Source organism: Colossoma macropomum, unplaced genomic scaffold (genome assembly GCF_904425465.1).
Source record: "Colossoma macropomum unplaced genomic scaffold, Colossoma_macropomum, whole genome shotgun sequence".
NCBI classification, from domain to species: Eukaryota; Metazoa; Chordata; class Actinopteri; order Characiformes; family Serrasalmidae; genus Colossoma; species Colossoma macropomum.
The window spans coordinates 232,586-304,674 of NW_023495565.1; the positions used below are offsets into that span (position 1 = coordinate 232,586).

The window sequence follows — 72,089 nt, forward strand, 5'->3', positions numbered from 1 at the left end:
CATGTGACAGCTATAACAACATGACCAAAGGCTGTGTCTGTTTGCAGGTTATGCTATTCCAAGTGGTGGATTCTGACAGGACTAGAGAGCTCCAGATGACAGAATGCAATTCACTCCACAATTATTACAGTCAGACTATAAGAACTACAGACATTGCAGATTCATACAGGATTAAAACTTTTCTTGATAGCTAAAAGATTGATCAAAACTGGGATCAAGTTAATTTTCAGTTACTTTGGCGAAAAAATCAGAAGCGTCCTTTAGTTAATGTATTAACACTTTCTCATTGCTTTCAGTCATTTTTTACATACAGTTATATGCAACAGTTTGAACAATCCCAGTTAAAAGTATGTTTTATTGTTTTTTTCAAGTGAAAATAAGCTCCTCTACAAGGAACAAGCTTAAATGTGGCATTTTCTGCAACTTTTGGCACAAAATTCCTACTCATTTATTATATTTTCCCTCATTATGTTACATTTTTAAGGTTACTTTAGGGACCATTTAGCCTTACTACACTCAGCATGTACCTCTCCACAATAAATGATATAAAACAATACATTTTAGACAAAAAACCCATCTCAAAACTATCAGAAAACAAAGTCTTAGACATCAGTCAATGTATCTGTTCCCATTACATGTAATAATTTTCCTCTAAAAGACAGATTTGATTATGCAGAAAAATCTGTGAAATTCCCCCTCCAAATCAACAGCAAGGCAGCTGAACCGGTCACTAACATGGTCTAGTATTATAGATAAGTTGCATTACATCATTGTTTTGCATTTTCCTTTATACACTGTGGCAAGATGCTTTTTCTTCATAACAGAAATTCAAATGGAATAAGTAAACTGTAATTAATACTAGTTAAAAAAAAAGAAATTTGACATGAAAAAATCAAATCCTAGCAAAAAGTCAAAAATCTCACTAGTAAGAATTCATAGCTGTTCCTAATTCATTTTCATGGAAAGATGCTAATATGTCAGATTAGAAAGTATTTGCATCTACATGTAAAATGGTAAAAGGGCAACTGAGAAAGTATGAAGACTAGTGAGTAGGCGTGGCTATTCGAGCAGAGCTGGATATTTGCTCGATACTACATTATATCAACTAGCAAATCCTAACAGCTTGTAGAATTGTGTTTTCTGTAAAAGGAAAATACACCAAAAAGGCAAAGACATCACATTTAACAGTTTCTCAGATGGTAAATTCATGAACAAGTATCATATATGTGAACTAAAGAAAATGAGGTTTTGTTTGCCATATGCTCTTTGCTGACTGCGCTCTAAAAAGGGGATTCCACCAATTTTTGATTAAATATTCTGATGGTGATGGTGATAGTAGCCAGACATCCAAAGAGTTTAATGCCTCTAAAACCTCCCTCAAAGAAAGTTATTAGATGAAATGGTGACGTATATGCTGCCTGATGCCTGAAGGATTGTTTTAGGATAGTTTTGAGACAAAGTTTTGGCCTAAACTGTGTGCTTGTAGTTGGGGGATCCTTATATTCCACTGTGTGCTGAACACTTAGGCCTTACTTTGGTGTTATGGATTATAAATTAACAATTTAGAATGTTACCAAATACTACAAACATAACATAATTGGATAACTTGTATCATACATTTATATGCTACTCAGTAGGCAAACACTTGTAAGTCACTTGTAGGTTTAGTGACTGTTTTAGATAAACAAAAAGTAAATAAAATGGTTATATTTGTGTTGTAGATATTGCAACCCCTGGTTTCTATCACCACTGTAAAGAAATTAGAGTCACTAAGTTTCTTTTCAATGCAGCATTACACATCAAACAAACACTGCTTATTTGTTTACATCTTAATGATTGCTTAATGCAGAAATGTAAAAATTTAGTGAAATTACCCTTTAAGGCTACACGTAAACATTTATTCAAAGTGTAACAGCATTTGCACTGACTTTAATGAATAAATCAGTTTTATTGATTAATCAGCTGAACTAGGTAATTGCAGACATACACTGACCAGCCACTTCATTAAGTACAACTCCATTGTATCTACACTCATTGTCCATGTTTTCAGCTCCATTTACCATATAGGAGCACTTTGTAGTTCTACAATTACAGACTGTAGTCCATCTGTTTCTCTGCATACTTTTTTAGCTCCTCTTCACCTTGTTCTTCAATGGTCAGGACCCTAAACAAAGAGCAAATATTATTTGGGTGGTGAGTCATTCTCAGCACTGCAATGACACTGATGTGGTGGTGGTGTGTTAGTGTGTGTTGCGCTGGTACAAGTGGATCAGGCAATGCAGTGCTGCTGGAGTTTTTAAAACACCTCAGTGTCACTGCTCGACTGAAAATAGTCCACCAACCAAAAATATCCAACTAACAGCGACCTATGAAGGACTACAGGATGACCAACACAAACTGTGCCACAACAGATGAGCTATCATCTCTGACTTTACCTCTACAAGGTGGACCAACAAGGTAGGAGTGTTTAATAGAATAGACAGTGAGTGGACACTCCAGTGTTTGATCCACTTGTACCAGTGCAACACACACTAACACGCCAACACAACATCAGTGTCACTGCAGTGCTGAGAATGATCCACCACCTATATACTACCTGTTCTTTGATCATCTGTGGGGGGAACTGACCTTTGAAGAGCAGAGAAAAAGGGTGGACTACAATCTGTAATTGTAGAACTACAAAGTACTCATATATGGTAAGTGGAGCTGATAAAATGAACAATGAGTGTAGATACAAGCAGGTGAATTTAATGAAGTGGCCAGTCAGTGTATATCAAACTTGTCAAAGGAGTAATGTTGATTCCGGGGCCAGATTATACCTATAATATATAAGGTTATAAAGTAAAATGAAAAAACAAGAGACTTGATCTTAGATTTATGTTCTTACTCTGAGATGCTTGATAACTGTTGAGCCATAAATACAACATATGCCACTATAATAACTAGTTGCTGTTACCCAATAACAGTGTCTCAACGAACATGGATAAACAAACTGGCTAAACCACCTAAATTTGATGGATGCAGGTGAGTATGTGTTTCAAACCTGTTCCAAGTAGAATTGAAAAGATGTACAGATTTCCAGACATGGCTCCGAAATGAAGTGGGTCCTGGGATGAGCAGCCAAAAACATGGTAATAAGAATGCATAACAAATAAAATAGGAAATTTACTAGGGTTGAACAACTTTTATATCTAAAATACAATTCAAAAATTTCAATTTTCAAATCACAAGAGCTGCAATCCATTTATATTGCACATTACTCACAGTTGTCTTAATGTGTCTTTTTAGTGGAGTAATTAAACCTAATAAAGCAGAGCTTGTGAACTGGCAATCTAGCACACTACATTCAGCGTTCAGGCCTGTTGATGAATTCGTGTTCTTGAAAAAAGGCCTGGTGCTTAATTTATTGAAAATAATCAAATCTTTGGGTTTGGGTGGCCCTGGTCAAATTCCATGTTTTGTTCTAAGGAAAAATAAGTCACACATCCTCTACTCAGTTCTGCACATTTTAATACATAATAAATTCAACATATTTTGGAAAAATATATATTAAAATATTGGCCTTTGTAAAAGTTAAGGCACATTTTACATCTGATGTTTTATTTTTTCCCAATATGATAAACTCAGCTCAGAAATTGTACTACAATCAGCAGAAAAATGTCTGCTCACCACCATTGAAAGACACTCTGCTTTTGCACAAATCGTGGTGCTTTATTTTCCAGCTGTTGTGAGCCACAGACACACCTTACATAAGTAGAGTCTTTCTCTAACAGCTCACTCTCTAACCAGCTCACATCTCTCTCACTGTCTCTGCTGTAGAGGATGTGTACTTAGAAAGTCAACAAAACATGTCATTTGACCAAACCTTTGCAATAACTCAGCCCTAAAATGTATGCCTTAGTGTTCCTTCCTCGCATGACAATGATTTTTCCTGAGAAAGAGCATTTGGTTACTGCTCCCAAAAGGTTATGCTGACAACATACCCTCTTAAAGATAAAGGTTCATATACAGCATAAATGCAATTATCCAGTTTATATCAGCCTATATCATCTTCACATTTCTAAGCATGATCCCATAATATATTCAAAGTGACAAACTGACCTGTTAGAGTGGATGGATTTGTTTGACTCTCTCTATCCCACGGTTTGGTGGTTTGACCTCTTCTCTTGGGTTTTTATACCTCATCCCCACTTTAGAACATCCCATGCTTGGCCCCATCACCATGGAAAAGTGCTGCACGTCCTTCTGTAAATTAGCTTAGCGGGCATATCAGCAGACATAGGCATTTATGATGGAGGAGTCATAAAAAGTGCCTGTATCCGTGTTTGTTTCCAGGCAGTCTTCTTATCAGTGCAGAGCATATTAAGAGATCATTGTACTGATATTTGTTTATGAGTTTAGCAAAAAAGGGAAGTTCCTCGTATATATTTCCACTATATATTTCAAATGGATCCTGTGCAAGGCAGTAAGTATGAAGGTGCTAAAAGTTATGGAAAAGAACAAAAAAGTGTCACATGTACATTTTGCATGAACAGGATGAAGAAAAGAGCAGAGTTTTGCACATTTCATCGCTGCCAGAACAAAATCTTGTACCTCCATTTTTGTCGTTTTTCTTTCTACATCATTTAAAAACCTCAGCTCTCCTTAACAGTGTGTACAGACTGCCAGATAGTGAAGTGTGATTGATCACTCCACGGAACATGTTTCCACTGCTCCAGAGTACACCACTGCAGCTAATGCTTGGCATTGTGCTTAGTGATCTCAGGCTTACGTGCAGCTGCTCAACCATGGAAACCTATTTCTTGAAGCTCCTAATGCACAGTTCTTGTGCTGATGTTTCTTCCAGGGGCAGTTTAGAACTCTGCAGTGAGTGATGCAGCATTAGTATTATGAGCTACATGCTTGGAGTGGTGGCCCCAATCTATGTTTGCGTGGTCTACCACAAACTTTGTGGCTGAGCTGTTATGGCAGATCTAGCAGGATAAAGGTGGCATCCTATGACAGTGTCACTGGGATCTTTAGTACAACCCAATTCTGGCAGTGTTTATGGAGATTGCATGGCTTTGTGCTTGATTTACACCTGTCAGCAGTGGGTGTGACAAACACCTGAACTCAGTAATTAGGAGGTGTACCCTCATAATTTTGGCCATATAGTGTAGCAATCTTAAAGGCACAGAAACAAAAAACAGCCTGTATACTTCTAAGGGACAAAGAGTGGTTGATAAATGGTCATGTAAAAATGAACTATGATTGTTCTTGGTACATAAAACCAAATGTTATACATAAAACACAAATGTTATAAGGTTACTTTTGGGGAAAACATAGTGTGAATTCTGAAATTCTAATATTGGTTGCTTAGCTACTGAAAGGGCGGAAACAGTGCCATGGAAAAGTCCTCAGTAGGGACTTTTAATTGGTTCCAGAGAGAGGGCATCAGGGTTAGAGAACTGATGACAGTGGGTAGGGCTGTCTGAGCAGCCCTGTCAGTTCAGATATTCACTTCTAATGGCTAACCTTAGGACTCTCTCCGTCATATTCAATACATTGTTCACACAGGCTTCATACAGGCTGTAGAAAGCAAACAGTGCACATCAGTAATGTATATATCTTAAGGATAAAAAATATGTGGCAGCCCAGCACACACGATCAACGAATTAATTATATAGAGTACTGTGCAAAAGCAAAGTTTGGTGTCAGATGTTGCCCCAATACCCACAGCTTTCACATGATTTTCCATGACCATTCTTCCACTGGAAGATGACAACTCAACACCATGAGTCTAAAAGGATGTGAAGCTGTCAAGAAGCCCTTACTGAGAAAAGGAAACAGACTAAACAGAAGAAAATTTGGAAATCACACAAGGAGGCTGCTGGTACTCTCAGAACAATGGACTGACCAATAGAGTGAGTCCAACTTTGAACATCATTGATTGTTTTTGGGATTAATTGGATCATGAGAAGCAGAAAATGCATCAACTTCTAAGACTGAACTTTATAAGTGTGAAAAACAATATCTCTGCAGATTTGTTTGAAAAACTGAAAGCATGCTGCCTGAAAAGAATGGCAGCTGTAAAAAAGGCAATTAATGGACACACTAAATACTGAAAAAGTTGAAATTATATTATAAATTGCTGGAGCTTCTGTGTAATTTTCAGTTAAATATATATTTTCTGCTTTTTCCTGATGCGGCAAAATGAATTTGTACTTGATTTTTAAATTTATTTAAATAAATATAAATTAATCTCACTTTTGCAGTACTGATAAAATTAGTTTTGGGTGACACTGAATTGTGTTATATTTATTTCACAGCTCCAGGGAAAAACAAAAGAAGCAAACTACACATATGAAACATGTATTGGCATATTGCCTATGTTTGGGGTAAAAAGAAAATTGTGTAAATTAGATTTTTTGGTGGACCATTTCTTTAACTCTAGATATATTTTATATTTTAAAAACATTACCCCATCACACTGGGAAAAAGCTATTTGTGATGGATTTTAAAATTATACTGGTGAGATACGTACAATGCTCTCCAGAACTCACACCTTTGGTAAAGATGCGAGGAAAGGCAAAATTTACAGTTAAACTAAATGTAACTGTTATATATTAGTTCTGATTTTCGCTTGTGTTGGCTAACATTAGGGTCTTGTGAGGGGGATTAATATGCACATGTGCATCTTATGAGTACATTTTTGGCAAATACAGTGTCCTGATTCTGATTTCTCATTTACACTATATCCAAAAGTATTCAGATACCTCTTATAATTAGTGAATTAGAAAGTATTTTAAGGTGCACCTATTGCTGACACACGTGTTCCATTACACACACACACAGCTTGTATTATCCATATAATTAATCATCCAACATCAGTACCTGACCTCACTAATGCTCGTGTGGCTGAATAAAATCAAATCCTCACAGCAATGAGCTGAATTTGCATGTAGCCTACACTCTGTGCACTTGCTGAGTATATTTGCCTATTTTGCCATCTTCTGATAGGTTCAAACTGGAATCAAAAAAAATGAAAGAAAAAATGACTGAGGTGGTTGTTATAGTAAGTCATGTTCTTACAGGGTCATGTTTACTATGGCTTCAGGCCTTTTCTTCTGTACACACAAAAACTTTCAACAATTTGTGACTGCAAACATGCATTAATGAGATCCTGTTTTTATTCCCCCTCCAAGCTGGGCTGTAATCTCCAGTTGCGCATGAGTGTATTTTACAGTAGGACAAATGCAGAGCCTGTTATGACGTATGCAATCATGAAATTTTGTGAATTGATTCAGAATCTTTTCAAAGAGAATCGCCATTCATTTAAGAATCGATTATTTTAACCGCCTTTACGGACTTTTGGACTTACAGTGTATTATGGAAGCCCATTCGCACCACTACAAACACAAAATCCAGAACTTTTATTATTATTTTTTTCTTTAATAAATGAATTGCTATGCCATTATTTTGATATACTTTCCCTCTATTTTGAGATACTTTATGATTTTGTGATTATATATATATAAAAGTCATAAAGTAGGGGCTAAATATTATTTTTTTTATAGGAAGAATGGGCTTCTATAGTGTATTTTGCTAAGGGTGCCAGTGATAATTGTGGAGGGCCCTGTGTTACCCTATTGGGCTTCTAGATGGTGCTGTCGAGCAAGGAAAAAGGCGGGAGCACAGTGATCATCCACTCCAAAGCCCCAACACTTGAGAGTAGCATACATAACAGGAACCAGCAAACGCTCGCTGCTTTCAGGACACTTCATCTCCTGCACCGGCGTGGAAAACAGGTCTCATGTTGCAGCCGGGGTTCAAACAAACCGTGCTCAACCGGGCCGTCATTACATCAGCTGGAAGTTATAATATGTAGTAAGCTGAGGCTTTTTTTTTACCGTCAGAGGTGAAGTGAAGATTAATGTTAATCGACCCCGAATTCTTTCTCCGTTTGTTTTCGGTGTGTAGCGGCGTGTTCCTGAGGTAAAAGAGGGAGAGAGAGGGGGGAGAGAGATAGGACAGAAGGCCAGAGCTCTAATGCGCTCTGCTGTGGTGAAACTGCTAGCTCGAGCGAGATAACCACAGATAAACAGACGCTAGCTCGCTGAATCACACACAGCGCTGTATAACGGGACTCTCTCTGTCGAAGCCGAAGATGTGGCGTGTGCTGGTGTCCGGTGCCGTGCTCTTTCCCGGCTTGTTTCTCGCCTTTCGTAAAGTCCTACCGGCCGTTTTTAAGCGGTGGACCGAGGCGGACGTCGTGTTGGTCAGTGAGAGGTGAGTGTGAAGTGTTTAACCTGAGAAACCGACGTTCAAGTCGCCTTCCTGTTCTCCAGCTTCTTTTCCGAATTGCTCTGTCCACCTTAAATGGCTTAAATGGTGCCGTAGTTAAATTCATTCTGGCGCCACCACAGGCTGCTGGACCTGCTGCACCATTTAAGGTGGAACACAAAAATTCGAGTAAGAATGTAACTTCTCCTTTGTGGTTTGATAGTGAAGTTCATTTTGTCCAGTTCGCTAATCCAACCCTTTTAGCATCTCTTCAGGTTTTAAACAGGGCGACTTAATTTTATTATTTTATATAAAAAAAGCACCATCTGAACCTAATCTGTTGACAGGACACAGTGACACATTTAATTATATTAATCCTTTTTTGTGTGTGTCAGGATTATCGTGCTATGCTATCATAGTGATAAGCTCTCTTCTAAGCTGTCTCTCACTGTAGTCCTGTCTGTAGGAATCCAAATACACATTAAGAAGGCAGTTTCCATGCAAACACAAACCAGCACTAATGTTGGTTGTTTTCCTTTTTTTCTCGATGCTTTACGACTGAAAGCTTCACATTGAGAACCGTTTCTTAAACGTGCAGTTGTCTGGTTCGTAGTTTAAATCAGAATCGCATTTATTTGCCATATACATTTACCAGGAATTGTTGGGCTACACATCTCTCATATCTCAGTTCTTATTCAATACATTACACACCCCTCGCCCATTCAGCGACCACCAAACACGCTGCAATCTTATTGGCTGAGAGTGGTCGAATGACTGTGAGGCGTAAACCAAATGCTCACCCATCACGGATAGACCACAGGTTCCCAACGCTGCTCCTGGAGTACCCTCTGCCCTGCATGTTGGATTGTTTTCCTGCTCTCAACTCAAAAAGGAGCTGAATGGTTGGGTCTGGTGTGTTTGGGAGGGGGGAGGTTCCAGGACAGGGTTGGGAACCACTGCACTAAACTGATAGCTGCCACCAGTTGGAGGTCACATATTGCAGACTGTTCAGATTTGAAGCACAATCCAAGGCCTGGGTTTTGCTACATCATTTGCAAAGGCCTTTAGCCTGGCAGTGTGCCACAAACAGACTGGGTTGGGGTACATTAAGCTGTAGTTTGCTGTAAGCATATCTCAGTATCTTTGAAGCTTGACTTGGTCCCCAGTATAGGAGGAAGATATAGCCCTTATCGGTTGTCATACATGCAGTTGGGTCATAACGGTCTGTTTGTCCTGAAGGCAGATAGCTTTTTTTGTATAGGCTTGAATGGCTGTGCAGTGTAGGCAAGTGATAAGCTGACACAGATGCACACTCTTGTGTTAGGAGTAGACTTTTACACCTTTGCTGTCTAAATCATTGAAAGTGTATTACATCATTCTGGTCTAATATTGTACAGTGCAGTGCAGTTAGTTATAGGCCTAACATCTGTAGTAATAGCATTTTAAGAATTTAAGAATACTTTATTGGAAAAAAGGTAGAAAAGGAAGCTTTTAAAAAGACACTACAAAAAAATGTTAGTTGACTGATGTTCAGTGTTTTTAATACATATCGTCTAATAACGACATGTAAACATCTATAAAATGTACATCCATCTGGACTAGCATTTATTTGTGAAGGGTTACAATTCAGCAAAATTAATAAAATGCCGACATTTTAGCACAGAGGTCCAGCAGTTGTTTAATGATAAATATGTCATCAAATATTGAGTATATCTAAACATCTGTCTGATGCTGATACTTTATGTAAAGCAATTATATGCCAATACCGATATGATTCCGATACCATTGTGCAACATTATTATAAATGATGCATACATTTGTCTGTCAGGCTCTGTTTCTTACTGTAAAACAGTCCAGTGGGGAATACAAACTATGCATTATCATTACACAAGACTGTAACTAATCATTGTCTAGATTAAATTTCATGAAGCACATTTTTACAATCAAGTTATTGTAATTTAATTGAGTAATTATGTCAGCCCCAGTTGTGTGAAAAGTATTTTTGCTCTCATGGGCTTTCTCCTGCATGTAGTTGGCTTGGTTTTGTAATCTTGGCAGGAGTGAAATCTGTGGCTAGTGTTAAACCAATCACCACTCACCTTGTGAAAGGGTAGAGGCTGTGCCAGTGTTTCTTGGTGAGCAATTCCATCATAAACCCCATAACATCTTTTATCCACTGCTTAGAATGCAATGCTGTGGTTTGAGATGTGTTATCAGTTTCATCTTGGCCTCGCACAGTCATCTTCAAACTTGCAAGCTTTGAGTTTGTTTCACTTTGCGGTTTCAGTCTGGCACCCCTGTCATGCACTTTTTAGCTAGACGACTCAGCTTCCTCTGACGAGATGAGGTTGAGGTTCAGTTGATGAGGACAACAAAATGCCAAAGCTTTTTGGTATTGCCCAAATACAAGGGTTGTAAAAATGCACAAAGGTGATGATTCCACTGCATTGATTTTGGTATCTATTATAATCATATTCAATTGTTATTTTTATTTTTTTTTAGTGAAAATAAAAAAAAATCAGGCTATTTTCAAACATACAAAATCATACAGAAAAAATCTTTGTTTTTATTGTCTATATTCCAATAGAGTATTAATGACTGCTTTGCTTATTCTGGTTCAGTGCTACCCCTAGTAATTCTGCAAAATGAGTAACTCTTCTTTTCAACCTTTGCATTTCCTGTGTTACCCTTTTGCCTACTTTTTTTTTTTACACACTGCTTTTGTCCAGTTAATGATGCTATCCCATTGCTGTGACTGATCTGGACTGTATAGTGACAACTGTTACCATGGTTTCTATGTCCAGTGCAATTCTTTGGCCTCTAAATGCACACACTGCACACAAGGATTCAAAATATGAGTTAGGTCTACTGTTAGCCTAGACTAATATTGATGAGGTGCTTATCTGTTGCACATTATCGCATTGCCTATTGATTTTTTTAATCGTTTCTTTCTACAAAACTAAACATCTTCATGCAATTCCAGTTTTCCAGTAAATCAGCTTTGTTAGGCATTAACTTGGTCACGTTGCTCTAGAACTACAAGCCTTAAGGTATGTGCAGTGCCCATTTGTGCCGCTGACCTGTGAATCCTGTGGATCTTTACATGTGCTTTTAGTTGTGTTTGAAGAAGTTTTATCAAGCTTCCCAATTTTTCCACACGCTGTAAATCCCTCCCATATCAAACAGCAGCACCATCAGGGTTAGAAGGACATCTGTCCATGTTTCTTGTTGTAGTGTCCTTTTACGAACTAATGGTGTGAATTTCAGAGTAATTGGCAATTTGATACCGTCACCATATGATGCGTTATCCTTGTTCTTTATGTACTTTTTTGAGAAACAGTTCTTGTGGATCGTACCATCTTTCAGGCTTGTCCTGAAAAATCCTGAAATTTTAGCTGTGGATTGTTTGCCATACAAACCATTTAACTGGCTTTTTTTTGTTAAATGTATGTATAAAGTATAAGTATGAATTGGCCAATTTGTCTGATCATCTGTCTTGCTTAATAGCTCTTGATAGTTACTCCTATCTGAGCTCAAATAAACAAAAAAATAAAACTTATTGTTGTTTTCATAAGACCCATGATGTGTCTTTATAAATGCGTTTTCTGCTTTCTTTTATTTAAGTGCATTTGCCTTGACTCACCAGATGAAAACACATCCAGTTCACGTTGTTGCAACATTAACATGTAATTTTCAAAGTGAATTACTTACTAATATCTGGAAATGCTCAAAAGAACACGTTCAGATGAGAAGGCCATGCGATCATGTTTTTTCGTTGCTGGAAAGTACAACTGGTGTGTACTGCCAGCTGAGAATTCTAAAAGAATGTAGTATTTATATTCACTGGTGAATCAGAACTAACATAACATTACCAAAAAGTGAAAAGAGCCGTGTTTTGTGAGCAGTGCAGTTGGTTTTATTTTCACATTTTCAGAATTCTTTCTTTAATCACTTTTAAACAATATTGTTAGCAACCAAGTAAGCTTTCTTTTAGTATGCATCTGAAATTCATGTGGAACATGTTAATTTCTGTGGATCTGTATCACAAGTGTCAATTTTCAGGGTCCAAGCATTATGCACCTTATGGAGCCAGTACTAAACGATGCATATATATATGTGTATATATATATATATATATATATGTGTATATGTGTATATGTATATATATGTGTGTGTGTGTGTGTATATGTATGTGTATATGTATATATATGTGTGTGTGTGTGTGTGTGTGTGTGTGTGTGTGTGTGTATATATATATATATATGTGTGTGTGTGTGTGTGTGTGTGTGTGTGTGTGTGTGTGTGTGTGTGTGTGTATATATATCTCTCACACACACACACACACACACACACACACACACACACAAGTAATATATATATATTACATACATATTACTTGCATTGGATTACATAAATCCAATTGTCAGAAACTACAGTTATACTGTATTGGAACCAGTGCCAATGCTGGCACTTAAACATGGTATGGTATTGCCGATGGAGATAGCGATACCTATGACTGACACTATGAAGAATTTTTGACACGCTGACAAGTGCATTAATGCCAGTAGACAGGGCTTAACACGCCGGTGGTGTGGAATGACTAGCAGTAAAAATGCTCATGGCAAAACCTGTAACAGCAGTATTTCATGGGAAAAACACACTAACAGGAGTCTCTTACCTGAATAACTCAGCCAGGCTTCTTTTAGTAATCACTCATCTGCCTCTGTGTAGTCACTAACAGTCTGAGTTAATATTAGTCCAGATAGTTATTGAGGTAGCGGAAGGAACTGCTGGACTCTGAGCGTAATGATGGCCTTTAGCCTTGATTTAGGCTTTAGCATAGCAGCCTGCTATCCGGGCTAGAGTGGGCCTCTGTCGGTCAGTTGAATCACTCAGCAGCGTGGTCTCGTGGCCATTGCTTCAGCCAAGCCAGAAAAAACCCTAAAAGTTGCTGCTGCAGACAATGCGAATGACAATTACATATACTACACTCTGGCTACACTACAGTCTGGTGCTTGGAGATGTAAGTGTAAGTGAACAGAATGCACATATGAGACAAATGACTTGAGAAATTCGGATGGGAAACAACATTCAGCACTGTTTTTGCCTAGCCAGAGAAGCTGCTGCATGTTTACATGTGCGCACCACAGGTTTATCTATATTATTCAGTTGTGTTTTTACGTTTTGCACAGTTAAAGAAATTTTATGTTTACTTAAGTTGTTAAACATGGTTCTTATTACTAATAATATAACAGTAAATACTACATGTAAATGGTAAATAAACAGACACAGGTTTTCTTAAGCATCTAATATATAAAATCCAACAAGTAAATGCCATTCAATCATTTATATAAAATATGTAAAAAAAATAAAATAAAATAATAAACTGTATAAATATCAGGACTTAAGGTATAGAAAGGGAAAAAATGGCATCGATGCAACACCTTTAGCTTTAGAAACATTCATTTATAGCTTATCAAGAGCCCACAGTGAAAAACATTGACACTTATTCATCATAGTTGTGTAGAATGAGCTCAGATTTGGCCGTCCAGAATGACCTACAAACTACTCTGCGTATTCCATGTGTCTGTACCCAGTTTGCCTTCATATACATATAATTTACACAAAGCACTTTCATTCATGCAGATGTTTCGATATTGATTTGATTGTGTAGTGTAATTACCGTCATAAAACACTGGCTGTTTGAATGATAATTTTGCTGTATATGATCTTCCGTAGTAGGTAAGCTGTTCTGTATTGTCGGGAAGTAGTAATTTATCCTGTCAGTAGTCTGAAGCGAAAGTCTTTTAAATGGAATGTGTAGTCTAGTGTTTCTATCAATGTGCATGTTAAAAAAGTACACTTAGTACAAGGATTGCTGCACGCAAAGGTATTAGTATTATTGTTGTAATTTTCTGTTTTAACTGTTATTGTTGATATTATTGATGTTATTTACGGTGATTTTGACTATTTAACTGCAAATCAGGTGTTTTTCAGGCTGTTAAAATATTACGCTCAATTTTACATGCACTTCTACCATATTTGAGTTTGTTTGAACATACATGGTGCATTGCAGAACTTTAATGCTAATTTTAACTCCTTTTCCAATCAGATTTGACCGTATATCAATTTGACCAATAGCAGTGCTGCAATTAGCTGTGTTGAGATGACTGAGCTCTTCTGAATGAAATATTTGTTCTTGTGTCTGGCCTAAGCTCTAAGTACTATGATGAAAAAAAGACCTAAGGTCCACGAAGATCAGTTTATGTGAAAGTGAAATTTTCACTCCCCAGACTTTCTACTTCTCTGAGCTAATTTTAGCACTGTATGGTATGAACTGAGAAAGAACAGAATGGCAGGATGGAGAGCCAGAATGACTTGGCATGTTATTTAAGAGAAATGAATGATTTATAATGGAATGGAGCTTTGAGTGGATTACACCAACAATACACCAGCGTGCTGGTGTTATGGCAGGAGCCATGGAACTTAACACTAAGGAGAAGGAAAAGGAATCTGGAAGACCTTTGACCGTGGAAGTGGAAAGATCCTGGGCCTTTGAGCAGTTCAGCATGACTTTAAGCTTTGCAGCTTTCAGACAGATCTAAGTTTAGCTCAGTGGTTTCCAATCCCAGTCCTGGGGGCCCACTGCCCTGCACAGTTTCAGATATTCTCTGCCTCCCACCCACCTGATCCAGCTCATGAAGAGCTTGATAATTACCTGATAAGCTGGATCAGGTGTGTTGGGGCAGGGAATCATTGAAGCTGTGCAAAACAGTGGGTCCTTAGGACTGGGATTGAGAACCACTGTTTTATAGCATAGACCTTCTGAGTTTCCAAATGACTGTTTATTCTTAACTGTCTTGTTTAATATTGACGCCCTGTGTGGTACTCTGTGTTTTTTTTTTTCCTCTGAAGATGGCCATGCATTAGCAGGGTTCAGAGAAAGGCTGTGCTTTCCTGCTTTTATTCAGAATGCAGTAAGCAGGAAGAGGATTATTATGGATGTGATAATGAAGAGACACACTGTCTGGACATTGACAGCAGTGTGTTATCTTGACCTGAGTGTGTGTGGTATTTTGGGAGTCCTTTCTGAATCATTCAGGCTAAAGTGGTTCTGTTATTTTCCTCCTTGTGTGATGTGTGTGTGCTGCTCTGAATGCTCCACTCCATTAGGCAGAGAGAAGCAGTCGAGAGCCGCCAGCTCAGCCTCTTCCACCTTTCAGCTCCACTAAACCAGGAGAGAAATGAAGACTTAGAGTTTGTAGTAGGGCCCAACCAAATTGACAATTGTCACCAATACTGATTTTAAGGACCTAAAATATTTGCTAACTGATATCAGCCAGTATAATTTTATAGTATGGTTGTCAGTGTTCAGTCATCAGATTTCTTTCATTTCAGCAGCAAAAGCTTAATAGTACTCTGCAAATGTCAGAGACGACTTTTTCATTTATTTAATTTCCATGGTTGGTTGTGGTGGGAGCATTTAATTTTTTAGTGTCGGGGAAAGAATTCAGGAAATAAAAAATTATTTAACAGAAACAGATAATTATACACAATGTAATGCTGATAAGCAATTTTAATACATTAGGCAATAGCCTCTTTGCTTAGAAAGAAGTTAATTCTACAGCAAGATAATAACCCTAAGCAGGTCCAAAACAATGGACACACCAGAGCCCAAACCTGAATGTATTTGGGATTACGTGGACCATGAGACGCAGAAAATGCAACTTCTAAGACTGAACTTTGGAAGTGTGGAAAAATATCCCTGCAGATTTCTTTGAAAAACTGAAAGCAAGTCTCCTGAAAAGAATGTAAGTTATAATAAAGGCAAAGAGTGGACACAATAAGTGCTCAAAAATTGATGTTGGTTTTAGTTGTTGAGGCTTCTGTATAATTTTCTGTTAAATGTTTTCTGCTTTTCTTCTATCAATTAAATAAATTAATGGGTGGCCTTTGAATTACCCAGTCATGTACATTATGTAGGAATAGTAATTAATATAAATAAAATAAACTGTATGAATATCTTACTGATGTAACGAGTGACACCATTCATTATTTAATTTGATACGATGTACGATTTTAGTTTTTAGAGTATTATAAAAGTACAGCAAAAGCTTGATATAATGCTCTTGCCCCAAACTAACACACTAGTCTCAAGCTGTTAAGCTAGGCATACAATGATAGAATATGATAGAATATTATAGAATAATTATAGAATAGAATAATATTGATAGAAAAGACAGAATATGATGTTATATTGTTACAATCCTAAAATATTGTATTGTTGGGGATATGGGACAAATGAGCAGTTTTACTAAATAAATGTTAGAGCTCTGTCTTCACTATAATATAAGAAGCTAATCTAGTGATTTTTCTCTACTGCTGATAAATCTTTGAAATCTTAATATTGATGTACTTTATCAGCCAACCGATACACTGATTGAAACTATTTTTGATGGAGTTTATAAATAGAGAAAGAGAGTGATTGAAATGGTAGTGTTGGACATAATAGAAGATAATGATTTTAGAAAGACAGACAGTTCTATAGAAAGAACTATGGAGTTAACATTACACACCGGCCGCAGCTGCCTGAAGGGAGGATGAAAGGAAAGACAACCCACAACAAAGGCACCTTTTCCTTTCCTCCCTCTCTCGCCCCTCTGCTCCCAGCTCTCAGAGCAAGAGTGAGAGAGAACACAAAGAGTGGATTGTGGAAATCTGGGTCTTGTGACAATGTTCGGCCTACAAGTTTCCATGGACTGATGGTTATGGTGGGGGCAGAACAGTGTGTGTGTTTGAGGAAGGGGCCGCTTATCCACTGGCCAACTCGAGCGTAAGCTGGCAGGCCCAGGTCATGTGGCTGGCGTTGTCATGACGAACAAATGTCACCCCATGCAGAAAGCTCAGCCATGGACCTTTTGGTAACCAGTCAGGAGGCCTTAGGCCAGCATCCAGTCCAACTCACACTACTACTGCAGTACACACTCGAACAACTTCAGCTTTTTATTCCTTTGCTGTTAGGGCTGCACGATATCAACGGAATACCACATTGCAAGTAACTTGATATTTGTTGTGTGTTGGTGAGATGGTCTGCAATATATTAAAACACTTTGGTAGGGGATAACAGTACATTATTACTGGTGGTGTAATGGTTCAATCCTTTCACGTTTCAGTTCAGCCCTTGTTTTCTGGGCCATGATTCAGTTAGTGATTTAGCATGGAAAAATGTAACCACCTTTGAACCTTTACACATAGGTTTAATGCAAGATGTGCCAATAAAAAAAGGAAAAAGAATGTAATAATTACTTTTAAAAGTTCCTCTTTTATGAAATTGTTGCAAAAGAAAGTGTTGCTATTTGTAAAATGCTAGGTATATTGTGCTAGCTTGCTGTCAAATGTTAACTGCTGGGGGGATCATTTGGGCAAGGCACAATATGGTTCAGATAGCAGCAGTTCCTGTTGAAGAAATGCTGACTGTTTTCAGTCTTACAATGTCTTACATGCATTTATATTTGTGCCATAAATAACTTAAGTATTCCATTATTTTTTATTTTGCACTTTGGACAGTAGCAAATAGTAATTTTGTAATTCATGGATAGTAATTATCTGTAAAAACAGCAGGAATGCTGGTTATGCAAAATATTGTCATTACTGTCATACTATTACCAAAACTGTAAAACTATAACATTATATGGGTTAAATTTTTTTGGTTTAATTACTCAGCATTTAACCAATTCCCTTGTCTGAGAATCTGGTGTATTTTGTTGCTCAGTGTGGCCAGAAACCAGAGCTACAACAAAAACACACGAAATGATATGTGAGTAAATGTGCAAAGAACTACTAAATGCTTTAAAGAAAACTCTTGAATGACCTTTAAATGCTTTGATGCTACAAACAAACAAACTTTTATCAATCCATCAACTGTCTCTGAAAGGCTTGATGTTGTCACAGCTCACAGAGCTGGCGACTGTTTGAAAAAATGTGTTTCCTGTCAGATTGATAAAAATCGGTACATAAGGAAGTGCATACACATGGACATGCAGATAGGTAATCAAAATGCAGCTGTGGCCAGCTTAATGTACGACAAATATGACACTCTGTGTACCTCTGAGGGCAGAGCATCTCAGACTGAGACGGCCAACTTGTTCATTTTCACCCATAGTCCCTGAGGCGTGATTTTACGAGCCAGAAACAGTTCAGTTAAAATAGAACATGTGTTGTCTGTGAAGCATCAGGAAATAAGGGAAAAAAATGTCAAAAAGGCTTCTTGAAATGTGTAGAGCATCCAATAATTACATGCTCGACTAGTTTTTAAGATGGGTTCAGTGCCGAATTGTTGAAATAATTTATAAAAAGTTGCCACATAGTATAGTTTTCTGACCTTGTCTTTCATTTAAGTCTTAATATTTTCTTAATGGGGGTCCTGCATAACAGTTTCCATCAGGGTTGAGTGGGTTGGTGGCTTTGTTTCCATTAAGTAATATTTGTCTACCTGCTAACAGCTTGGAGCAAATGTGAGATATTAATTTTTTGACAGTGTTTTTTTTTTTTATGCTAAACAGTGCTGTGACTGGGTCTGGGTCAAAGGTAAAAGAATGACCGAGAGGGACTGAAAAACATTTGTCTGAAGTTATTTCATTTTTTTACTTTCCATTATTGCTGTCCAGTTCAGACACTATTCTCATACTGACATGACTGTAATAAATGAGTCTGGTACAATTGTTCGTGTAGAGCTGCTGCCAGTCAGAATCCACACACCCACAGTGACTGTATTTCCCTTTGGAGCTTCAGGAAGGAACATGGCTTTGAATCCTGGCTGACTTTTCCGTTTAACCCCATTAACCTGGAGGTCAGAGAGAGTGTTTGATTAACACTCAGCCCTTCACTGCTCAGCTGTGTTGCAGTCAGTCATCGTACCCGCATCAGCAGTTCTGGGGTTAGAGAGAGTAAACTCACAGAGGTTTGGGTTCTGTGAGGTGGAGAGCCAGGTGATAAATGGGGAAAGTGTTGTGTTTGTCAAAGTAAACTTTTCTGTACTAATTATTAGAGATGGCACAGCTTTGAGTCATTCAACGTGATTTAACGTGAAATGACCACTCACCATTATCAACATGTAAAAAAGTGTAGGTTCAGTGGTTGTTCGGATAGGAATTAAAGTTGCTATATTTGTGTAAACATCACAACTCTTGGTTCCAATCACCACCTCTAGAAAAAAAAAAACACTTCATAAGTTTACACTGCAGTGGAACATAGATTATTGAAACAATGTACCAAATTATTTTTACATTTACAAAACAGTCTACCAAAGCTTATAGCTACACTTTTTGAGAGTTGGGGATTTGAAGACCTCTCTGGTGGAAATAGATAATTGCAAGCAATGTGTGGGTAGAACACTTTATATAGCCGGTTGTACTTTTAAATTACCTCCAAGCTTTACAGGGTGACTGCTCAGACACCACATTTTAGCATGTTTTTTCCTGTCCTATCTTGGTAATGCCACTTCTTTCAGTTGCATAGTGCAGCTTTTATGAGCATATGCTTAATATTTTTATAATTGATTCTAACCTTTAAAAAAAATCTATGCAACTGCCACGTTCACTCCTTCTACACCTCTAATATATCTGCAGTTTTTGCAGTGTTTTTTTTAAGCTGGAAAAAAAATAACGACTGCTTTATACAGGCAAGTGCATGAAAGCTTATGTGTTAGCTCTGAACTGACTCATATTTCTCTTTCTCTGACTCCCTCTCAGGCTGGTCTCCTCCATTCATGCCATTATGGCCACAACAGCCGGGATCGTCGTGGTGTCCTCATGTAGGGGCAATGTGATAACAGACAGGTAAGTCATCCAATACTGTGTTCCGCCTCCTCCCATTCAACCCAGTCATTGACTCTGTCATGCTGGAGGGTTCACTAATCTTTCTACCTGTGTGGAAGAGACAAAGCCACGTTCTGATCTCACAGGCTTCCTTTTCCTCTGTAGCCAGTGAATATTGCTCCAATTTGGATTGGTAATTCATGAGAAAATCCTACATCAATGAGTGCACTGAATCTAAAGCTTCACATTTTTTGTAGTGTTCTGAAGAGTCCACTTACTGATTAATGCCTTGTTAGTGTTCAGTCCTCAGAGGGAAAGCAAGACAAGCACACACCCTCTGCTGCCTCCAGCCCCATCTCACAAGGACACAGACGGTTCTTAATTAAAAACGCATTCATTAAATAATCTTTAAAAACTATTTTTTTTCACATAGAGCCATCAGCAGCACATCCTGCATTCTGTCACCCCTCTGTGTAAACAGTCTGCATGAAGTTTTTTGAAGAATTTTTAATTCAAACAAATTTGCCACCAAAAACATAAATCCGGCTTTTAAAAACAACAGGAAAAATAAAATAAGAAGAATAGTGGAAATGGGCAATACATTATGTCACTTTTCTGGAGGTAAAAGTGGATTATCAGGATACACTGGAGCTGTTAATGGAAAGGCCTCTGCTATAGTAACTGCAGTTGCCAAAAGGAAGTAATGCAATGAGCTGTCTAAACAAAACCCCAACTCCTACTGCAAATTTGTAGTGTTTTTGAGAGTTCCCTCAATCAATAGTACAACATAGCCTCTGTTTTTGTCTTATTTTGTTCTCTTGACCTCTCAAACGTAACAATTAAATTTAAAGGTAAAGTTGAAAGTAGCCTGGTGTCTGCTTTGTATGCTAAGGACCATCTTTAGCCTCCCCAATGGGTAATGACTGTATGTTTGTGGAGATTTCAGTGGTCTTTGAATAGTGTATAGAGTTTTACTTTGATAGCCAAGATGCTTTGCTTTTGAGGAATAAAAATATAACAGTATTGGCCAGTTATAAATAGCATATTAAGAAAAAAAAATTAAAAAGTAAAGTGAACTACAGTGAATAGGAAAAGAACATTCTGTAGTCTTTCAAAAGTTGGGTATGGCACGTGAACGAAACATTTGTGTTTGTATTTGTTCATGTTCATCTCTTTGTGTACTCTGGCCTTAAACAGTTAGAATTATGAGGTTGTATGAAAATGGGTTTTTTCTGAAAATGTAAACCCGTTTAATGTTATTCTGCTAAGGCAAATGAGTTAAGGCAAGGGGCCCATGCATGAAATTTTTAAGGGGCCTAAAATTACTACTGGTGCCCGTGTGTGAGAGGGAGAGGGAGAGGGAGGGAGTGTTGGGAGTTGGTTATATACAAAAAAAAGCCCAAGTGCTAGTTAACAGATGTTCTCCTTCAATTATCAGCATCACCTTTTCAAACCAGAGAGGCATGACCAGCAGCACAACCTGCCACCTGTCTGTGGCCTAGAGGGTGTGTGTGTGTGTGAGTGGTGTAATAGAGAGTAATCCAGCAGGCCAGAGAAAACTCCCAGCTGCCCCGTTAATCCACTTGAGGGCTTAATACCCGGTTTGAGTGCATGAACAGCCGCAATTGTGTGTCCTTGTCTGTGTGTATACTGTATGTGCGTGTGCATGACTAGAGGACATAATCAACCATTATTTAATTTGTGCATCGCACACGACAGTTACTTATCTTGAATTCCTGTTTGCATGTATACAGTCCCATGCAGACTGTAAGCTCACCTTGTCATTAAACAGATCGTCACTAATCACGTGTATATGTGTGTGCGCACGCATCTGTGTATTTGATGTCTTTGAGGAAGGTTGTGTGAGTAGCAGACATGCATACAGAAATTCAGGCTTAGACCAAAGCTTTAGCTCTCTGGATGTTGGAGTGGGTGGATCTGGCTGCATAATTAACCTGCGCAATCAGCTTTTATTAATGTGTGCTGTGCTCATGACCAAGAGCATTATTTCTGTTGTGTAAGCTTCCTATTAAATCCTCACTGTGTGTGCTTTTGAATTAGAGTGAATGAGTTTTTGTATTTGTGTTTGTGTCCCTTCAAATTCATGTATTTATGCAAGACAAAGGACTTCCACTACAGATGGTACCACTTTTTCTGTTCCGATACCAATATTGAAACCATTAATATAGTCCTATATCTGATTTTTTTTTTTTAGATGTAACATTTTAGAGAACATTTCTGTTGTGTTCAAAATGCAGTAAAATGAATAAAATCCAGGTATTTTAGCACAGTAGCACAGCATTGTGTAAACATTTTGCATTGTACAAACAACTTCCATCATACAATAAATACATCCTCAAAAATCAGTTTTGAAAAGTATTTTCATATGTCAGATGCTAATATTTATTTATTTAAGATCTGCTGATGCTAATATAAGTGTGATATAATTGCGCACTTCATTTAAGATAATTAGGCTGTCACGCTGAAACTATTCAAATATTTTGCTACTTACAGGAGGAAATACAACTAAAGTCACACAATGTAAGTGTGTACTATTTCAGGCTAGATTTGTTACAGGATTGAATCAGATTCATACAGTTTCTCTGTCTGATATCCAAACCAACAGTCTCATAACAATACCCATCAATGCCAATATACTAATATGCCATCTCTAACTTCTAAGTGGAGGTCCTCCATGCTGTAAAGAGCAATTTAATGCACTTACTAAAACTCTTTTGGTTCAAATGTAGTTTAAACACCTGAAAGGTTTGAGTGCTGATGCGTTCTGACATCACGTTAATATTAAAAACTACATTTCCATTTAAATAGCAGCTTTTCTGACACAAAAGTTAGAAGGCTGTACAAAAATGAAATAACCGTGAAATACACGAAAGTGTTGTCACAAACATTCACGTTCATCTCATTTGTTAGTTTTTCCTTCAGTTTTTTTGTTTTTTTAAAAAAGGAAAAAAGGTATTTCAAATCTGCAAAAGAAAACATGCTTATTAATGAAATGATTTAAAGGCAGGCTTCCCCAAACTTTTGACAGGCAGTGTATGAAAAAACATATCATTGGTGTCAGAACAAAAGCTTATATCTCCACAATGGAAAGTTGAAGAACATTCTTAATTTTTACGTAGTTCATGTAACAAGATTTTATTCCAAATTATTTTGTGCCACTTCTATCGGTTAATTTGTCATAGTTTTTTATAGTGTTAAGGGCTGTCATTTTCAAATAATCTAAAAAAAAAATGGGGATTGGAAAATTGGAAAAAAAAGGAAAATTGAATGGAGAAGGAGAAAAACAAGGTTTTATTGTTTTTTTAATATGAATGATTTATCTTGCTTTTGTATGATCTTCTGTTTCAGGCACTGGCTGGCCACCTCTTTCGTAATCTGGTACGGAGTTCCCTACATGTCGTATGACATCTTTGCCATGTACCTCAGCCACTACTATCGTTTCCGCGTCAAAGGTCATGAGGATTACAAAGGGCACTCTTTAAGGACAGTCAACTCATTTGTGAGGAAAGAGTTCCTGCTGGTCCTTCATCACATCGCACTCCTCACCATCCTGCTGCCTATTACACTGGTGAGAGGGGGCTGCAAGTGCAGTGTGGGTAGACATTAAGAGAGCTAGAGAGAGAGATGTAGTAGGGCTGACTGGCCACAAAAATTGTAGGTTAAACTACAGTAGATTTTAATCAGCAAAACCATTAGAACAGTTATTGTTTAATATATGGAAAATGTTTTTAAAAAATTAAATAAATGTTAGATGGTTTAGTTGATTGCCTCACATCTTCACCTCACCCCAGAGTGCAAACTGCACAGCTTTCCATGCAGCTAAAAGAAGAAATGTGTGGAAGCACTGTAAATTACAATAATGCTCAGTGAAAAATACCAAACTGCCTCCAATTTAGCTTTGTTGTCTAACCACTTCAGGCAATAGTATCACCTGTTTTTCTTCTTTATATTTCTAATTAAACAGTGTTATAGCATGTTTATAACATGACAGCAAAAACAGCCGATGGTTACTAAGATTACACTCACTTTGAAAAAGTTTTACTGCTGTTGGTCTCAAAAGAGTCTCCTCTACACACTGTTAGTACAGCACAGGAGCTGCTCTGTCACTACCACACCAACATAATTATCGCTTAATGTTATTCTCATACTTTGGGAATGAGTGATTTGACTGGATCAAGTGGGGTGGCACCTTAATACATAAAAAATGAGTCAGGTTGGAAGGGCTTGCGTTTTGAAGCACATCTAGTTTGGCCACTGAACTGAAATATTGATTAAAATGGAAATGTGTTTGTTTTGACATGCGGATGACTCAAAAACACTTCAAATATTATTGCTTTTAAAGGTGATTTTTAAAATAAGTATTTGGATACTCACTGGAAAATACCGACAAAATAATCGAATCCTGTAAAAATGTTTCTGGTGCCAGCGTTGGGGTTGGGTGATGTGGCAAAAATACAATACAGCGATACTTGAAGACATTTTGACAATACATGATGTGTATCAGAATATTTAGTTTTTCTGAGGTTTGAGAAGCTAGAACAGAAATAATGCACCATAAGTGGCACATTTCATTTTTTAATTTTTAATGAAATGTGCATTAGTTCACCTTTAAGTACTGACAGTGTCCGCAGTATGACTGGAAAATCATATGGTAATGTGATTTAATTTACAATCAAGCTCTTGTGATTTATTTTTTTTGTGATTTATAAAAACTTGGAGTTTTCAGACGAAAAAAGCCACCGAAAACTATGACCAATGAAACATCAATTAAATAGGCTTACTACGAAGTGTCAGAATCTAAGACTTTGCAAATAATTTAAATGGTAATGAAATTGATAAGTGATGAGAAATGCTCTTTGTATTTTTTCACTCTCCTGTGTTGGTCAGCACAGGTGTGTTCAAACATCTTGAGCCACAGCAAACGAATGGAGAAAATGTCAATCGTGTGGAACTAATTCACGATTTCTACTGGGGACGTTACACAAGCAAATTATAATGTCTGTTCATGTTGAGTATCAAGATGAGGTACAATGCTCAAGAACTTCACTACAGGTTTGATGCCACTTAAAAAAACAAAACATCCGGCTCGATATGCAGAATACTGCAAAACAGGAGCAGAAAGTCCCTGCTAGCTCGCTAATGCCAGCTGTAGCGGCAGCTTTTGAAATGATGACAAAATTCAAACGACAGGGCCAGTATATAAGCACAGTATAAGTAAGTATAACATAAAAATAATAAAATTCTTTGTCTTGAATTATCAGCTGTTCTCTGTTTTTACCTAAGCTTTTTTTGTGGGTTTCAGTTTTCAGCCCTGAATTTGGGTTTCGGTTTCGATCAAGGATTTTCACTTTGGTGCATCACTAATTATAATAACAGCTGTTACACTGCCAGCATTGATGGACACAGACAGATAGACACGCGCACACACACACACACACAGGCGTCTAATGTTGCGTCAGGGAGCAAAGTGGTGTGGAGGAAACCTGGTCTTTTGTTTTGGGGATGCTGTGCTGTCAGTAGTGATATGAGATCACTTTACCTTCGCTTCCATTATTCACATGCAGCTGCTGCTCTAATACCATCTCTCTCTCTTTCTCTCTCTTTCTCTCTCTCTCTCATGCACCTCACACACCTTTGTTTGCTGACTTGCTGAACAGTGGAACACAAACATGCACACAAACTCTCAAAAAATGACCACTTCACACACAGCTGATAAAGTAGCATGTTTCTCAAGAAGCAGCACAACACATGTATAGATGCATATATATATTTATGCACGTGTGATTTGTCACTGTGCCTTCTTTTTATTACAAGAGCAACATCTGTGTGTGATCTGTTCGTCTCTTGATTTTTAATTACCCTAAATACATATTCAGCAACATATCTTGGTAATCTAAATGGTAAAATACTCCTGGTTTATATTAGTCCCTGAATCATCCATAAACCCCTATGTGTTGAAAAGCCATGCTAAAATGTATTACGTTTTTACAGTGCACGTTTGTACAGTAATTAGCCTAAGCATATTGTAATTATGTTCCTCTTGGCAGGTCTTTCACACACACTCCTTGCACTGTACTGTCTGGTATAGGGTTACACTGAGGGTGGCCACTGTCTGTTCCAGTGGCTGCTTCACCTCCTCTTTTATTCATCATCTCTCCTTTGCTACTCACACACATGCACATGTCTGGCCACAGATGAGTTCTTAACATCTTAATCTTGTCATTTGTTACAACGTTTAATGGCCATTAAGTGCAGAGGACATGTTCATGCTTTGGCTAGTTGTGTTTACTGTAAGCTCTAGGGATGTACAGCTCTAGGGATGCACCACTATGGGAATTGTGGGCCAATGATATACAGCATTTTTCATATATATATATATATATATGCCAATACGTAAACAACTATAAACTTGGATTAGCATTACAGAAAAATATGACCTTTCATTTTATAGGATTACATATGCAGAATTAATAAAATGCAGATATTTTAGTCCAGTAGCCCAACATCACCTAAATATTCTGCTCTTCTGGAATATAATTAGTGTATCATCAATGTGTCATCCAAGTTTTAACTTCTTTATTTTTTAAGTAAATATCTGCCGATAACAATATGATCTTGATATATTGTGCATCCTTGGACAGCCCTATGTGTATCATCACAGTTTGGCTGGCAGATTTTTTAGGGTGCCAAGCACCAAAAGCCAAATAAGCTGGTCATATATTGTATTTGTTACTGTTCTTAAAGTAATGGGACCCTTTTCTGCTTACCCTAAATGTAGTTGATCAGCGAAGACATGTTTGGTGTCTGAAGTTTGCTTCTTAAGTTTTGCACTGGAGATACAAGTCTGATATAATAGTCTAGCTTAAACAGCATTTTACCACTTCTGATGTGTGTTGGTATTTTTTTAAACGAGTACCCAAAAAATCGTTCTCAAGACAACCCTTAAAACCAAAAATATTTATAATTGTTTTATAATTACCCCGATTGTAATTAGGTTCAGTCATCAGTCAAGTTGTGTTTTGCCTATGTTAGGGGTATAGGGGATTCTTTAATGGGGAATTCCACTGATTAAATGGTTAAGATATAAACAAAGTCATTCGGAGTGGTTTGATGTAAAATGCTCTGTTCTTGGGAAACTTAAGTCAGAGTTGTTCACAGTGGTAGGGATGGAAACCAGACTTCTGAAGAGCTGCCTCTGAAAAAAACTCACTCACAGAAAGTTATTACAATGGTTGTGAATACATTGCTGGATACCTCAGACATTTTTTATGATTTGATCTAAAACCTTTTTTTAAATGAAACATTCGTGAGAGGTATGTGCAGGGCATTGTGAGTCACCAAAGAAGTTATTTTTCTTCAGATTAACCTGTGTTTTACCAATAGCATTACATATACAGTGGAGGAAATAGGTATTTGATCCCCCACTGACTTTAAAAGTTTTAATACAAAAAAAATAAATCAAACGTCTCATAATTTTATGCCAGCTTTATTTTAACAGTGACACATAGAATATCAAAAGAAAAACTGAGAAAATTACATGAAATGAGAAATAAAAATTAATTTGAATTTCATTGAAGGAAATAAGTATTTGACCCCCTAGTAAAACATCATTTAATACTTGGTGGCAAAACCCTTGTTGGCAAGCACATGCATTAGGCATGCATTTGGAAACACGAAGCTTCAGCTCTCTCCATAGATTTTCTATGGGATTGAGGTCAGGAGACTGGCTAGGCCATTCCATGACCTTGATATGCTTCTTATGGAGCCACTCCTTTGTTTCCTTGGCTGTATGTTTTGGGTCGTTGTCGTGCTGGAAGACCCATCCACGACCCATTTGCAGTGCCCTGGTGGAGGCAAGGAGGTTGTCACCCAGGATTTTGCGAGACATGGCCCCGTTCATCTTCCCGTCGATGCGGTGAAGTTGGCCTGTGCCCTTAGAAGAAAAACACCCCCAAAACATAATACTTCCACCACCATGCTTGACGGTGGGGATGGTGTTCTTAGGGTCATATTCTGTATTTTTCTTCCTCCAAACACGTCGAGTTGAGTTGAGGCCAAAGAGCTCAATTTTGGTCTCATCTGACCACAGCACCTTCTCCCAGTCTCTCTCGGAGTCATTAATATGTTCATTGGCAAACTTGAGGCGGGCCTGGACGTGAGCCTTCTTGAGCAGAGGAACCTGGCGTGCACTGCAGGATTTTAAACCATTACGTCTCAGTGTATTACCAATGGTTTTTTTGGAGACTGTGGTCCCAGCTGCCTTGAGATCATTAACCAGCTCCTCCCGTGTAGTTCTTGGCTGATTTTTAGCCTTTCTCATGATCAATGAGACTCCACAAGGTGATATCTTGCATGGAACTCCAGGCCTAGGTCGATTGACAGTAATGTTGTACTTCTTCCACTTCCGAATAATTGCACCAACAGTTGTCACCTTCTCATCCAGCTTCTTACTTATGGCTTTGTAGCCCATTCCAGCCTTGTATAGGTCAACAATTTTGTCCCTGACATCTTTAGACAGCTCTTTAGTCTTGCCCATGGTGGAGATGTTGGAGGGTCACTGAGTCTGTTGGCAGGTGGCCTTTTATACAGGTGACAATTTGGGACAGGTGTCTCTCATGCAGGTAACGACTTCACTGAGATTAGGGTGTGTCAGTGGTCTGTGGGAGCCAACATTAGTCATGGTTTTTAGGGGATCAAATACTTATTTCCCTCAATGAAATGCAAATTATTTTTTATTTAAATATTATTTAATTTTCTAGATCTTCTTTTTGATATTCCATCTCTCACTGTTAAAATGAAGTTACCATAAAAAATCATAGACTGTTTAATTATTTGTCAGAGTACAAACTTTTAAAGTCAGTGGGGGATCAAATACTTATTTCCTCCACTGTAAAAACTCACATACATGCATGTTCACTTATTTTGAACAGTAAATAAAATGGCTATATTTGCATTATAGGCATCGCAACCCCTGTTTACTATCGCCACCATAATAAAGAAATGTAAGTCCGTCAGTTTCTCTACAGTGAACTGTTTCACATTAGACAACATTTTGAATGACTTTGTTTATATGTTAATAAATGAATTATAGAATGTCTTAAAAATCAGTGGAATTTACCTTTAAGGAATGCACAGCAAAAGCAGTACCACACAATTTCCATGGGTCAGAAATTGGGACATTGGTGTGTGTTGCTGAATGTGTTGTTTTTTTTTCTTTTGCTTTTTTCCCCTCAGTTCTTTAGGAAAGATCAGGGTGATTACTTCATTGGCTGCCTCTTCCTCACTGAGCTCAGCACACCTTTTGTCTCACTGGGCAAAATCCTCATTCAGGTAATGAACACACACAAACTCTTAATGACTTGCTTGCAGGTTTTCGATGATAGGCTTACAGATTTGCAGACCTCAGCAGACTCTTAATTGTTAACTGATTACTATTCTTACAGAGGTTGTAATGACCACGCATACACAGCCCTTCAGCATGCTGTTTCTGAAGGCTCTCGTCTCTGTCTCTCTCACTCCTTTTCCTTTATTTTTGTTTTTTTGCCCTCTTTCCTTCTTATCCCTATCTTCTCCTATATTATCTTTGCCTTTGGTTTTTGTTAAGTCTTGCTCTTGTGTTTATGAAGTGTTGGTTTTTTTGTTATGGAAATCTACATAGTACATGTAACGTCTATTGCTGCACACTGTACCCCCTTGTGGAAATGTCTGGTAATATCTTTCCAGCAGTTTGTTCAATGTTGGTTTCAAGAGCATAGATTCTTGTTTGTGGTTATTTTATTTATACAGAACTTCCTCTCACTTTAAGAACACTGACAGAATGCGGTTTTCTGAGCTTCTTGTAGGGCACTTTGTTACATAACATTCAGTTTCCAGTTTACTATGCTATGCTGTAGCACTGGACTATGTTGTTATGGTTAATAAAAAACTAAACAGGTTGGCAACAACAATGATACATTTCTCACCTTGCTAATGTTAGCTCGATTACACACACAAAAAAGGGACATTTCACACACAAACACAAATTGAAGCTGCACTACGCAAGACGTGGAGACCTGTCTGGTGGAGATATGTAACTTGATGCAACATGCAGAAGAACATTTTGTAACAACGTTTGTGCTTCAGACACTTTCCCTGAGCGGATGAATCTGATGATTGCGAGCACATTGAAAGAACTCGGCCAAAACCTTGGTAAATTACCAGTGTTATCAAAGGATGTGAATGAGTTATCTACTGTTATCATTATATACTCATCTAGTGTAATGTTGACTTTACATGTAAGACCTAAACATCAAGCCGGACCTTCTTTTTGAGCCTGTGCGTGTGAAACTCCTGCAAAATCCATTTCAGGTGTGACTCATAGCCGTGCATATTTTAGCGTGTTTTTGTCTTATGACTCTTTAATTGAGAAAAAAATGTAACATATTGCAGCTTTTAAATATAATTTGAAAGTTATTTTTCCAAAAATTTGCAAAAGCCCTAAGGTTGATTTGGAATTTGGGGAACATGGATAGGTCAGTTACTCACTCTCATAATTACATAACTTTCATATTAGTTTCATAGTAGTTACCCAGCAAGTCTTAACAGTAGTAACTGAATAATAAGCATGCAGTTTAAGGATTGTCTCTCTCTTCCTCTCTGTAGCTTGGAATGCAGGACTGCTGGCTGCACAAGGTGAATGGAGGCATGGTGCTGCTGAGCTTCTTTCTGTGCCGCATTGTGCTTTTCCCCTACATGTACTGGGTGTACGGCGCTCACTATGGCATCCCCGTCTACAGTGTGCCCTTCCATATCCCACTCTCAGCCAACTTGGGCAACCTGTGCATCCTGGCGCCCCAAGTCTACTGGTTCGTCCTGCTCTGCCGAAAGGGCTACAGGCTCTACAAGCGTCAGTGCAGCGCCAAAAGCCAGGATTCACCCTTATCCCCAACAGAGCCACTTTCCAAAGCAGAGTAGAGCAAGGAAAGGTGGCAAGGCAAAGCAACAACCAACCCACGTCAACACCAACTGCTAGGATACTCCAGTACTGCAACTGCTTCTACTATCACTTATACTTTAAATGGATTATTAGTATTTCTCTCTACTCTGCACATACACACACATACACGTACATATGGCTGTTACAGTGCTGCTCTGCTGCGTTTAATTGGAGCAGACGCCTAGGTCAACCTCTGAACCACCCTATCTGCAGCTCCTTATGTCCAGGGGTGGGAGTGGTCATAGTGAAGCCCCACCCCCTTTATCTGTCTTTACAATGGACAGATATGCAAGGATAAGGAGCTAGAAGACAGCAGATGAGTGAAAACAGCTATGAGAGGGGAGTCCACCTAAATAAACCATATAGGTCAAAGGTCTTGACCGTCTCTCATTGCTGTTTAGATACAGGAGTTTGGAAGATTGTTCACAGGTTGGAGTGAAGTTACTAGAACTGTTTTTTCCTTCTTTTATCTTTTGCGACCCCTCAAATCATGATATTCTGCCCTCCTCAGAAGTTCTCAAGGTATGCATTTATGTATTTTGGAGAGGTTAGGGTGGAAGAGTGCTGGATTTCAGACATCTATGAGTGACCTCCATAAACTTTTACTAATCCTTTTGCACCAGCACTGATTATTAAGGGGGGACGTCATCACACATCCCTCCCTTCATTATAATATACTATGTTTTCAGGACCTGTCCTCATTCTGCGTTGTTTGGCCTTACCCCTTGATTTTCACTCCAGAAGCCTCGGTGCTCCCCATAGTAACCATGTCCACAGCTGAAGTCCTGCTGTTTTCCTTTACGGTTGATCGCCGTAGTTCTGTATTCACACACTGCCCTACTGTAACTGTTATACTCTTCCTCTACATTCCTCATTTGGATCTCTTCAGCTGAATCACTCCTGCGTCATATCTTTTGCCCCACATTTTGAAGGGCTTCAGAAAACTTATGACTCCATGGGTCCTCAAGGGGGCAGTAGAGTTTCTGATGACATGTTTACAAAACGGACTTCAGGAGTCCACAACCAGGGAGATGTTTCACAAAGCAGAGTTTCTCAGATAACCAGATAACTTGAGCCCAAAACAATTCCTTTGGACAGTCCTAACTGTGGGCCCAAGATATCCAGTTTTACTGAAGAAAAGCCCTTCTTTGTAGAACATCACCCAGATGGTACTAGAGCAGTTGCTCTGTTGTCATGGTGACGAGGCTACTGTGACATCCTGGACTGTTACATAGTGAGGGTGGGTTCTTGCATAGGAGGAAAGGGGGCATACAACACTTGGCATATCTTTCAGGTCACTTAACTCCTGGGGGGCATCTCTGGGCAACAGATAAAGCAATAACACTGGATGAAAGGCAGGTGATTATGGGTAGTTAGTGTAGTAGTGCTGTCAGAATGGGGCCAGGCTACAGAGAGACTGAAAAGCTGCTCTTACTGTTGACCTCTGTATTCCAGCAGAAAGAAAAAAGTGATATCCATGTGGCTATAATGAAGTGCTTGTCTTGTACATAGGCGAACTCTCGCTTCTTTCTTGGTATTGTTTTGACTGACAAATAGCTCAGAAAGTAGGTGCGCTTGGCAGGGGTTCCACTGTTGTCATCATGAGGCGATTTAATCTCTCTGAGGCTGAAGTTAGACTGCAATCGACCGGTCTATCCTCTGCCCACTAATGCATTCTTTCATAGCAAGTGTTGCTAGGCTAGATTGGACAGGCTTTACAGAACAGTGGGAAAAATCATAGTGCACTCAAAATAGTGCAGTAGTACAAATTAGAACTAGGCAGGTTGGAAACACCAATGACAGAATTTGCCAACATGCAAAAGTATACACAAAAAAACATGCATATGATCTAATGTGCTACTGATCTTTCATGCATACGAAATAAATAATTTCAAACAAAACACGTAATTCTCTGTATTTTGCCAAAAAAAATCAGTTCTATTTTTCAGTAGGTCAAACAGGGTTCTTGTTGACATTCTGTAGAGCTTGTTCTAGCTCGCAACACTTTCAAAACAACGCATTTGTGGACGGAGCACCAACAGGTCAGTTAGACCAGGTTTTCCAGAGATAGTTTAAAACTTTAGTCCCAGACTAAAAAATATTTTCACTAATAAGTCTTGGAAACCAGCCTTTATAGAAATTTTCTCTTATGGCACACAATTAAAGAGGCGGCAGCTTCTGACCAGTTTTTTGTACACATGTGCAAGTTAGCTTTAGCCGTAGCATGGAACTCGGAGACATTCTTCAAAGGGCATTAGCATTTTCTGAACATATCTTTCTGAACACATTTTCATCAAATGCAGATCACGTAAATACACTATTTTATTATAGTAACTTTCAGATTCAGTAAAAGCACTTTCAGCAGCACATACCTTTACAATGTAAATATTTAAGAAGAATGACTTGCGTCTCTTATTTCTAAGCTGAGCTGTCGGTGGTTATTACCTTAAGTTTGTTTATTTCAGTAAGAATGGAAGTGAGATCTGTGAGGTTTGTACAATAGAATATTTACTCTTTTACTTTTTCCTCTGAATTGGAGCACTGATTGCTTTTGGCTTTTCTGTGTAGAACAAGCTTAAATCAACATACAAACACCCACCCAGCACCTTTTGCAAAGTCTAGCACCCCTTGCACTACAACCAAAGTTTTAGTTTGGGCGAGTTGACAGTTTGACGTTTTTCTTCAGGATCTCGTGTTGTGTATAGCAGTACACTGCAGTCCAGCATATTTCTTTACGCAATAACTTCCTGTTTTCTCATTCAAAACGGCCAGTTTCTCCCTTTTTAAGGTTTTTAGCCAAGCCTATTTGGATTCTGCCAATCAGATGAGGAACAGCTCTGTATGTCTTTGTCTCATCGGGCATTGGACCACCACACTGTTCATTTGTCATGTCTGGTTACCCCCCCACTCAAAAGTCTTAATGGAACTGTTTGATTAGCCATGTTAACATGTCTAATAGTGATTGGAAGCTTGTGACCACCTAATCTTGCGGAGCCTAATGTGATTGCATAACCTGGGGACAACTTGTTAAGGTTTTACCCACAGAACTTGTAGAGAGGAGAATTACCACTTTGTAATGTCTTCCGGGTTTCTCAAACGCTAGAGGGCGCTCCTGAGCGAGTCCAAAATAAATGGATTATACTGTAGCATTTGAGAAAAATCATAGTTTATAAATGTTGAAACATTTTTAATGTAAAAGAATAGTCATTTCCTGAACATAGAACAGCTTAAAACAAGACTACTGTTATATGTTTCAAGAGCTTTTGAACTCGAGTTATAGGAGTCTTAAAATGGCGCCTCATGTATGTCCATGACGTCAGTAAGCACGAACAGCCAACAAGCTGCTCTGCTCGCCAACCATTCAGCTCTCACTAGCAGTATTGCTAGCATTGTACTGCCCAAAACCCATTTGCTGTAGAAAAAAAGGAAATATATTGGTGCGCTTTTTTAGTGAAATACATCCTTCTACTTTCTAAAATTAAAGGAAAGTTCTGGGCAAGTGATTAGAAACTATTTTAACTTCTCGTTTTTAGCCGTTTATCTCCATTTACTCCCATTCATTGAGGACTTGCTCACTGGCGTTTTGCAGTTCTGTTTTTGATATAACGGGGGAAAAAAGAAGTGGCCAGACTCCTCGTAAACCGTCTCTGGTACTCCCCCTCTAAAACCCACCCCAAATTCTAGTCCGTGCTCTTTTACATCCAGAGTATAATCAACAACGCAAGCAAAACACGTTAGCTAGCGAAGCGCAATAGTTGGCTAACTGAACTGTTTTTCTTTTGCAAGGACCACATGTAATGTGTTCTGTCCACACACGTAACACGTACATGCTTCATTTGAGATTTTTGGGGGACTTTGCAGCCATGCTAGTTTATGTTACATCCATGAGCTAACAACACGCTTGTCCATCTGACAATGTTGACGACTGCACCGTAGCACCCTTCTTTGCACTTTGCCGTCACAAGGCATTGGATTGATTTTAGAAATTTCACACCTACATTTAGCCCCAAGTTTCTCATTGTTGTCCCCAGACATTCTCGCTACAAGATCATGTCTAGCCATGTGAGATTAGTGGTCACCAGTTTGCAGGTACATTAGCATAGTGTTATCTTTGTTTATTTTATGTTAGCAACATGAGCGTGTTTGACTGACCTGGGCTGGATTTCCCAAAAGCATCTTAGCACAAAGATAATTCTTAAATGGTAGAATGAGCATCACACAGAACACTCTCTTTACCAGTTATGATGATCTTAACACTCCCAAAAGCATCTTAAGATACTCTTTTATGTTTTTTCTTACTTGGTCTACATCCTTCCACCTTGTTCCTGTCACTAGAAATCATAACCATAAGCAAGAAACTGAGAATATTCTTGCTCTTGTTGACTTTTCTCAGTTTGACTTTTAATTCTCTTATGGTTCAAAGAGAAAAGTGTGTGTGCACTTTTACTGTGATTTGCAGATCATATACAAGTAGCATTTTTAGTGAAATGACTATTGAATGCAGTATATCTGTGTGGAATCTGTTACTTAGAACTTAAGGGTCAGCTTCAGCAGGATAACTGAAAACAGGCAAACATAATCCTGATTATCTTATTTTCAGATTTTTAACAGTAATATATAAAGTCTTAGGCCTAGTCTGAAGTGAGGCTTCCTTTCTGCTCAGGGTTTGGTATAGACAACATTAACTGCTGTCTACAGAGGTTTATTTCAGATACGAAAGATAAAACTGTGAGTTTAAAAACAACTGTAAAAATACACAAAACCTTACACTGAAAACAGCCAGTCTTCAGGTTTCGTTTGTTTTTGTTGGTTACTGATATGACTTGTGACATTGCAAGGCTAGGGTTGATAGTCCAAAGATTGTCAGGAACTTTACTCAGCAATGACAGATAACTGAGACAGAAGACGGTGTGTCATAACAGTACAAAAGCTCACCTTTACATATGAGATGTTGTCTTAGTCTCTGTACTTCCACACTCCCAAGTGCACTGCTGTGTGCCATTAAAGTAATAATTTGATGAAAAATCTGATTTACACAATTTTACTTTTACCTCAAATATAGTCAGTCAGCCAAAATGTTGGTGTCTGAAGTTTGCCTCAAATTGCAAATGTATGTACAAAATTCAGGCTAAGATGGCTGCTGCTACAGTTTTTAGCAAAGTCAGTATAGCAAAGTGTCCACTCGTTGGCCATCTTGGCAACGTCACCAGGCAGTTATTTTTATTCATACACAAGACAAGGGCCAAATTCATGAAAGCTTTACTAAGACTTACAAAAAAACTTACAAAGGATCTTAAGACAAACACTAAGACCTTCATAAGAATATTCTTAATGCAATTCTTATTTTTAAAAAAGAACTTTTTTTTAAGAAAATCTTAATTGTTTTCATATACAGGTTATAGGTTAGCCTATCAATATCATGTTACATTTTACAGATATATATATATATATATATATATATATATATATATTAGCGCGCACACAAAACATAAAATGAGGCACAATTTTATAGAATATTTAATGTTGTTTTATTTTTCCAATATGTTAAATTCAGTAAATCAGTAAAAAACAGCTAAAAGAGACTCATGTTACTAAGTGTTAAACATGTCTTGGCTGATTAATTACATTTAGGGTAAAGGGGAATTTTTTTTCACCAAACTGTTCCTTTAACTGAGAGTTTATAAAGTCTTAATACGAAAGTACAGAGATTTAGGAACATTGGGCCTCATTCACCAACCGTTCTTAGGAAGAAATTTCTTCTTAAAACCCAACTAAGCTCTAAAAATATTCTAGATTTCGTTGCATTCTTGTGAGGTTCAGAGCGTCTTTTAGTGGTCATGTGTTCTGGAGGTTTGTTTTAGGTCTGATTGATGCAGTATCAGTAAGCTGAAGTGATGTATACACATGGACCTCTGTGGTAACTTTACAGGAGAGGGCAAAAACGTTCTTAATTTTCAATGCAAGTTAACGTAAAGAGATTTTATTAGAAGCAGTTTTGGAACATTTCTGTTGGTCTAATCATCATGAGATTTTCACACAATGTAAAGGGCCGAGCTCAGATTATGTGGAAAACTAAAATTTGCAAAAAATCAAGATACTTGTTCTTTGTGGACACTGACAATATATAATTGTTTAGATTTTAAAAAGATTTAAATATGCAAATACATTGTTCTACAAAAATTTGACTTCTGAACACCTGTTGTCATGCAGATGAAAACTTATGGACTTGAAACTCGAATCGAAAATCCAGTGCCTTGTGTTAAATATGTGTGCAATGTCCACACAAGCTTGGCGCACACCAGAGCTCTGGTCAGGTAGTGGTCACAGACTGCAGAGGGAACGTTTATCAATTTTTCAAAATATCTCTTACGTTTCTGGCCTTACTTGCCCTGAGATTAACGAATGGGTGAGTGCAATAACTTTCCTGGAGCTTTACCTAGACTTTTGACTGTTAACGTTACAGGAGTGCATTAGGTCAAATGGTGGCCCCCTGCAAAGATGAATATATAACAATTTAAAATTTTGCGGAGCTGAGTACACTTGGTCCTAGTACTCTTGACTGTTAGTGGTGAATTTATCGAAAAACTGGTGAACCTTTTCTTTAAAGAATGGAGGTATCAAAACAGAATAAGGACACCATAATCCATCTTTTATGTTGGTGTCTTTTAAGCTAGCAACTTTCCCTTTGAGCTAGCCCCTGTAAGAGTCTTGTCTGTCTCATTTTTTTTTTTTTTGTTGGTGTGCTTTTCTTTTAGTTTAATCTTAATGAAATCATCACAAATACCTCCCGATTCTTTGATCTTACTTGTCATAGCGTCATGTAACACAGTTAGCGCATGATTAGCTTAGCTATGCAGCCCATTAGCATTGAATGAAGGCAGAGTAATAGCTGCCCATCCATACTTGAACTACAGTGTGACAGTATCTTACTATGCAAGAGGAAGATTATCATCATTCAGCGCTTCTTCAAACACATTCCCGTTTTTTGACCTCCACGTTCAGCTCCGTTGAGACTACAAAGCATAGAAGCAAGTACGGGAGGAAGGAACTCATTCAGAGTTGGGACACAACCAGAGCATGGGCATTTATCATACCCTGACATGGGTTTGCTTCCTTTCTGTGAGTCACTTCATATTTGGCTGCAATTTTCACGCACAGATTTTCCACATTGACAACCTTTAACACTCCCTGCCTCGTCTTATTTTTTATAACATTCTGATTTTTCAAATATATTTATATATCAGATTTGATATATATATATTGGAGTGTTGTGTGTGGTGTGACCTTTTGAGAAATTTCTCGTTTGAAAGAGAATGGGCTACTGCATGAAATTAACCTACAGGTGATTGAGAGGAATTTATTTTTTTGAATTTTGTGAATCCAGACACCCTTTTCAGAGAAGTAAAATCTTATTTGCTGGAACTTTGTGTGTCTCTGTGTTTCACTTGATGTTTTGGGTTGATATGTGCTTGATATGTAAGGTAATTAAGATGTTTAGTTTCAAAAGTTAAAGGGGTGCTTAAGCCAGAAAGAAAAATCTCCACATCTGTGTAAACATGCTTACTTGCACCCTAAAGTGGTGCCACAGTAGCCCACCCTTAGATTCCCAATGGCTGTATGAGGTATTTACATAATGCATGCTGGGTAGTGTAATGATGGGTAGTGGTGACGAACGTTGACAAAAAAGGATACAAAATCGTGAATTCTACAAAGCCTCTGAGGCTGAGGGACACAATGGGGTGCTATGAAATATTACACAAGTCAGATAACATATTAAATGCTCATTTTAGGCCAGAATGCCCTCCCATCCAACCAAAGATGGCCAAGGCCATATGAGCTCCCATTACTTATTAACTGCAGTAGCTTTACAGCTGCAGTGCAAACCTTAAAAAACAAAACCATATGAACTACATGTCCAAAAGTATCCAGACTCCCTTTCTAATTAGTAAATTCAGCTACTGCACTCATTGCTGACACAGGCGTCCAACTGCACACGAAGGTTGTGTATTTCTCCATAGTAAAACATTACAAATAGAATTAGATGCTGTGGAGCAGCTGTATAAGTCATCATGCCCCGTGCCAAGCACTGGCTAGAGGGGTATAAACATCCTCTGCATTGGACTGTGGATCAATGCAACTGCGTTCTCTGGACTGATGAAGTACATCCAGTTCCTTCAGAATGAGTTGCAGTGGCATTTGTGATCCAAAACAAAACATCCAACATCGGTACCTAACCTCATTAATGCTCTTGTGGCTGAATGCAATCAAATCCTCACAGCAATGTTCCAACATCTAGTGAAAAGTCTTCCCAGTAGTGTGGAGGCTGAACAGGAATACACGTCCTATTTATAGCCCTGGTTTTGGAAGAAACATTGGATGAGCAGGTGTCTACAAACTTGGACATGACCACAGGAACAATAGTGATTTGTACAACCCAAACTGCTATTAGTTCTTTACTGTTATTTTTACCACTGCAGGACAATACACCTTTAAATCAATAATGCTTTATGCCTTACTGGTCTACATTTACATAACCAGCCCACCCAAAGACTTTTTAAATATTTTATTTATAAGCTGTAGGATTCTATTCAAGGACCAAAAAAATCCTTTATGAACATTTGCTCTCATCTTCCTCTCATCATGACACATACATTGACAGGATAAATCATAATGATGCCTTGCACCTTTGTGAGAGAGCTCTTATTTATCTTATATTAATACACTTTTACTCACTTTACTTGCTTGCATAGCAACCATGATGCAAGTTATTACATGACTTGTGTTTCACATTTACTTCAGCAAAGAACAGCCTATACTGACCCTTACACATAGGACATGTCCACACTCGTAAAAATACATTGTACACTTGTCCAACTGGTCCACCACGGAAACTGCATTGGAAAATTAGTTCCCCATGAGAACAAGTCCAAATCATTTGACAAGCAAGTAAAGCCTGCCAAAATAAAAGTCCTATATTCAGTGTCCGTTCTTGTCTGTTGTGCGTCCCAAAAGACTGGTAACCCATCTGACTCAGGAGGTCGTGAAGCTGATGTTCATCGTAGGTAGTACTCAATGGCAGCAGAAAAAGCAGCAAAACCTCCACAGCCCAGAATTCCAGCCTTCAAGCCAGCTAGAGGACAACAGGCAGTTTCAGTACAGTACACCGAGAACTAATAATTAGAAACAGATCACTGTAACTGAATTAGAGCCAATCTGTCCCAGGGAGCCTAAATCCATGTTTATACATGCACACATAAATGTATAATAAATAACTGAAATGGCCAATGCATTTCGCCACAATCTTTGGTAAAGCTTGCGTAAGCTTCATCCTCGCCACACAAGGCTCATGTAGCTTCTTCTGCCCACATAGCTTTAACAAATGTATACATTTCCCACAGTCTCACTCTCTTTGAGTCTGAGCGAAATCTAAATTAGTAAGCAAACTCATCTGTCTGTCTGTCATTTCCTCTTTCTGAAAGGGTAAAAAACTTAGTGTCCACTTTGTGCTGTACACACATAGAATCAACAACCTAGGTAAGAGACTAATGCAAGCTTGGTTGTATTTATTAGCCTATAGCTCAGTGGCTAGGCTAGCAGTAGGTGACAGTTTCCATCTATTGCAATGGTTGTAGGATATATTTGGGAAATACATGCTGGGTATTGTAGTGAGAGGACATGACATGATGAACAAAAACAATATAAAATTGTCAATTCTGTCAAACCGGTGAGGCTGAGGGACATAATCAGAGGGGAACCCCCAGAGCCTTCTAGGCCCTCAACTAAGGTCGAATGTTTTCTCAAAACAAAGAAATGCATGTCTAAATTTTAAATCATTTTTATTCAATAGTATTATGATTGTATTTACCCTCTGCAAGTAATACAGCACTACTTGTTTCATTGTTCTTTTCGAATGGAAACGAAAGAGTTAAACCTTTGAAAAGCTAGGCAGAATGTTGGCCAATCAGGAATTATTTTTCTTTGCGATATCTAGATAGATAAAGCTAAGCAAGCTCTCCTACTGGTCGGGACTCCAAGAGGTGAGGAGAAGCCTTAACGGATTAGATTAACTGTCAGAATAATTACAAAGCAACAGAGGAATGAACCAAACACATTTTGATGTCCAATGATTGGGACCAACTCTGTGAGAAATAATATCACTCCGCCTTCTGGAAGTCCCAGTCACTGACTCTAAATGTAAGTGGCAGCCTATTTAGTGGGTTGTTGGAAAGGAAAATAGTGGCAGCAGCTCTTTACTGCTTCTTTACAGCTCTTTGTAAAACTGCTACAAGGTAAAATATATGCTAACATATTTGTCACAAGCTTCAAGTAAGACATGGAATGTCTTTTAGAAGCTTCCAATGTCTGTTTAATCTAGAACTTTCAAGGTGGAACAGAAATTCGAATAAGAACTTCAGCCCCATCAGAAACGGTTCATGTGAATCGCCATTAGCTTAGCACTCACTTTCTATCATTTCTACCTGCTTATTTGGTTGAGCTAGCTGATAATGTTGGACAGAAGGATGTCAAATAAGTGTTCTCATTGGAATATTAGGTCACATCTAGATGTCACACTCAGGTATGTCTGAAAATTCAGCTGGTTTTGAGCAGTGCTTTATCACATTTCTATCTTGTTTTATTAATTCTAACACTGCTGCATGTTTGACACAATGTTTGTAATATCATACAAACACCTTTAATATCTTACACTTTGCTCCCTGGGACTTGGTATATAAAGAATAATGCCAATCTGAGTCTTACCTCTGAATCCAATCGCACCTCCCGTGATACAGCCACTGTATACTGCATTTTTCCAGTCAGATTTACCACGGTGCTGGACGAGAGACAGTATCAGTGTTATATACACAATACATGTATCAGGAAAATGGCACAGAGATCCACTAGATGGAGTCATTTTGCAATCTAAGTGATAAGGGTATTACAGTAGACCTGGATTAGTGGTCATCTCCCTATCAGAGTTTAGCTCTAACCATAATTTACCACACTTCATCCATCACATTATCATTTCCACACGTCATTGATTAGCTGGATTAGATGTGTACGATTTCAGCTGGAGAAGAAATCTGCAGAAAAGTAGCTCTTCAGGAGGAGCGCTGGTGACCACTGTGTTTTCAGGTATATTTATTTATTTATTTGTAAATATAACATACATATACATATAACAGTCTAAATCAAGACAGACATGACAATGCCATGAAAGAGCAAGAAACAGGTACTGTGAAGGGGAAAAAAGAATAACAATGAATGAAACTTACTGATTCTATGATGCACTCTGTACATGAGAACATAGCACCAACAATGGCAAAATTTTTGGCATAAGACATTCCTCTCTGACCCATGTCTCTCAAAACCTCTCTCGCTGTGGGAGTCTTCAGTGGGTCTTTGGGATCAAACCCAACATTGGTGTCAATACCTGCTGTGAAGACTCCAAAAGCACCTCCCAACACAAAACCTAGCAGAAAAACACATTCAACATATCAAGGTGTTAAAACGAATGCTAGACAATGGGGTGTCCGCATATTGAAATTGTTAAGATGCAAATAAGATAAGTCAAAACTGTTCGCTTTGGTGTTTCTGGGAACCAGATGTCTGAAGAGTTTAACTCTAAAAGGTCCCTCAAAGAAAGTTATTAGAGGAAATGGTTATGAATATGATGTCTAAAGCCTCAGACACTGTTTTGCAACAGTTTTGTTTAGAAAAGGATTTGCCGAAACTTTTTTTTTATCTATTCATGGTGGAGAGGTACATGCAGGGTGCTATTAGCCAAAAGAGTTCCCAATGAAAACTTATTTTGTCAGATTTATCACCATTATAAACATTTAATATAAATACTAAGAGTACGTTTGTACTATATTTGCATTGTAGACATTGCAAGCCTTGGTATCCATCATCAGTACTGTAAAGAAATCCAAGTGGGTAAGTTTCCCTACAGTGCAGCATTTCCCATCAAAACACTCTGAATGGATTTGTTCATATTACAATGACTGAATAAGAAACTTAAAAAAAATGTCTGAATTCATTATTAATAGGGAGTCTGTTCCCTCTTTGCTGCAGTAACAACCTCTGCTCCTCTGAAGGGGTTTTACACTAGATCGAACATTGCTGTGAGGATTTGATTGCATTTAGTCTACGGCATTAGGGAGGACAGGAACTGATGTTGTATTAGCTCAATCACTCTAGAACACAGTTTTACTGCTCCACTGCCCAGTGCTGGGGGACTTTATAACTGTTCTATAACTGCTACTGTTCTGATGCTTGGCATTGGGAATGATGACCTTAGGCTCATGTGTAGTTGCTCCAGAGCGTCTCATTCTATGCTTTTCTATTGAGATTATACAAGCTAGCTACGTGTGCACAACGAAACGCCTGTGTAAGTACTGCGTGCACCTTGAAGTAGTTGAATTCACGAGGCTGAAATTGGCTTCTATTCGCCAGCTTCTTGTTCGAAGTTTCCCGTTCCACCTTAGCTAGGGTTAACGTTATATGGTGAAGGAATTACATGCAACTGCTACATCATTTAAGAGGGAACGGGAAAGTTCGAACAAGAAGCTGACCAGCTTCGTGCTGAATTCACTTTATCAGAATGGGTGTGTGGACATTTGTGGATATTTAGTGGAAGTGAGAGTTCATGTACCTCCTATGCAGGCCAGTGCTGCTTTAAAGGCGCAGCTCTCCATTCCGCGCTCTATCAGCTTCTGCTCCTCCGTTTTCTGGGGGCTCGGTAAGCCCCCCATTACGCTCGGGTTCAGCTCTTTAATTTGCCTCTTGTTCCCAATAAGGTGCTCCAAAATAACACTGTACTGTAAATACTCATTCTGCTGTCCTGCTGTTGACCGCTCCTCGCTGCCTCCTGCGGGCGCCGCCATGATACAAGGAGGATGACCTGGTAAATGTAGCGAAAGAAAATAAGTCTGGATTCGACAAAACGCCCGTAGCAGTAAGTAAATGTATTAAAACACAGTTTCCCCAGTAAAAAGAGACATACAAGTGTTATATGTATTCCCAAATTCATTAGATCTATGGCATAATTTTATACACGTTGTGCGGTTTTAGTAAACAATTTCCGCAGATTCGACACTGAAAATGAATTGACCTTCTAAAATGCACGCATTGTTTTTATTCCCATATTTATAAACAGTGAGTTTTATATATACCAGTAATTTAATGTATATTTAAAATATTTATTTGTTTGTTTGTACTTACTTACTTGCTTACTTACTTACGGGGGAACTCCACTGATTTTTCAAAAATTCTGCATAATTAAATGAATGAGCTGTAAGTCATTCACTGTGGTTTGATGTGAAATAGCCCGTTCGTGAGAAACTTGCTGAGTCAGAATTCTTCACAGGGTGGTGATACGAACCACATGTCTGAAGAGTTTGACGCCTCTAAAAGCTCCTTCACATAAGATATTACATGAAATAGTTAGATATATCAGACGCATTGTTTTATGATAGTTTTGTGATAGATATTGTATTTTAATTGTATTTTATTCAATTTATCTGAATTTTAATTGAATTTTAGTACATTTATCTGAATCTATTCATGGCGGAGGGGTACATGCAGGGTGTTGTAAGGCAAAATAGTCCCTAAAGGAAACCTATTATTTCAAATTTATGACTATTTTACTATCATCAACATTACATCTAAAACTCAGAACACACGTGTAGGTTCACTGGTGGTTTTGGATAGTCAATAAAATGGCTATATTTCTGTTGTAAACATCGTGACCCCCATCACCACCACTGCAAAGAAATCATTTCATTCTGCTCATTACACTAGTAAGCATCCGATTAAAAGAAATAAAACAAATAAAAGTTTATTAGAATAATAATAAATATAATCCAAAAAAATAAAAAAGGGAATCTCACAAGGACCGGGATTTGTCGAGAGGGGATGGAAAGCTCCTTCAGATCTCGCAATACAGTGAACTCTGGTGCCGTGTTTATATGGTGTGTGGTGTTAATATCAGCCACTGGATGGCAGTGTTGGGTGTCAGGTAAAGTCTATGAGACAGACTTTTTGGTGGGACACTTAAAATGAATAATGTCTACTCAGAACACTGTTGAAGGGCACTTCCACCGATTTTTTAAATACATAATTCAGGGTTTGATATGTAAACAAAGTAATTTAGAATGGTTTGATGTACGTTCTGGAGAAACGTACCGATTGTCTTTACATCGATAGTGATAGTAACCAGGTGTCGCTATGTCTACAACACAAATATAGCCATTTTACAGTCATTATCGAAAACGATGTCTCTACACGTGTATTCTTTGTTTTTATATGTAATGCTGATGATTGATAAAATAGTGATTAAATGGGGGGAAAGTGTTATTTGGGAACTACTTTGCCTTGAAACACCTTGCATGTTCCTCTTTGGCATGAATGTATTTTCTAAAGTACATTTTAGGTAAAAAAAAAAAACAGAACAAAACAAAACAAAAAACCTTTCAAATCTTTTGTAAAACAGTATTTCAGGCATCATGCAACCTATTTTAACTATTTTATCTGATATCCTTCTGTGAGGGAGATTTTAGAAACATTAAATGGTTTGGATGTCTGGTTCCTCCCTGTTGAAAACACTTAACACTTTCTATGTTTTTTTTTAAGCAGAGCTGCTACTGTGAACACTTCTGACACCAACTTTTTCTAGACTGGATCATTTCATATTAGCCACTCTGAATGACTTTGTTTATATCTTAATGATTGAATTATGCAGATATAAACATTTTGAGAAATCTGTGGAATTCCCCATTAGACTACAGAAACATCTGCTATGGAAGGGTAAATATAAAAAGGAAACATCCGACCACAAACATCAGACCACAAACATCAGGCCAATAATCATGTAATTAGAATACGTTTCTTCTTTCCTGCTTGAGGTAACAGGTAGGCATGCATGGTTTTAAAGGACCGGACAGGGTGGCCAGAGTGGCCATTGTCTTTCCCTGAAATCTGATTGGTCACCCTAGATGCCACCCCAAAATTTCTGCCACATCATTGGCTTCCACTTTACTGTGCAGTGGGTGTCTGCACCTTTAAAAAAAAGGAGACTTGTCTCACTATCAGTGATCGGATGGACATATATCCAATTTCTCTCCAATCCCACACCCCCCCTGTAAGAGCTGTAGAGCAAAAATGAAGCCATACAGTATTGTCATTATGTGGCCATTCATTTACAACCAAAGCACAAGTCATATATTCTGCAAATGCACATTTGCTTATAAGTAAATAGCCACTGCTTAGTGTGCTTTGCCCCCTTTGTCACCCCATGTCTAAAATCCTGTACATACTACTATTTCAGAACCAAAGATTCTTCTTTGTTCTCTTTCTTTCTTCTTTTTTCTTTACAGACATTTTTCCATCCATCCTTTCTCTTTCATTTTCCAACAAGTTCCTCACATTTAAGTCTGAAATTACAATACTCAGTACCAAGGACACATAATGATATTCATATCATTCAAACACACAGTCATGAATACCATAGGCATGTGCTGACACATACACATAAACACACAGAAGCAGTGAGCTGAGAGGCAGGCTGGAACGTGCCCCAAGCCAAGCTAAGTGCTCAAGTTTACATGCAAAACTCAAACCCACACACTTCCCTTTAATAATTATTTGCAGTGATCTTATCACCAGTGCATATTTGTTTACTATATAGTTTAACTGAGTCATCAATGATTGTGTTATGATAACAGGAACTCTTCAGATTGGAATGATAATTACTTTTAAGAGTTGATAACTTGGTGAAAGTTGCTGTATGGCAATAAAAGACACACCATCTGTGTGAACCTTTGCAGAACTGACCTTATTGATAGGCTGCATATATGATCAAAATTTATATGTAATGATTTGAGAATTCTTAGTAATTATCAGCTGATGACAATTTAAGAGTATAATAAATTCTCTGAAACCTTTCACTAACACTTAATAACATGCAGAACAGCATCTAGATGATCCAGAAGCATTTTGGTAACAAGCGCCTGTGGATTGATGACGTAAAAACAGAACTTTCTGGTCACAATCATCAAAGGTATGTTTGTAGAACAGAGGAGCAGCATTTGATGAAAAGAACGCAGTGCCAACTGTCAAGCGTGGTGGATCTATTATGCTTTGGGGTTGTGTCCTGGCAGTGATGGAAGATGGAAGAATGGATTCCACCAAATATCACCAAATTATAAATGAATGTGACACAGTCATGAACTACTTCAAGAAGTGCAACCCAAAGCTTTTGGGATGGCCTTTATAGTCCCACTCACTTGAACAATATTGAGAATCTGTGGGCCCAGAACTTCAGTTCTTCACTTACAGCAGTGTTTTGCAAGGAAGAGTGAGTAAAAATACTTGAAACAACAACAGAAAGACTCCTAGCTGGCTACAAAATGCATTTGCAAGCTGTGATTTTGTTTCTGTTTTTGAAATTAATGAAATATAAAGTAACTGAGCTTTAAAATTTGAAGAAAACGTCATTTTTAAAATAATTTGCTGCAGAGGCTGGATCTTTTTCACTTTAAAAATGAACAAAAATATGTAAGTTGGTTAGGTCTGCCCAAACTTTTGCATGCAACTATCAGGTAAGCCCATTAAACTCAGTGCTTTCCTTCCTCCATAACAGATGATTTGAACTGATTGAGCACCTTATCACAAAAACACTCCACTACCACTATCTTCCACTGCATTATCACTGAGCCGCCTCGTTTCCAGTTGTTGCTCCAAGGAAAATCTCCCTTTTATGTTTACACCTTTGTGTTGATGTAAAACTACATGCTCAGCCCAGAAATGTTTTGGCTGGTATGAGATAAGTCAGTGTACACCTTTAAAAATAAAAGTGCCAAAAAGGGGTTCTTTGGAGTGGTGCCATAGAAGTACCACTTTTGGTTCCCTGAACAATGCACTGAAATATCTTTAGGGAACCAAAAGTGGTTCCTTTATGACACCATTCCAAAGAACCATTTTTTGTCACTTTTATTTTTGAGAGTGGACTTGCACTTAGGCCTACAGAATGCATTGTTTGTTGTTAGTGCAAACTCAATATGATTTTGGAACAGGTATGTTACAACATGGTTCCATACTTTAATGAAATTTAAATTTCTGCTTAGTTAATGCTTTCACTCATGTATTTGCAATTGTATTTTCTATTTGAATGTATAACTGAACAAAGTAAACTGCTTCCATAATTCATGCCAAAATCTCCACTGTCTCCTGGGTGAACAACAATTTCAGCCAGGTTTCCAAGATTAACCATTTACCATGCTCTGTAAATGTGCTGCTTATTGACAATTCTTACACTGTATTATAAAATTGCAATATTTTACTGCTTTTTAAAATGTGAGATATTGTTTTGGACAGTTTTATGATAAGGTTTCAGCCTTAAAACCCTTTAAATCGGTTCATGATGGAGAGGTACATGCAGGATGTTAATAGAATAGAATAGGCAGAATAATCCCCAAAGAAATGTATTTTTTTTAGATTTACCACAATTTCACCAACACCGCTGTAAAAAAAGACTCTGTAAGCCTCTCTACAATGCAACATTTCACCTCAAACCAATCTGAACGACGTTCTTGTAGAACTTTTGAAAAATCTGCGTAATGCCCTTTTAACAGGACAAAGTAATGCTTTGATAGATGTATGTACTGAGGTGTACCATCTCCATATCTCACTCTGTCTCTTCCACTCTGCCTGTTCTTGTTCTTGCGTAGCTCAATGGAATGCTGGTATGCAGCACTTGGTTTTAGTCCAGTAGACCATTATCTAACTCCCAAGGAACTACTGTTTTCACTCATTAACACACACACAAACACACGCACAACCTTCTAGACAACACCTTTATTATAAAACATGCATCTTAATGTTTACATTTGGCAACATGACCAGAAATGTGAATATTCGGCACATAGACAGGTAAAATAATTAAAAGTCTTAATAACTTAATATACAATACTCTCTTCAAAATACTGAAACACTACAAAGGCTCAAAATTTCTTTAGGAAGTAGCAGTACTGTTAAATGTAAGTAAGAAATCCCTACGTGACCTAATGTTCAAGATACTGCAGTGTTAAGCATTAAACACTACAGTTAACCTCACTTGTTTGTTAAACTATGCATTCGATATGCAGACTGTTTGTCACTCTGTTCGTAGGGAAGATGCTTGCCATTAGTTCTAAACCAGAGAGAGAGACAGAACGTTTGCATAACGCTGCTTATTTAACGCCACATTAGCTCTGAAAGGAGTGCATTTTGCAAAGCTGGGACAGAGGACTGTTTTCAAAAGTGGGCAACCATGGCAGAACAGGCTCGTGAAATGACCTTGATTGTGTAACACATTGCGCTGCTGGAAATGAAAATGGTGGACACTGCTTTGTAAACAGAACAGAGGTACTAGTTTTGCAGGCTTTCCGGTCCACCCGCTTGAAGAAACTAGGTCTCAGTGTTCTTTCAAGTGTTCTAAAACCTCAAAGCTGACAAGACATTAAATAACCTTCATTTGAATCATACATACAGAATATACTACAATATAAATATATGTATAAAAAGATAATGACAATGGACCTGTATAATACAGAATTAAGGAAATATCCTAAACATCAGTTAAAAATGAATGATGATCTCCTTGTTGCTTATTGGTGAATCCTTCCTATGTTGACCTATACAGTGTTTACTGAAAGCATCATAATTAATCTTAATCAGTTATATTCAGTCATCAAGCCACCATGACCCATAAGGTCACTGGTTCTAGGCTGTTACCAATGAACAGTTTTGCTTATAGAGAACTGGACAATGTCAAGCAAATGAGGCCACAGCTATAAGTATCTGGACGACCATGGAGACACAGGGCACTTGAGCAACAGTGTACGCTAGCGACCGCGTCGGGGCTTTTAGGGCAAACAGGTATGCCACACTGTGAACCACTCGACCCAGGAAGAAGATCAGGAAGTGACCTCGTGCTATTGCCAGTGAGGGTTCAGTCAAGGAGTAGATGGCCCCCAGGAACAGGAAGGGGAGGATGTTCTCTAGGTCATTAAGATGAGCCCTGAAAAACACACACAAGTAGGAATACCATGAGCATATGCCCAGACACATTCCACAACAGTTACATGAAGCGCAAAGTGATATATACCCCTCTTAAAGAAACACAGATGGAAAACTGTTTTCCTTCTTCTCCCCTCTTGAGACATACATCCTCTTATGCCAAATGTAGTGAGTCAAATATACACATGGGTAAAAACATCAGCAGACATCTTAAAGGCTGAATTTAGTTAGCACTTTTGTTTGTTTTTTTTAAGATAACAGTATGTCATACAGTATCAGAAACCATAAGTGTGTAATGATCTTGTATGATGTTACCTGCTTGTTAGGTACATTAGCTTCATAGATCCAGCACAAAACTAAAGAAGACACCAAACATGTCCTGGCTGACAGACTTCATTTGGGGTAAAGGTATAAAAAATAGTGTAAATGTGATTTTTGCCCAACAACAGTACTACACAAAAGTAACAAAATGACCTTCATTTTTATTATTTTCACTCAAAATGGACTTTAAGTAATGTATTTAACAGACAATCACATTTATAATTACGTTTTTTCAGTATGTAATGTGTCCACTCTTTGTCTTTCTTACAGTTGCCATTCTTTTCAGGAGACTCACTTTCAGTTTTCTGAAATCTGCAGGGATTTTTTTTAACACTTCCAAAGTTCAGTCTTAGAAGTTGGCTGCATTTTCAAGTCAAACTTCCAAAGTGAACTTCAGACTATACAAGGAGTGCACGGCCAATGCATTCTCAATTTTTTATTGCTTTATAATCCCAAACACATTCAGCGATGCTTATCAATTTGCTTATAGCAAACTGGACAATGTCAAGCACAACAGGCCATGGCTATAAGGCTATGAGCTATAAGGCTATAAGGCTATAAGCCTATAAATATTGAGGCTGAGGTTTGGACTCTGAGGAGGTCAGTCCATTGTTCTGAGAACACTTTGTTTGATTTACAATTTCTCAGTAATGGTTTCTTGACAGCTACTACCTACCATGTATTTTTTTTAATTTTCAGTTACTTTTCTTTGACATTCTCCTTCCAAGTGGATTATCTTCTGTTGAATCTCCTCAGAAATATCTTCTGAAAAATTAATAACTTATTTAATGACTATTGACTGGGTGGTCTCTGACTTTTGCACTGCACTGTGTGATTGTGTGATTGTATACAGGAACACATAGATTCATGCATGCATGCACAAGAAAGCCATCACATCTGGTTTAGATCAGGGGTTGTAAGTTGCCTTTGAGTCAGCCTCTTGGCCCCAAGCCCAGACAATGAAGTCTGCCAATGTCAAATGAGCACAGACTAAACTTTCACTCCAGAGCATAGGCATATTTGCCTTGTGCAATCATTTGAACATCACTTTCACCAAGCGGAGAACAGACTCATGACACCGCTCTGACTTGGTCATATTGTTTGGAAGTGGTAATATTCCTGCATGTTTCCAAAATGTGACGTCTCATGGGGGGAATTTCACAAGATTGCCTTCTCGCAATAGTGCAGGTCAACACCACAAAATCTTGCATTAGTCAACTTCTGCTCAGAAAAGCCGCAAGTACTTTCCTTTATGAGCCATTTCCTCCTTAATCTCTCTCCCTGCATTAATCAGAGGAAATAACTCTTATTTATGTCTGTTAACCCGTTTTTCTTTTTCTTTTATTTGAATAGTGCTCTAAATGATTTGAAAAGAGAATATATGCACAATCTAATAAGTTACTCAAATTTTATATGAATGGAAATATGCTAACAGTACCAGCTAGTCCAGGATACTGTTATCAAACTGTTCAATTGAATCACTTCAATGGTTCACTTCTATTTTGAGATATTACAATGTAATAAATGTTATTTGCTACGGAGATAGAGTTCAATTCTGTCCAGTTTTTTTATTTGCTATTTTTTATGGCCAAATATTTTACAATTAAAAATGAAAGTGCCATAAAAAGAGTTCTTTGGATCAAAAATATCTAATATATGAAGTTATTACCCTTTACCCGTTAACAGTGTAAAGATCCCTTTGCACAGCCCCACAAACCCGCTCCTCATTTTTCTACAAAGGTTCTCGCTGCCATCTTTATTTAATACAAATGGCATCTGTTAGAAACTTGCTGAGGTGGCATCTCACACATGCTGAGACTTCCGTTAGCTTTGACTTCCCCTTTACCAAGCGCTGACACACAACAGCCTGAGGAAGAAATCCTAGAATGTACTATATCTGTAACATACTTGTAAGCCTTGTATACCTCTTGGCCATCACAAATTTGAGTTTGACTTGGAAGTCTAGTAATTGTAGTCTCAATGTAAACCAATGCTTTCTCAATGAAGATGAACCAAGTCAAAGATTCCAAGTAAATAAGCCATAGCACTGCTTAGACAGTGATTAATTTTGGTTGACACATCTCACATTCTTTTGTAGCTTAAAATTTAAATGACAAAAAAGGCTAAAGATGGTCAGTATTAGCATTAAGGTTATGTTAAGGGCTAAAAATGGTTAGTATGAAAGTTACATTATAGACTAAAAATGGTTACTGTAGTATTAAGGTTACATTAAAGGCTACAGATGGTTAGTATTAGCATTGAAGTTACATTAAAGACTAAAGATGGTTAGTATTAACATTAAGGTTACACTGAGGACTAAACATGGTTAGTATTAGCATTAAGGTTACATTAAGGGCTGAAGGTGTTCAGTATTAGCATTAAGATTATGTTAGGGAGCTAAAGATTGTCAGTATTAGCATTAAGGTTACAGTAAGGGCTAAAGATGGTTAGTACTAGCATTAAGGTTCCGTTAGGGGCTAAAGATGGTTAGTATTAGCATTAAGGTTATGTTAGGGGGCTTAAGCTGGTTAGTATTAGCATTAAGGTTATGGTAAGGGCTTAGGGTGGTTAGTATTAGCATTAAGGTTATTTTAGGGGACTAAAGCTGGTTAGTATTAGCATTAAGGTTATGGTAAGGGCTGAAGGTGTTTAGTATTAGCATTAAGGTTATGTTAGGGAGCTAAAGATTGTCAGTATTAGCATTAAGGTTATGTTAGGGGACTAAAGCTGGTTAGTATTAGCATTAAGGTTATGGTAAGGGCTGAAGGTGTTTAGTATTAGCATTAAGGTTATGTTAGGGAGCTAAAGATTGTCAGTATTAGCATTAAGGTTATGGTAAGGGCTTAAGGTGGTTAGTATTAGCATTAAGGTTATGTTAGGGGGCTAAAGCTGGTTAGTATTAGCATTAAGGTTACGGTAAAGGGCTAAAGATGGTTAGTATTAGCATTAAGGTTACGGTAAAGGGCTAAAGATGGTTAGTACTAGCATTAAGGTTACGTTAGGGGCTAAAGATGGTTAGTATTAGCATTAAGGTTACGTTAGGGAGCTAAAGATGGTTAGTATTAACATTAACGTTACGGTAAGGGCTAAAGATGGTTAGCATTAGCATTAATGTTACGGTAAGGACTAATGATGGTTAGTATTAGCACAAGGTTAAGAAATGTAAAATGGTTATTTTATGGCAACACTGAGCATGCAGTTTTACATGAATACAATGGTGTGAACATAGCAGGCAGATTTTCTTTAAGGCAACAAGTGGAAATGAGGTGGATCAGTGATAAAGACTGCTAGTGGAGCATTTGAAAAATGTGTTTTATGGTAAGGTGTGCAATCAGCTCAAATCCTCCCCTCTGCTATGGAGGAAGGAAAGCGCTAAGTTTAATGGACTTGTTGGTGTATGGTGGGGCTTTCTAAGCTTGGAACAGAGTCAAGAGAAACATAAGTCTTAGTTTAGACAGGCAGTTGATCCCTGATTTTTTTTTTTTTCACTTTCACTTATCGTTTCGCATATCTGATCTTTCCTCTGAAGTCTAAGCAGTGTGCAACAGCATTACATTCTAAATTGGATCTTATATGGAGAATACCAACAGATGCATTTCTGCAAATGTTCATACAGACAGCAGGTCTTAACCTCCACAGCGGATCAGATAGCCTAAAGAAGAAAAACAAATCTGACGCCTTTAGTTTCAACAGACTCCTGCATTTCCCTCCAGGCTGTCAGACTTGGTCTCATAAATATTGTTTTAGGATTTTTTTCAATCATGTACGCACAGGCGCATACTTTTACAATCACATACAAACAAACCACTGTTCGGAAAGAAGCTGCACCAAAGATTCCTAAATGGTTCTTGGCTTGGAAGAACGTTTCTAGGGAAAGATGTTTACTGATATAGAACCTTTACATTATTATGTGGACATTCTTTAAACTTTAAAATTGTTCTTCACACACCTTAACTTCCAAAATTGGTTATTAAAACCTCATACTGTTCTTTAGAAAGCCAAAAGTGGTTCTTCTGTGGCATCATGCCAAAGAACACTTTTTGGTTCCATTGTGTTTGGAGTGTAAATATTGTAAAATGTGAAAATTATGAGATTAGATTCCTGACCCACACAAAAACAAATAACTGAACAGGCTATGGTCAGCCATCCAGCTTGCAAAAAAATGACTCACTTTAATAAGTTCTCCATAACTCATCTCTCCACTGATTAAATACAGATGCCTGGCTTGTTGCACCTAAATGTTTATCAAATAAAAATGGGGTACATAGGCATGAGTCTGCCTGTATCCTTTGGAAATCAAGCTTACATGGAATAGACAGAACAGACATGGAAAAGTTTTCTGTCTGTTTTTTAGCCCCAGGTCACATGCATCATTTCCCAGCAAGCTTGAACAGCAACCAAACTGCAGCCGTCAGAGGGGGAGAAACACTGGAAGAACGAAAGGCAATGCACTGACTTGATTCTTATGTGTACATCATTTCCACATAAATAAGGTACAATACATTAACACATTTATACCCAACCTGAGAGACATTGTGTTGGTATAATACTATTTATGAGGAAAAGTTTGCATTAGGTACACTTTTTAATCAAGTTAATTCACTGCAGTGTAGACTCCCCTCATCCCTCCAGTCTATAGACCCGATATGCTAAAATCTGATGGTGCCAAAGATATTTCACACCAAGATTAGTGCATCTGCATCAGTGTAAACTTTAAGGACTTCACATTTAACTCTGTGATGTCCAGCAGGCTCTGAACATGCTATCTGACTAAAATCAGAGTAGCGTTTCCTTTGCATATCTGTGTATTTTATAGGCTTTATACACTAAGGGTGAGGTATTTCAAGATGATTTGTTTTCTGGGACCAACAAGAAGTTATTAAATGAACATGATTTGTTTATAGGCATTTCTTGATAAGATATCTGCCTCACCTTTTTTCAAATACAAGGCATTCTGAATGTTAACTTGAGTAGAACTATTTCAATTATTAAACTGAAAGGAATTCCACCATTTTTTTTCAAAATTTATATATATATATATATATATTCTAATTTCAGCTCAATTCAATCACTGAGATATAAAGAGTGTTTTGGTGTAAAATGCTTTCTTTACAGTGGTGGTGATAGGAACCAGGGGTTGCAATGTCTACAACACAAATATAACTATTTTATTTACTATTCAAAAGCACCTGTGAACCTACACGTCTCTTCTGAGATTTCATGTGGAATGTTGGTAATGGTAAAATAGATGTAAGTCTGGAAAAAAAGAGATTCTTTGGGGACTATTTTGCCTTACAACGCCCTGAATGTATCCCTCCACTGTGAATGGATTAAAATAAATACATTAAAATACATTTTGAGACAAAACTATTGCAAATCTTGATATTGTGTATCAAGCCACTTCATGTAATAACTTTCTGTCAGGAATCTTTGAGAGGCGGACGTCTGGTTCCTATCACCTCCACTGTGAACAGTTCTGACTCTGTAAGTTTCTCTTGAAGGGAGCATTTCACACCAAACCACTCTGAATGACTTTGTTTACATCTTAACCATTTAATTATGTAGAAATTTTAAAAAATCGGTGGAGTTGCCCTTTAAGAAAGCATCTGCTGCTCTTTTCACCATTGTGGTCACGTCTTCCACAAGTTTTTACAGCTTCTTACTACTAATCAGCTGCAATCTGTGAAGCTGTAAAGTGGAAGCAGCATCATAGAATCACTCCATACATTTATCTGCAGCATTTCATTTTACTGTGAACTTTTGAATTGTGATTCCAAGCTTTTAAAGGCTGGTGTGCGTGACAGATTGTGCGCGAGGCGACATAGCGTATAGACTACTAGCAGATAATGGAGGTCCATTGAGGCGTTAGCTTGCTTACCTTCTACACCTCTCTACGTAAGGATCTTCACGGCAGAACTGCTCTCCTCCATGCCTCATCGCGTCTTCAACATTTGTGAAAGCCTGGCAAAAGACAGCAGATGCCATGTCATATTAATTTTTTCATTCTTTGTTTTTAGATATACTTTTCTATGCGCTATTTGGGCGCAGCAATGTAACACTAAAGCCGCAGCTACAGCGGTATACAAGAGCTATAGCATTCACTGCCTAGCTCAAGTAAACTTTACTTATCGCCAAGATAACTTTAAAGACAAAAACTCGTTACAGTGAACTCTCACTCTTACCTTTTTCCGCAGCCTCACTTGGCCCGTGATGATGGCGATGATATACATCTTTAGTACTAAAAGCGTGCTGTAAAACACGAAGCAGGAGAACACCGGGCTGCCCAGCATTTTGCTCTCTCTGGCGCGCGCTCTCCCTCTCTCTCTGCAGCAGAGTCCTGCGGTTCTGAGGGAGAGAAGGAGTCCGTGGCGGTTTTATAAGCAGAAGCTGACTCACCACAAAACAGGAGAGTGGCCGTAGAGAGGGAGATCCAGCCCACAACTTTCACTCAGTTTTTCCCTCCCCTTCTCCCTGTGCTCTAGTGTTGTCTGGATGGGTGGTGTTGGCGCAGTGAGTAGCACTGTCGCCTCATAGCAAGAATGGCCTGGGTTTAATTCCCGGCCGGGCGACCGGGGTCATTTCTGTGTGGAGTTTGCATGTTCTCCCGTGTCTGCGTGGGTTTCCTCCCACAGTCCAGAAACATGCAGTTAGGCCAATTGGACATGCTAAAATTGCCCCTATATGTGCTGCGATGGACTGGCGACCTGTCCAGGGTGTATCCTGCCTTCCGCCTAATGACAGCTGGGATAGGCTCCAGCACGCCACCGCGACCCAGAAGGATAAGCGGTTTAGATGATGTATGTATGTATACTTAACTAGTTTTCAAAGTGTTTTAATTTATGGCTTACTGAGATCTCTTTTCCCGCGACTACATCTTCAAACGAGCCCAATTTGGCGGGAAAAACGGCGACTCTAGCACAGCCCGTGTACCTGTGTTTATAGCACATTTAATTCCGACGCCGCAATCTGATTGGTTGAGGAGCGTTATGTCCGCGCTGTTATTTGTGATTTCGATCTTTTTCACATAAAACTGTATCATTCCTCTGAGCAGGGTTTGGTAAGTAACGACTTGTTCTATGCTGCACCTAACCGTTTCTACTTTAGTAGAACAGACACATTAGGTAACTTTTATAATGTATTATTTGACTTGCAGCCCGTGTTTGGTCAGATTTTGAAGAAGAAGTGTGACAGCAGAACCTACGTCAAATTCTGAGCCTGAAGCCTTTCGGTTGGCATATGACGGCAGATCAACCAAACGTAGGCTAGTAGAATTAGCCATTAGAAGAATACAGTTCAGCAAATAAGATGGGCTCTGAAATGCTTTACAGACTAGCTGGAACAAAATGACATTTGAGTTAATCTTTGTTATCTGAGTTAAAAATGGATATTGCATCAGTTTTATGGCTCTATCAGTAACCCAAAAGCCTACTACTGTTTTGGCGGATAGAGTTGCGCCTGTTGAAGCAAATTCATGCAGCCTTCAGAGGGCTGCTTTACTTTATTTTTTTCTTTATTTTGCAGCTCTGTCGTATAAAAGCAATAGAAAATACATTCAACCTTAAATACACACCCCAGCAGTAGTTCCCCTCAATGTGTTTAGCTTCAAATGTTCCAAATCGCTGCTTATAGAGAAATGCACTGAGTCAGTCAGTTTGTAGTGCTGCCCTAAATTCTCAATGGTGAACTTGAATGCGTTTCATATAAACGTCTAGTTTTATATGTTGTAGAGTAACTACAGATTCAGTAATTCTATTCAGTTATTTATTTTCTAGAGTGTCTCAGTGTAGAAGTTGTCTTAGGGCACTAGAATATAAATTACAGCCTACAATGCACCTCAAAGTATATGCACTTGCCCCAACCAGTTGCCCTGGAAATCAAACTGAGCCACAACTAAAACTATAATTCAATGTGATAAATACAAAATTTTGGTATTTTCAAAATGATGAAATATAAAATATGCTGTTTTCGTCATATTTGTGATGTCACAAAATTTTCCATAACGTTTGCACCAGTTTTTCAGCAAATCTAGTCTATGACTTAATCATTATGCTGATATAAGGACACACACACTTTCATGAACTAACTTCCTGAAAATGCATGTTTTGCTTGCTAAGCGTGAAGGTTTGCCTCAGTCTTTGGATATTTCTTCATTGCTAGGTTATCAGTGTAGAGGGTCTTGGAAGACAGTGGGCAAAATGACTGTGTTGCGTAACTGGTGAGTTCTCTACATAGCTCAGACTGTTCTAGATGGGGGGACAGTGAGGGAGGAAATGACTGATCTGTTTCATAGCAGTAACAGTATACCAATTTCCACATCTTTGTTCACTTGAAGTGGGAAAGTTCCTATTAGCCAATAAAATATTTACACAATCCTACAGCTTGAGGTGAGGAAAGAGTTATTTAACAGCTATCTGTGGGTTGAGAACACTAACAGAGGTTTCTTTAAAGAATGAGTTTTATCAGAAACTTGCCACCTTTAGGAGAAAAGTATCACACAGGACCTGTGTGTTCCGCTGACACGGTCGCATGATCACCATGAAAACTGTATTGCGGACACTGTCACTGTATTCTTAACCTAATGCAGTGGTTCAGTACTCCCAACAGAAGCGTGGCCCAGGAAAGTATGGGACCCGCATAAGAGACAAATGACGTTGCATATAAAACATCATTTAGCTCCGTCTTTGCTGGGGGACCACTGAGTGCACATACTGGGGAGTGGCCACTGATAGGTCTGGGCTTATCCAGTTTGATAACAGGCCTGCCCAGTCAAATGGAGAAAGCAAATTCCTGATTTGCATCATTCCTGAATATGTGAAGAGACATCCTAGAATAATAAATCACTGTTAACCTACAAAAAAATTCAAAATTTTAATTATATAAATTGATATACATTTTTGGCCAGACTGTCCCAATCCTGAGTACTCCAGGAACTGAACAGCACAAAGTGTATGCCTTCACCATCATTAGCTATGTGGGAAAAACAAAAAAAAATATTTGTAGACATAAATGTGCAATCAGAAATAACGTCTGGAAATTTGTGAAGTTGGCTTACTAAAGTGTCTATTGACTAATGTGACTAAGAGATATCATTACTATTATATCCCAGGTGGTTGCTAAGGTGTTACTGTGCTATCCCACATGGTTGCCAAGATGTTGCTAAGCCATTGCTATGTTATCCCAGGTGGTTGCTAAGAAGTTGCTAAGCCGTTGCTATGGTATCCCAAATGGTTGCTAATATATATAGTGTGTAAGTTTATGTAACTGGTAGAACTATTTAGTGGGTTGTTGGCTAGAATGCAATGAACATACTAAGGCCATGTGCCGAAAATTGTCTGTGCCTAAGCTTAATGTGCTTAACAAACATTCTGTGAATTACACAAGTAATTCACAGAAACATTTGTTAAGAAACATTTTCTACTCTTCAACTTTCTTTTTTTGGATTCAGCACTAAGTTCTTTTTACCAGGAGGGTAGGCTTCCCCCCATTTTTTTCATTTTTCTACACCATTTGATAATGCCAACTGCCCTTTACAGTGTTTGAACATTTCATGGTGAATGGACTAATGAAATTAACCGAAAACTACTAGAAATAAAATCTTGTTACATTAACTTACATATATTGCTGCTGTAAGAACAAACACACTGTTAAACATGACTGGGTTAGACCGGTACGGTAATCTACACTCTACCCAGAGGGCAGGACGTTTCCTGGAGCATGAGCCATGTTGCAACATTCTTCATGCCCTATACACAAGCAAGACAGATCTTGTAGATGTTATCCCACCATCACAATCTAGGCTAGTAACTCTTTTCAATAGGAAATCATATTTTATATCCTTATTTGTATGCCTGTATTTATATGGATTGATAACTTTGTGTTTGACTTTTAGTTACTATATATGTATATATATATATATATATATATATATATATGTGTGTGTGTGTGTGTGTGTGTGTGTGTGTGCGTGTGCATATATGTGTATATATATATATATATATATATATATATATATATATGTATATATATATATATATATATATATATATATATATATTCAGCTTTTTTAACCATTCAGCATCTTGTTGATGCATTTTTAAAACTTGTCTGATGTAGTACATACAAATTATTAAAGTTTACATAACCATGCCACCCTATTATTTTTCTAGTTATCATCCAGTGCCTGGTTTGGCTCAATCAATACTTCATTAAATTAATCAGATATGCTGGTGGTGGATTTGAGCAAAACGATGCGATGGCTGGGGAGAAATGTGGAACCAAACTTGTGTTCTTAGTGTTTAGTAATTAGATACTAAATTCCAACTATGTGTTTGAAAACAATACATTCCATGTTGAAACACGCTTACTGCCAAGATAAATGATTAAAACTACGTCTAGGTGTCTAAAACTTTTGCACAGCACTGTATATCCACCTATTCTGCTTACAGCCGTTCAGCCCTGTCCATTCACGCTGAAGATATAAGGAGTGTTTATGCTTGGATTGCTATTTGAATGTAAAGAGAAAACAGCTTGTTCAGTTCTAAGATAGGATTTACCAAACAAGGGTTCATGGTGGCTTTGCATGGGCTCATGAGACTGTGATGGAAATATCACAGTCAAATTAATTTTTCTTTTTGACAAGTGAAAAATATAACACTTTTTTGTGTCCTTGTAAGTACTAAATGTGACAAAAGTTAATATTTCCCTTCAATGATGATTTATCTATTCAACAGTAAGTGATCATTTCATTTGATAAACTTTGGAACCACATGGCCGTCTAAAGGAGAATTCCTTTCTTTTTAAAAAAAATCTGCATCTTTCAATCATTAAGATATAAACAACGTTATGCAAAGTGGTTTGATGTAAAATGCTCCATTCTAGAGAAACTTGCTGAGTCAAAATAATTCAGAGCAGTGATGATGGAAACCAGACCTCACTGAAAGTTACTTCACTGAAAGTTAATGTATGAAATGATTACAAATATGCTGCCTGATGCCTGAGACATTGTTATGTATTTTTAAGTTAATCTTTTTCCCTAAAATGTATTTAGATAAAAAATCAGTGGCGGAGAGACACATGCAGGCATGCAGTGTGATGTGCGGCAAAATACCACTTTTCAGATTTATGACAGTTTTACCATTAACATTAAATATAAAAACTTCAAAAGATGTGTGTAGGTCCGCTGGTGCTTTTGGATAGTAAATAAAATGCCTATATTTGTGTTGTAGACATCACAACCCCGCGCTTCACATTGCCACCACTGTAAAGAAATCATTGCCAGTCATGAAGTCCATCATCAAATCTATTCGAAATCTATAATTCTATAAAAACATTTGTGCATGATAAAAACAGTATGTTTATACTAGTTAGCCATGGTTGATGAGTATAGTACCTGAGCAGTCAGTGAAGGAGAAGGGCCCCGATATAGGAACAAGGTATCATGGTTTAGTTGCTTAGTGAGTAAGGACTTTACATTGGGTTTTGGAGTCTTTGGTAGTTCAAAAAACTTCCTGTGACCCAGACTGTGAAGCTGACTGTGACCCTGAAACCTGAAAGACTGCCATATTTAAGGTCATATCAATCCTTTAAATGCACTTGGAGGAATTGGAATGAGGAGGCGTTCAGAGCAAAGCTCCCCAGGTGTTCTTTTACTGTAGGCTAGCAGTGACAAATCCCCACCTCCACCTTGTGAAGTCATTGGATATTTACTGCAGTTAATTGGATGGTACTGCAAAATGATGGTCAAAGTGACTGAAAATAAGGTTAAATTTTACTGTGATACGGTGCACATGATATTTTTATTAACAATAATTATCAGGCTTTGTTTTGTATGGACAGATACATTAAGTCAAGTAAAAGCTGTGCAACAAGTCATGAGTTCATATGCCTAATACGATACCACTATGATTGTGTAAGTTGAAGAGGATTCAGATAATTTCAAAACTAACTTTAGTTTCAAGGTGAGCGAGCAAGGACATCTTAGTTGGTAAATCCGCTTGACCCCCAGATGTACCCCAGATGTACCCCATGCTGTCTGCCACTCTAGAGCAGGCATGTCAAACTGATTAGCTGATGAGCTGAATCAGTTGTGTTTAGTGATGCAGTGTGCTGACGTCTGCAGTGTTTTAGCCTGCAAGGTCTGGAGCCTGACGTGCTTTAGAGCATGCTTATTAATGTGAATGTACTTCGAGAGTACTTTCCGTGGTTAAATCAATGGTTAAACAACTTCCTTCCTCAAAAAAACAGAAGCACTATATACATACACTATTCCTCAGGTTTATGGATGCCTAGCAAAACATTTTAATAAATAAACATGTTTAATAAAATAAGCATATAAGCAAATAAGCATGTTTTCTTTGTTGGTTTGCAATAACCTAACATAAAAGACTAATCTTATAATAATATCATGTAAATATTTGTGATAAAAAGTTCTCATGTATTTTTTGTTACTTTATTTTTATAAAGCAATCTTGAGGCTACGAGCAGTGCTAGATAATTAAACAACTGTTAGTTCCAACGACACAATCTGATTAGGTGAAAAGTTTGTTTCCTGTGTTATATCTGATTATAGCATGTTTTTTTTATCACTATACTTACTGACAACCGCTTGCTGAGTGAACAACACAGCACTTGTGGTGAAGCTTCTTTTTTGGTTTAAGAAATTGGCAACATTAAAATGTATATATGTAACCACCATGACGTTGTTATGGAAAATGAACTCCCTTTTGTGTTCTATAGCTTAAAGGAACACTCTTGCCATAATAATAATAATAATACAATTACTACATATTTTGTAAACATGCTTACTCACGTTCTGAGTAAAACACCCTTCTGATGATGTATGTTGAAGGCCAAAGTAAAAAACTACAAGCACTTTGGAGTGGATTTTTAGTCACAGGGTGTTTTTTTAAATGCTAGTTGGCTAATGCAAATGAAAGCTCTTTATATACTGGCCTTTACAACGGCTAGCAGTCATTTTTTTATTGGTGTGAGGGAGGTTTCCCAATGGCTGTATTTCTGTAATGCATGCTGTGTATTGTAGTGAGAGAACCCTGATGGGCGAAAACACAAAAAGGATACAAAATCATGAATTCTGTCAATCCAGTGAGGCACAGTGACTAAAAATCCAATTTTGCATTAAAATCTGGTTTGAACACTAGAAAGTACTGAACGCAAAATTGTTTTAACATGTGGTTTTAACCATCATGTAAAAACAGAGAAAACCGGCAAATCACTATTTAGGCAAAACCTTTTCTTCATACCAAGGAAGACACTTTGATAACCTTGAGTATACTGCAAAATATTCCTAAATTATTAGCAGATTGCTGCTTTATGTTAACAAAAGCTTTACACGTATTTCTCCTTAATTAGAAAGAAACAGTAAAAATTAAACATTAATTGGAAAATGAATGGCAAACGGCATGTCCCCAAAGTTTTGATGGTCACTGTACATATTGACTGTATCACATTTAATGAAAGTACAGCTGTCAATTGTCCATTCCGAGGTAGTCTGAAGAAGAGCTTGTACTGGTCAGGTCGTCGCAGCAGTCCTCTGCGTCAGAGAAGGAAGAGGTGTAGTGCAGGCCGGATAGTCTGTGATAGTCCTGCTGGGGGACTTGTGGAAAGCCAGACATTTCCATAGCTCTCTGTCCAGCTCTCTGTCCAGACACATTCCACATGTCAATCAACTGAGTGCATATTGCGCAGCCCATTGTCACAGTATGTGTCCTCTGTTAACTTCTTAGTTTTTCCCAGGGCTTATTATTTAGTAAATACACAGTAAACAAATTGATTCATTCATTATTGAGTTGCTTGAATAAATAACTCAAAATTATTGTTAAGGTGTTAAATCTGAACAAATCTCACACAGAGATGTGTACAACCTGGACACATCTGCATACTACCAGTTAAATCTCCACTTTTCAATTCAAACATCACACACGCTCACAGACTCAGCCATAGACATAACCTCATACTAGTGACACACTCTGGCTGCCTGAAAGCAATCCCCACATACACTCATTTATCTGATTCATTCGCTAGAAGACAGCTCTAATTCATAAAAACATACTTATGTACATAATAAGTGCACAACACACATACATAACAGTAAGGCATATTAGCATGTAGCATCTACTAATACTGAGATACTAAGAGTAGTCCTAGGTGATACATTGAATATAGGCTTACCAATATACCAGTACTGGTGTCACACAAGCATATTAACTTTTAGTTTTACCAATATCCATAGACAGCAAAAACATTGGCTGAGATGTTCTTTTGAAAGAGCAGTTCAAAATAGACAACTACTAAATAAATAGTACATTTCCTTTCTGGAAATCTAGTTTCTGTCTGGTTATTGTTTATAATACTGCTGTAGGTTCCTTTTGGTGTAATTTTATGAGAAGAAAACAGAAAAATCAAAAAAACTTTGTTAAGGTTGGGAGACCATCTTTTAGAGTAAACTACAGCTGAACAATTTTTGCGATTATTTCTAGAAATGAAGGTCCAGGCCTGTTATTTTGGCCAAGAAGACCAGAATATACACTTTTTCTGGCTTGAGGCTTCAACTCAGAATGTAGACTCTAAACGTTAGTTGTAGTTATGCTGTCTTGTACACATCACAAGTGTAATGGTTTGCTTTTGAACTCATCCACAAGCAGTTCACAAGCCTCTGTTACTACATTGAATTCCCCTACTTAAGAGGCTATAGTTAAAATTGTAGCTCTTGCGATATGAAAAATTGCTCTTTCAAGTTGCGATTCTGAGATAGAAGCGATTAACTGTTCATCACTAGTGTAGACCACCAGTGCGCAGGAAGCATTGGTTGATTAAAATCATCAATGCAAACTTAATCATATGACACAGTGGTATTTTTGGAAAACATCTTCATAGTGAATTTGGTCAATATCACCCAGAACTACTAAGCAATACATTTGCTTTTTTTGGCCCAGCATAGCTGTAAACTCATAGACCCATAGCTATAAAACATTCATTAAGAATGTCAGTCCTATTAGTATTTCAAATGCACTATGCTTACATTGAAACTGTAGTAGCAGTCTAATGTGCAACTGCAAGTTTGTGTCTGAGGAACATCTTGCGGAAAGGGAAGACTGAAAAACTGAAAGGAATGTGTTTGTGTGTTTTTTTTGGATTGCCTGGCGAACCCTCGCCTGGGGTTTAAACAGTAACTTGTGCACTTGGGATAAAAGAACGTGAGAAGGAGAGACAAAAAGAGGGAGTTAAGCTGCTGTTGCGTGCGTCTCTCATGCAAATGTGTGAGTGAAGAAGGTAGTCCAGAGGTTACAGGGTCATGGCACCACTCCCAGTTCAGCTTTACACACACAGGCTAAATGTAAATATTTACACTTATGAATCTCTCACTCTCTTTGGGCAGGGCAAAAGGAGACCCTTCCAGTTAAACTTCCTTTTCCGAACAAGGTCAGCAAAATAAAGTCAAAATCATTCTCTTTTACTCTCACCCCTATGAAAAATGAGTATACTGTTATATGCTGTTAGTATGTAATATTTTCAGTAGGCTTTATTATGGTTTTGTACTCCAGTGCGAGTCTCTTAGGTTAGTCTCCAGTCTCTTAGGTTACTCAATTACACTGCAGAATCATTTGGCCACCTGAGATGCCACCCTTGTGGAAGATCCCAGGATGCCCTGCTTTGTCTGTAATCCCAGTAGTGGTTTTGACCCATTGTTTGCTGCATGAATATGTTGCTGTGATTAACACCACTCAGGTTTCTGTCCTGCCTGTGGAAAGAAATACAACACTTTAATGAGCAGTCAGAGTGTTACAGATAACAAGTATGTACATGAGGCGCAGCACAAAATGCAACTTGATGTGGCCACAAAGTAAGGCTTAGCTGATTACACAAACTGTGCCTAGGAATGGTGACTAACTGCACTAATGGTTTAAAAGGTGTAGTAAAACAGTGGAGCCATCAGTAAGCTTGGGACAAAAAAGAAAATGCAAGATGACACAGCAGAGTGACGTAATTCTAATGTACCTCAGAAAACAGAATTTGGGAAACAGTGCATTTTCAATGCAGATTTTGGCCATATCAAAGCACATTTCATATCCTCTCATGTAAATACATCTAGCTGTAAAAGTTTCTGTAGTGTTATTCTTTATAATATAAATAAATATAAATATTGTATGGTAAATATTGTGGCTACTGTTACAGGTAGTTTCCCAACAACACTCCTTTGAGGCACTTGGAAGCAGGAAAAATATCAAGCAAAAGTGGGAAAAATATCATGTAAAACTGTCCGCAATCGAATGGACATGTACAGCATTTAGCAGAATGGAATATGTAATGAGTCACTTCTAGTATGTAATCAGTCGCATCTCCACCAGTCTTCCCACAACATTGATGAATTGGAATTTAACGGCATCAGTTCTGGAATGTTAAAACCAAAGTGGAATCAGTTAATATTCAAAGAAGTATGCATTCATTTTTTTAGCCATAATAAAATGTTTTTTTTCTAGGGTTGTACTAGGTTTTTAGTAAAAATTCACCAAAAGCAACAACAAAAAATCATGGCAAATGGGGGCTACTTTGTGGAATACAAAATATAAGATATATTTATATATAAGTATTCAGAGAACTGCTACATGGAACAGCTACTTTATGGTGCATCCATTGCTGACACTTAATCACACACACACACAGTTTGTAGAATCTCCATAGAAAAGCACTGAGAATATGGCAAACTTTGAAGCAGCCACACATAATCTAAAGTCACCATACCCAATGCCAAATATTGTCTAGAGAGGTATAAACCCTCCAGCATTGGGCTGAGAAGCAAGGGATCTGTCTTCTTTGCAGCACAACTGTTGTTCAGTAATAGCCAGAACACCTCTTAGGAGAATGCTGAGATAACTTGAAGACAAACTTTAAAGTAAATATATTACTTCTTTTCCTTGCTCTTATGTTAGACCAGAACTGGACTCGTCCCTGTCATTTAACACACATGATAGTTTCCAAATAGATTTAGGATAATGTTTGTTACCTGCCTTAAGATTTGAATACCATTTTTGAATCTAAAATTTCTTAATTTCTACATTTTTATTTATTGATGTATTTATTCTTAAGGGCTTCCTACTTACTATTTGAAACTTAAGAAGTTTAACACATTTATCTGCAACCAAATCAATATTATTATTTATATTATTGAAAACTGTTATTATTATTGGCCATTTTTACCACTGTGTTGCATCACTTCTTCTTGTAATAACACTCTGTAAGTGTTGGAAACAGAGGAGATCAACTGCTGTAGTTTTGGCAGTGAAATGTTTTTCTATTCTTGCTTGATATAGAATTTCAGCTGCTCAACAGTTTGCACTCTCCTTTGTCACATTTTTCATTTCATAATGCGATAAATGTATTCAGTGGGTGACAGGTCTGGACTGCAGGCAGGCCAGTTTAGCACCCGGACTCTTTTACAACAGAACCATGCTGTTGTAATACATGCAGAATGTGGCTTGGCATTGTCTTGCTGAAATATGCAAGGCCTTTCCTAAAAAAGACCTGATGGCAGCATATGCTGCTCCAAAACCTGTATATATCCTTATCATTCACCATTAATGGTGACTTCATAGATGTGCAAGTCACCCATGTCATATGCACTAAAGCACCCCCATACCACCACGAATGCTGGCTCTTGAACTGTGCATTGATAACAAGAAGGATGGCCCCTCTCCTCTTAAGCCTGAGGATGCAGCTTCTATGACTCCAAGAAGAATTTCAATTTTGATTTGTCAGACCACAGGACACTTTTCCACTTTGCCTCAGTCCATCTTAAATGAGATTGGGCCCAGAGAAGGCGGTCTGTTTTCAGTTAAATAAATGGGGTAAAATGAGTTTCACATCCATGCATTCTGTTTTTATTTACATTTTGCACAGCGTCCCGATTTCTTTGGAAACGGCGTTGTACACCATGGACAGAAAACAGTCTGTCTGAAAGGGTAAACCTGCAAATTCCATAAACAGAGTCTTTCAGAAGTCTAATCGGATGAACTGGAAGTACCAGAGCAGTTTTTTTCTTGTTTCTTTTTTTTCTTTGTTGCTTATGCTATAACCAGTAACACTTGCTTTATATTGGCGTGACCATACAAAGTAACACTGGAGTCACTGAGGTGTAATCAGAAAATTCAGTGAAGTCTGGAGGCTCAGACAGGCAGTACAGGGTGTATAAGAATCTCGTTAGTGCGCAATTCATCATTGAAGGTAATAATCAAAGTCATCTTACTTGAAGAAAAGTGACCTCCACCTCACCCCCGGGATATTTTTTGGTAAGCAAAAATACCTCATTCTAGCGTTGCGTAATCCCTCCCAAGCAGTTAAACTTTCCAAATGTGGTTTGATCATTTGAGTTAATCTAATATAGTGGAAAAATGCTCCAGGAGACTGGCATGCACCATTCCAACACAAGTATGATTAAATACATTAAATGTACAAAAAGAAACGGAAAACAATTGAAGAATAAAAGTCTGAGTACCCAAAAAGGGAAACAAAACACTGACTATCCAACCTGGTAGCATTTAATTTGGTTTGTTTGCACTTATACACAGTGAATAGCTTTTTGTACAGATGAAATATCCCTTGGAATGAACTGATTTCTTTAATAGGCTTCAATCCCTTTTACATCAGCTCTCTACTAATTGTCGAATTTGACATACATTCTATTGTTAAGTCTAGTGTTTGTTATACTACAGAGCTTATACTTGATAATGAGTATAGCACTTCTGGTAGAGGAAGGACAGTTTGAAATGTCAGCAAGTGAAATCAAAATGTTTTTTTTGACACCATTTCAATACAAACACCACATATCAGCTTTGTGGTATAAAGAACACTAAACTACCTGTTTTGCATGGAAAGAGAAATAATAAAAAAAAACAAAAAAAACAAATACACAGCAGTTTCCAAAGCTGGAGTTCATAATTTGTTAAAAGATGTAAATGGGATTTGATAGACCACCAAAAACTGTGACCTTTAAAAAACAGGAGAAAATCAAGCTCCATTCTTGCTTCACATCTGAAAAAGTATGCAGGTGTTTCTGTCCATCCTTCCACTGTGAGAGGATAACTTAACACTGTGTGTCTGAAAGGATGTGTAGCTGTGAGGAAGCTGCTAATGAGAAAAGGAAATAGAAAAAAAGAAGAACATTTCCAAGTCAAACAAAAAAGAGCTGCAATGGACTGACCAACCCAGAGTCCAGACCTCAACATCAGAGAATGTACTAGGGTTTACTTGGCTCGTAAGACGCAGAAAATGCAACCAACTTCGAAGACTAAACTTTGACGGCGTGGAAATATCCCTGTAGATTCCTTTAAAAAAGTAAAAACAAGCCTTTTGTAATAAATGCAAAAGACAGATACTAAACACTGAAAAAAAAGATATCATATTTAGTTATTGAGGCTTCTGTGTAATTGTCTACAATTAGCCTATCTGTATGCAAAACATGTTTTCTGCTTTTGAATGAATAACTTGTACATAATGACCGTTTTGTCTGAGAATTAAATAAAAGAAGGGTGGTCTCTGACTTTTGCACAGCATTTTATGTCATATTCTGCGATCACTAGAGAGCTGATGTACTGGGGATTTGCTAAATAAGGTTAAATCAGTTCCTTTTAAGGCACAATGTATCAATATAAACAGCTATTCATAACATTTTATCTGATACAGCCACAATGTATTTTCAGTGAGGTAAAGAAAACCAGTTCCTTTAACAAAGGACACACCCTGGTTGCCAGAAAAAAGCCTGGATAGGTTCCTCCTATCCCCATGCTAGCTAGCCCCACACATGCTAGTGTTTACTGCTGGTGGACAGAGCCAGCAGCTGTTGTTGTGAATATCTGAAAGCATTCAGCTGGAGCAAAGACAACAGTACTGATAGCATTAAAAAAGAAGGCAAATACTCACACTGGAATGTCCCTGAAGAAAAAGATGATCTTCTCTCCATTAGCAAGGCTGAGGCTTACAGCAGGCTCTGTAATGCCATTCTACCATCTCCCTCTGTGTCTCAATGCTGGGCTTTCCTTCGTCTGTTTGCTAGATTAGGGACTCTAAATGACATCACAGCTGCTTGTGGTCTCTGTAACAAGCATACACAACACACACACACACACACACACAACTCCCCTGGGAGATGGTTTTGATGGGGCAGTCTGAGCACAGTCGCATTGGCAGGGAGGGATGGGGGAGCTTACAGAGGGGGGCGAAAGGATGATTAATAAGGAAGGAATAAGGAACGAGGGACAGGCATGTGGTCAGGAGCTGATGCTTTCTTAACTAGCCTCCTCAGGCTGCGTGAAATACATTCAGTTTGCTGCAATTAACATCATCAACATAACAGACTTTTTTGTTTAGATGTAGCAGTTCAATATTTTTACATTTTCTTTTTGCTGTTGTCGGATCAAAACCTCATATCTCCAAAATGGTAACTTTACAGGAGAAGGAAAAAACATACTCTACCTTTAATGTAAGTTAATGGAACCATTTTGAGTTATTTATTTTGGTCCATTCATCATGAAATTTACCCATAATATTTAGGACCATGGGTACTTTCAAATTATGTCAGAAACTGAAAAACAACTAAAAAAAATGGAAATATTAGGTTTTGTTTTGACAGCAGCGTTTTAATACTAACTAGAGATCCAGAAGAGAACAAAGGTCAAATGTCAATCAAATGTCAATACTTAGTAAAAATTCATTGAATATTAGCTTATTGGCTTTTTTAATTTTTCTAATGGCATGTTAATAAGCTTACAACCTGAAGCATATTATACTAATGTAATTATGATATATGAAATTAAGTTAAATAATAACTACTAGTACTGCACATCTCTGACTACATGGTAATTTCATTCCAATCCTTTATGAACTGAATTAGTACATCATGAAATCTCAAATTTCACCACAATTTGAAATAATTTAGTACAATTCAGTACTTAAAAAATACACTGAATACACAAATGTAATTAGAGGAACTATTTACAATTTATGACAACACAAACAATGCATAATACAATACATTTAAACTTGAAAATAGCCCAAAGTTTTTTATTTTATAAGCATATACTATATTGAATATTATTAATCAATTATTATCGATAATATATTTTAAAATGAATGCAATTTAATCACCACTCTTAGATCAAGGCAAGAATGTATTTTTTTTTTAGCGTACAAAAATGTAAAGAATTTAAGCTCAATACTTCAACTTGATCAGTAATACCAGATTTTACATCCATACCTTGACATATTTGAGCAAAAAGCAGTATCATGAAGTGTCTCTGAATAGGGGTGGGCAATATAGCAAAAAAAAAATATCATGATACTTCATTTATATTTTCACGACACACGATACATGACAATATGTATCTTTTCTGATATCTGATAGTTAAAACAGACAACAAAAGAACCAGTAGTGCCACATTTAAAAGTGCTATCAAAAACTATAAGTACAAATGATATGTATTCAATACAACACATACTGCATAGTACTAAATCCAATTAACCAAGCTTAAATATGTTATCTATGCAATAAGACATGTCACACATAGTGATGTAAATTATTACAATAATGATAAATCTAGTCATATTGCCAAGCCCTATCTCTGAGCTAG

At 37.8% G+C, this 72,089-nt stretch overlaps 4 protein-coding genes across 4 annotated transcripts in view; 1 reads left to right on the forward strand and 3 right to left on the reverse strand.

The window, feature by feature from the left end:
• Nucleotides 1-4,237, reverse strand: part of LOC118802417 (GPI-anchored protein 53-like) — a 6,719-nt gene extending 2,482 nt beyond the window's left edge. The window contains exons 1-2 of the mRNA XM_036562959.1: nt 4,102-4,237; nt 3,044-3,107 (exon numbers count right to left, since the gene is read on the reverse strand). Of these exons, the coding sequence (XP_036418852.1) occupies nt 3,044-3,086 (43 nt within the window). The 5' untranslated portion in view covers nt 3,087-3,107; nt 4,102-4,237. The remainder of the gene's footprint in view (nt 1-3,043; nt 3,108-4,101) is intronic.
• A 3,581-nt stretch (nt 4,238-7,818) lies between these two features.
• tlcd3a (TLC domain containing 3A) lies at nt 7,819-33,254 on the forward strand. The gene is made up of 5 exons (XM_036562958.1): nt 7,819-8,268; nt 20,013-20,099; nt 23,448-23,667; nt 29,334-29,429; nt 30,741-33,254. Exons 1-5 carry the CDS (start codon nt 8,147-8,149, stop codon nt 31,050-31,052), a joined length of 837 nt encoding a protein of 278 aa, XP_036418851.1. The 5' UTR covers nt 7,819-8,146; the 3' UTR covers nt 31,053-33,254.
• A 6,368-nt stretch (nt 33,255-39,622) lies between these two features.
• timm22 (translocase of inner mitochondrial membrane 22 homolog (yeast)) lies at nt 39,623-43,975 on the reverse strand. Its single transcript, XM_036563013.1, has 4 exons — nt 43,727-43,975; nt 42,348-42,544; nt 41,833-41,905; nt 39,623-40,204 (listed from the first exon to the last, which is right to left on the reverse strand). The coding sequence occupies exons 1-4, from the start codon at nt 43,956-43,958 to the stop codon at nt 40,128-40,130; spliced, it is 579 nt and encodes a 192-aa protein (XP_036418906.1). The 5' UTR covers nt 43,959-43,975; the 3' UTR covers nt 39,623-40,127.
• A 4,933-nt stretch (nt 43,976-48,908) lies between these two features.
• ptges (prostaglandin E synthase) lies at nt 48,909-56,885 on the reverse strand. Its single transcript, XM_036562992.1, has 3 exons — nt 56,634-56,885; nt 56,330-56,412; nt 48,909-50,131 (listed from the first exon to the last, which is right to left on the reverse strand). Exons 1-3 carry the CDS (start codon nt 56,739-56,741, stop codon nt 49,882-49,884), a joined length of 441 nt encoding a protein of 146 aa, XP_036418885.1. The 5' UTR covers nt 56,742-56,885; the 3' UTR covers nt 48,909-49,881.
• Nucleotides 56,886-72,089: the final 15,204 nt, after the last annotated feature.

Bases quoted from the DNA above. Each gene is read 5' to 3' on its own strand.
- ptges (XM_036562992.1), bottom strand. From the start codon at position 56,741: ATGCTGGGCAGCCCGGTGTTCTCCTGCTTCGTGTTTTACAGCACGCTT. The intron at 56,413-56,633 runs GTAAGAGTGAGA...GTCTTTTGCCAG, and splicing joins AAGTGAGGCTGCGGAAAAAG to GCTTTCACAAATGTTGAAGA. The intron at 50,132-56,329 runs GTAAGCAAGCTA...TGTGTTTTTCAG, and splicing joins TACGTAGAGAGGTGTAGAAG to GGCTCATCTTAATGACCTAG.
- tlcd3a (XM_036562958.1), top strand. From the start codon at position 8,147: ATGTGGCGTGTGCTGGTGTCCGGTGCCGTGCTCTTTCCCGGCTTGTTT. The intron at 8,269-20,012 runs GTGAGTGTGAAG...ACTCCCTCTCAG, and splicing joins GTCGTGTTGGTCAGTGAGAG to GCTGGTCTCCTCCATTCATG. The intron at 29,430-30,740 runs GTAATGAACACA...TCCTCTCTGTAG, and splicing joins TGGGCAAAATCCTCATTCAG to CTTGGAATGCAGGACTGCTG.
- timm22 (XM_036563013.1), bottom strand. From the start codon at position 43,958: ATGGCGGCGCCCGCAGGAGGCAGCGAGGAGCGGTCAACAGCAGGACAG. The intron at 41,906-42,347 runs GTAAGTTTCATT...TCTCTCGTCCAG, and splicing joins CAGAGTGCATCATAGAATCA to CACCGTGGTAAATCTGACTG. The intron at 40,205-41,832 runs GTAAGACTCAGA...GTTGTCCTCTAG, and splicing joins AGGTGCGATTGGATTCAGAG to CTGGCTTGAAGGCTGGAATT.